General features: G+C 38.1%; 3 protein-coding genes across 3 annotated transcripts; 1 reads left to right on the forward strand and 2 right to left on the reverse strand.

Moving 5' to 3' along the window:
- Nucleotides 1-5,037: 5,037 nt before the first annotated feature.
- On the reverse strand, nucleotides 5,038-14,184 carry LOC139725721 (progestin and adipoQ receptor family member 3-like). The gene is made up of 7 exons (XM_071636804.1): nucleotides 14,143-14,184; nucleotides 11,552-11,734; nucleotides 9,508-9,670; nucleotides 8,685-8,837; nucleotides 7,296-7,493; nucleotides 6,340-6,430; nucleotides 5,038-5,626 (listed from the first exon to the last, which is right to left on the reverse strand). The coding sequence occupies exons 2-7, from the start codon at nucleotides 11,716-11,718 to the stop codon at nucleotides 5,487-5,489; spliced, it is 912 nt and encodes a 303-aa protein (XP_071492905.1). The 5' UTR covers nucleotides 11,719-11,734; nucleotides 14,143-14,184; the 3' UTR covers nucleotides 5,038-5,486.
- Nucleotides 14,185-14,257: 73 nt separating this feature from the next.
- On the reverse strand, nucleotides 14,258-19,711 carry LOC139725729 (small ribosomal subunit protein uS3m-like). The gene is made up of 3 exons (XM_071636813.1): nucleotides 19,549-19,711; nucleotides 18,146-18,375; nucleotides 14,258-14,386 (listed from the first exon to the last, which is right to left on the reverse strand). Exons 1-3 carry the CDS (start codon nucleotides 19,709-19,711, stop codon nucleotides 14,258-14,260), a joined length of 522 nt encoding a protein of 173 aa, XP_071492914.1.
- A 6,165-nt stretch (nucleotides 19,712-25,876) lies between these two features.
- Nucleotides 25,877-33,558, forward strand: LOC139725730 (alpha-(1,3)-fucosyltransferase 11-like). The gene is made up of 2 exons (XM_071636814.1): nucleotides 25,877-27,387; nucleotides 33,377-33,558. The coding sequence occupies exons 1-2, from the start codon at nucleotides 25,877-25,879 to the stop codon at nucleotides 33,519-33,521; spliced, it is 1,656 nt and encodes a 551-aa protein (XP_071492915.1). The 3' UTR covers nucleotides 33,522-33,558.
- The last annotated feature ends 22,843 nt before the right edge of the window (nucleotides 33,559-56,401 follow it).

The following is a 56,401-nucleotide window of genomic DNA, read 5'->3' on the forward strand; positions in this document are numbered from 1 at the left end:
CCATACTAAAAGTATAGGCTATAGAGCAAATAATGTTCAGATGGAGAGATTATCACTAACATCTTGGTTGATCAGCACTTAGTAATATGATACTAAGCACTTATCGAATGTTATATGTTATCATATTATTATAAAAAACAAACCATAAATAATGAGTAAACGGTAAGGGAATTCTAAGTGAGAGAGAAAGAGCAAGAAAACATTGACATGCACCAAGTCCTTAAACTGCTCGTTTGAATGCAAAACAAACTTGTATCTATGATCTATTTTAGAGGCAGAGACATCATAAATGAACCGTCATACTCTATATATATCTTCTTTAAACCTGCAAAATTATCATAAATTTTGCGTTAAGTGAAATGGGCCGAATGCATAAAACAAGCAATTGCTTCAAGCAAAAGCACAAGCTCGTCTAGCAAAAGGTCTAGCTCAAGCAATTGCTTAAATCCATATGCATAATCTTTTGCTTATGCCAATACCTTTTGCTTGTCCCGCACAAGCAATTGCTTGAGTTTTCAACAAAAGGGATGTCACGCCTGTGCGAACACAAGAACAAAGGCGAGTGTGGCAGCATGTATTTGAAAGGGCATGTGTGTGTGGAAACGTTTCCTGACATAGCAGAAGAGCTATGAAATGCACACACAGACACATACACACACATCTATACACACACACACGTATTACTGGCTGATTCCCATCACTGCACCTTACAGCAGCCCGGATCTGCCAGATCGTACGTGGAGAGAGGTCTCCTCGCTCTCCACTGAAGTCAGACATCCTACCTGTTTTTCATCACATTTTGCGTGCTAACCACTGGACATTCCCGTTGTTGAAATGAAAAAGTTTCTTACACTACTTATGAGTAATTTCTTGTAGATTTATACCACTCCTTCACAAGTGTGGTCTTTCTTTCATAAATATGAAAATGATACTTAACAGGGAACGTTCCGGTTAAGCAAAAGCTCAAGCTCATTTTACAGAGCTTCGAAAATCGTAAGCAATTGCTAGCAAGAACTAGCAAATGGTATGTTTTATGCATACGTTTTTAAAAGGGCATTGTAAGCAAATGCTTGGTCTCTAAGCAATTGCTTGCGGGCAGCAAGCAATAGCTTGTGCTTGCTAGCAAAAGCTTCTGCTTGCAAGCAATTGCTCGTTTTTATGCATACAGATTCGAGTAAAAGGCCAGCACAAGCAATTGCTAGCGTTTATGCATTCGGCCCAATGTCACGCACATAATTGCATGTTTGTGCGTACATATCATATATCATATGTACCATGCCCCATGAAGAAATTATTTAAGTACCAGGCTTTACTGCTACTGGAGTGCTGCAAAACCAGAAACATTCAAAAATGTTCCTGTGCATTCTAATTTCATGAATTTCGCAAGAGCTGAGATTCGCAAATTAAAATGCGTGTGAAAGTTCTTGTCTGCACTAAATGCATTGAATGCTCGTGGCAATTAGCGAAACTGTCATGCTGCATATAAGGTCATCGGCTCCAATTCATGAAAAAATTTCATGCTGCGAAAATACATGTATCTTGCTTTACAGTATGTCTTTTTTTTTTCACATAAGTGACAAATTTCCGAACTCTAGACTGGAACAATGATTTCTTTTTATCTGTTGTTTCCCTTTTCACAGTACTGTTTAGACGGATACAATATGGATGCATACATAGGTACTGTATACGCTGAATATTTCGCGAGGTTTTTATTTTCGCAAATTTTGCGAGTCAGGTGCTATTCGCGAAATTAAAGACACGCGAAAACATTGACTCTGCTCCCGATGTGAATGTGACGCATGTGTGTACACTTCTCCGTTTAGTACAGGACTCCACGATCGCAAATTTAACCACTCACGAAGTCGTCGGGAATTCCCGATTCGCGAAAATTTAGACTCGGGAAATATATGGCATATACAGTAGATGACCACAGACAAATTGATAATTCTCTCAACCTCAAACTGTGGAGAAGCTTCTCTCATGTGATAGATGTGCACACATGTATAGCACATTCAGAAGCACTTAATGGGCACAAATATGGCAATATGTGCAAGTTGCAACAGATTTGCATAGTTTAGTGGCTAAGTTGTTTGACCGTATAATCTGTAATGATATGATTGAATACATCAATGTCACCTCGAATATGGAGGAAATTCCAATTTAAGCAAAGCTTACGATATCAGACAGATTAATGTTTATGAGCCCTGAGCTCTGATGTGTGACTGATGTTTATCTAAAAGCAGTTACAGATACCAAGGGTAGTCAATAGCCAGATAGCCTTTTAGTGCATCCATGTAACAGCATTAAATGAAGGACCTGATGTACAGGCCTCCAACGAACATATACCCACATTTAATAGCTATGCAAAAGAGGTATATAAAGGTGTAAAAACAGTTTCAAATGGTTTGTACTCCTGATAAATTAATAATGATGATAATGATACTACCACTTACTACCTACTACTACTACTACTACTACTACTACTGCTGCTGCTGCTGCTGCTGCTACTACTACTACTACTACTACTACTGCTACTACTACTACTTGTACTACTACTACTGCTGCTGCTGCTACTAGAGAAAAGGACAAAATACATGTAACTCATGACAATCTGAACATAGCTGTTTACAATCCTCCTGCAGTAGACTGTGTGTCCTGAGTGACAGAGATGATCTGATGCATAACTGACAGTGAAGTATAAATTAGTTTCTTAAACATTACAACCTTAAAATCCAAATGAGAGTACTGGGTACTAAACTATAATGCACACTCTTCATCTTCCATACGCTACAATGAAGTCATTTTTGGATTGCAGAAAGGTCACATTGGGCTACAATGTGGTCCTTCAGGCAAAGATCAGGGGGGTGCTTCATCAACGTTTGTCAGCACTGACAATTTCAGCAAAATCCTTGGTTTTGATTGGATGAGATGCTCTGGTCACTGACTGTTACTATGGTGATTGTCAGTGCTGACAACTTGTCAGTGCTGACAAACGTTGATGAAACACCCCCCAGGTCTCTTTGAGTTCAGTGAGGTAAGTTTGGGCCATAATTAGGATATTTGACCTTTGATTTATGAGCGATCTCTTACTAGGAGGCTACTTTGTGGTCTGCCATTGAGTGATAAAGATTTGGAAGAGCACAAATAGTACAAAAATCACTGATGAATGATTGACTGGTAAAACTACACTGACCAAGATATAAATATAAAAGAAACACAGAAAATTTGAAAGCTGTCTGGGAAAATCAGTAACAGAAAAAGGAAGCAAAACAAAATACATGGATACCTTGCTGAAACGAGCTTGCTTTAACAATGAGATACCGCTTGTAACGAGGTAAATTTGGCGGTTCTGAATTTCACATTACTGTATTTACATGCTCCTGTTTTTAGCACATTTACAAGTACCAGTTATAACGAAACAGAATCAGCTGTCCCAATGACCTCCTTATATCAAGGTTTCCCTGTAACATTAAAATATCACACAAAAATTTGCTCAAGCTATGTAATACATAAAAGAGGTAAATGAAACAACTGCAACATCACTGCAGACAATGTTGTACATTAAGACGGAAGCATTGCTTTTGTGCATATTCCATAAACATGTCGCCTTACTCCTGCAAAATCAGAAAAAATAAGATTTTGCAAAACAACTTATCCTAAATGCTACATCTTTTGATATCAAATGGCAATAGAGTATGACAGGAATCAGCTCATGAATTGAATATCAATGTCTCATTCACAGGTTTTTAAATCACAATAGGAGGTGGTATTATGCTGCAATATACTGTACACAAGATTTATAAGAATTATTGTATTTAACGGTATAATCATGAGTGATTTCCTTTTTTAAGCCAGTTTTTAACTCTCAAGTCTTAGCACCATATTCACTAAACATCAATGATGATAAATTGCTTGACATGCAAATTAGGGAAAATTACCAGAAAAAAAAATCTAGTCATCCCATACATACAACATACATCAGTGTAGTTACAATTATTCCAAGACAACTTTTCTGATGCCAGTAATTGTAGTTCAATATCAATTGAATATTATAAAGGGTAGTTGGAATGTTTCACTACTTGAGTTTCAGTAAGAAGTTGACAAGTACTCAACACTTTGTTGCCTGCAGATGTGATGATGAAAACACTGAAGGTCAACTGGTCAATATTCTTACTATTTTTTCAGATCTCAGCTGCATTTCATCAAGACATTAACTAAGCATTCGAGGTTAATTATATCACACCCAAGAAGATAAGCTACAAGACAGATAGCATATCCTGCAATGTCCTACAGCTTTAACACTCTGTCCTGATACTATACTTCACTACATCACACTTCATTTTTATTACACTACATTACAATGGACTACACTACACTACACTACACTATGCTATACTACACTACACTACACTACACTACACTACACTATACTACACTACACTACACTACACTATACTACACTACACTACCCTACCCTATACTAATGTCTGAACTACACTAAACTATACCTGACTTGGCGGATACCGGCGCTGTACAAGACTTCATCATCATCACTTAACCATTGATCTATTGTAAGCAAGACTGTTAGACATCTTCTTAATCTATATATCTGAGAATGGTTTCATGACAGAAAAAACTCAAGCAGGATCCCTTTAGGCCTGGGAGGGACTTCACTGTATGTTCATTTCCATGGACAGTACATCACTGTATGCCCAGTGAAAATTGCAAGCACATCATATTGGTTGCATACAAATAAAATGGTTGATGTAAATTGAACAAAAAGAGTTAGAGTATCCGCTTTAAATCGAGGAGTCATAAATGGAGCTCATTAACATTCTATATTGCAAAAGATGCAAGACAAAATGGTCCAAATCACTTCCATGGACAGTACATCATTGTATGCCCAGTGAAAATTAGCAGCACATTGTATTGGTTGCATACAAATAAAATGGTTGATGTTAATTGAACAAAAAGAGTTAGAGTGTCCACTTTAAATCGAGGTGTCATAAATGGAGCTCATTAACATTCTATATTGCAAAAGGTTGCAAGACAAAATGGTCCAAATCACTTCCATGGACAGTACATCATTGTATGCCCATTGAAAATTAGCAGCACATCATATTGGTTGCATACAAATAAAATAGTTGATGTGAATTGAACAAAAAGAGTTAGAGTGTCCACTTTAAATCGAGGAGTCATAAATGGAGCTCATTAACATTCTATATTGCAAAAGGGTGCAAGACAAAATGGTCCAAATCACTTCCACGGACAGTACATCATTGTATGCCCAGTGAAAATTAAAAGCACATCATATTAGTTGCACACAAATAAAATGGTTGATGTGAATTGAACAAAAAGAGTTAGAGTGCCCACTTTAAATCGAGGAGTCATAAATGGAGCTCATTAACATCCTATATTGCATAAGGGTGCGAGACAAAATGGTCCAAATCTTGGATTTTCGGCAATGAGTTGATGTTGAAACCTGGCTATGTGCCTAGCCCACTGCATACATCAAAGTTGTGCGTGTATTCCATCATGACGACCCCAGTCTGGTGCCACCATAGAAACGCTATGACAACCAGGATATGCCACAACTGATGGCTGCTCCCTATGTAATCCAATTTACCTGCACAATCAAAATAACAGGTACACATGCATGACAACACTTTATCTATAGTTAACCCATGCAAAATAAGTACAGTATAGTGAATGTGCCCACAAAACAGCAATTACGGGAAAGGCCAAGGTATGGTGGACTGTTATAATGATCACTGTTATAACGAAAATTTCAATACAACGAATTATAAAAATTTTGGTTGCATAATCAGCATGTATATAACTTTATGTACTTTACTGTTTGGATATGAAACAATTTTGATATAATGAAAAAAAAAAATGCTGGTCCCAGGGACTTCCTTTAATAATGGAGGTCACCTGTATGCTAAGTTAGGTGCACATGCATGACAACACTAAATCTATAGTTCACTCATTCAAAATAACTACAGCCTGGTGAATAGATTTTCATAACATCAGTCGATTTGGACAGGTAAATTATGATGTATGTTTGGTTTTCAAGTTCACATCTTATTCATGTTACTCGATAATGACTCCTTCAACAATTCTTGACCCTATTTCAGTTTGGATATCAAATGATTGTCTAAAGTAGAGGCATAAAACCACTGTGGTCTAATGACAGAAAATGTATGTCCCTTTCCACTAATGCTGCCCAATGTTTGAAAAAAGACATTAATAATCCACCACATTACTATTTCCACTACTCTAAGGTTGTCTGACAGAAGTGAAAATCATCTTAGGAGTACACCTTACCATCTCACCTACCTGGAAAGCAGATTTCAGGAAATTTTGTGGCAAAGAAAACCAGGGCTGTAAATCCCAGTAAATACAGCACAACAACTCGAGGTAGCATCATCTAGAAACACGAGAATGGAAACATTAACACTGCTTTGCAAGATATCATGGAATGTTTTGGATGCACACTTTGTGACCTGATGACCTGCCAAATGTTCAAATAGAAGAAAGGTAACTTTGTCAATATTAACTTTCAGATATGCTGCAGTATCCTTTCCAAAGTTTACTATAAAGTTTCCATTGACAATAGTATCATAGCTATGCACTTTATCAAAAATGACTAGAAATATTCTAACTTCTATTTCTCGTACAAGGTGCAAGAGAGAACTTGCCTACAAAGTTTCCGTTGGAAAAGAGCTATTTGGTATCAGTTTTCTTTGTAAACATTCTACTAAACATACTACTAAATACTGTAAGGGATAAAATCATTTACATGAGAAATTCTCTTTTGAATAAAATGCAAATATTGCTTAGCAATAAACAAATTCTGTTCCAGCATGTCCATATCATTATCATAAACATGATAAAATTATGACATTTGATCATCAACAACAAGCATAACTTTTGCTTTTGCCATTTATAGGTAATGGACATGATATACCACTTATCAAATATCTTGCTTGTGTAAATATCTCCACCTGAATTCATCTTTCAAGCTGAGGAAGAAGACAATTTCATATAGAACATTTGCTATTCTTTTAAATATCCGGTAATCCAAAATTGATTTGAGCTTCAACCAACCTCTATCGTTAGTCTTGACAGGTCCACGGGATGGAGAATATCACCAAGGTTGGTACAAGCTCAAGAAGTTTGGCTTGTGCTTTCCCAGTTAATTAAAGTTTTCCTTACTAATGAATTAAAAAGTTTTATTGATGCACTGAACAAAATCCTCGCCAAATGTACGCCTTTCCGAGTCATTTCATTACCTTCACAATGGGAGTGTTCAGTCCCCCATACAGGTAGACCCAGTGAATGGTGGGGGCTAGGCCGAACCCCACCATGGCTGTAAAGAGCATGAGGCGGCGTGTGTACCAGTGTGCCGTCAGGAAGCGCGGGTGCATCTGAACGACGAACGTGACCAGGATGAGAGCCGTTGCGATCATCAAGTAGATGTCCCTCCAAAACTACATAAGAGGAAGCGGTTGAAGATTTTTGTAACGTGAAATTCAATCCTCATTGCCAGTTGTCAAGCAGAAGAAAATGTGGGATATGACAGAATGGTTACCTCGCCAGCACAGCAGAGCATGAAAACAAATTTGGTAATGAACTAGAAAAGCATTCAGAGAGTGCACCAAGCAGCTCATTTCTGCCGATATCGTGATTTCCACCCTATATTATAGAAAGTGCTACATTCATATCATCTGCATTATTAGATTCCTTGACCATCAAAACATACCTTTAACATTGTACCTGGTTATCAATGATATCATTATTAGTTTAAAAGTTATTAAAAAATGGCCCTATTTCACAATGATTAAGAATCCTTCACAAAATTTACAAAAATTCTTGGATCAAGATGATTATCCGGATCACTACCAGAATTTAATCATCTGTTCCTTGTGTCATTATCAACTTTTCCAGAAAATGTAGTCCAAATCTGTTCACTTTTTTGAGTTGTTTTGCAAACAAATAAACAGGCAAATCAATGCCAGCAAAAAGATAGCATCCTTGGTGGATATGAATAGGCATAAAGATGATGAACACAAAGGATGCCCACATTGGGGACAGAGAATGATATATTAACATTATTGTCATTTCATATGAGGGCCACTTTCAAGTGAGATATTTGCAAGCTACAAAGCATATCATACCAATGCTTGTTTAAAATGAAAACAATCACAAAACAGAAAAGCAGTGAGTCTATCAACAGTATGTGTTAAAATAGGTCCTCAACCTTTGAGTGCTTTGATGCAGAATATCTGAAAAGAGAGTTCCTTACATCTTTAGTTGTATATTCTGTCTTAGTGTACAAAATTCATCATGCATGCATGCATGCATATTTGTTTAACTTTAACAGTCACAAATAGGCTTATGTGTACACTGTATTCAATCTATATGGAATTGATTATATCTAAGAAGCAAAGGATTAATTTACAACTAGCCTTGCGAATAAAACTCTGAGAGTGAGTTGCATACTGTTTGAGACATACATGCACCTACAGTATCAATATAAACGATGTGCTACATATGACTCTAAGTGCAGTTCATGCCCATCTGGTCCTACTGTGGGTAAACACATTTATTGGACAGTTACTCATGTTGAAGACAGGGATCCTATAAAGAGTAAACACAATCAAATGAACAAGAATACTTACTGTGAAGCAGCAGTATGCATAGTAGATGCCTGGAATATAGCACCCAAGGATTCCAACGGATATCCCAGCGAGATCGATGCTAAACCAGCGTTTGTACACATCCTCGTTGGCACCGGAAAAGAGGTGGTAGCCGGCTGACGCAAACATGGCAAACTGCGGGTTTCAAATGTTTGAAAATGCAAAACAAAACAAACATAATCTTGGGGAAAATAAAATACAGAGCTAATCATTTACAGAGTAGTTACCTCATTCATAGAATGGAGTTTAAAAAGCCCACATACAAGCAAGAACATTAATTTCATGAAAGAACATTCTATCTACAAAATATACATGAAGCCAAGCATGCAAAATTAGATACTGGCGAAAGGGAATCATATCAATATAAACACACTAAAGATTATCAATTTTGTTCTTAATTTGTACTCTTTTTCCTCATATTTAAAACATGTTAACAGTGAGAGAAGCTCAAAATATTTTTGAAAAGCCCTCTAAAATGCCAAAATTTCTAGCAGAGTGTTCTGCACACAAAACCCTAAAGTGAGATGTTGAACAATACACCTCAGACATTTCATCAGCACAATGAGCAAGTAGTGAAGATGTTACACGTCTACACATCTTTTCATAAAACAGAGAAAACACTGTGGCAGAATTTCATATTTGATCAAAAAAGTTAGAATATATGTATCAGCATCTTCACAGCACCTCCAAGATACAGAACTGTTGGCAGCTCTGTACACATGTATATATGGCAGCATTATTAGGGGGACAAGTATGAATAATGTTGCATCAAACTCTACACATGAAAATAATGCAGATTTCTAACCTGATAGCAGGCTAAGAAGCCTGTGTAGATGACATGATCGAACGTTGACCCCTGGTAGTATGGAATCACGACAGTGTTGTCGTAGATGGTAAGCCCAAGAAAGAGGAAGAATCCAAAGATATGGGTCCACACATTGAGCGTCTCATTGGACCAGCGACACAAACTGGAGCCACACAAATCGATACAAAAGAGAAAGCGTTGCTATGTAATACTTACACACAGTTTCAATTTCACCTGCTACAAAATTAGACCTGCTGCAACACAAATTTTATGCACAATGAACAGTTGAAAGAAAACAAATAATGAGGTGATAAAACATACTGGAACATCTAAAAAAATATAAACTTTGTGATAATGACAGGTAATGCGATGCGGGGAATTATTATTGATAAGGCATGAATGTGATTGTTAAACTACATAACGTCTGTTGAGAATGAGAAGGATGTTAAGTTGCCACTAAACTAATTTCAGCTGACCATAACTCCTCATCATTTCCAGCCTCTAACAAACACAACACATATAAACAAAAGATATTCATTCTCTCTCTCTCCCCCTCCATCTCTCTCTCTCTCTCTCCCTCTCTCTCTCTCTCTCTCTCTCTCTCTCTCTCTCCTTTTCTGTTTTGATGATTAGGGGCACAGGCACCTTACAAATTTAGTCAATAAGTTTTGCAAAAGAAACATATCTCAAAGAAGAATATATCAATGTTAATATAAAGCCAGTTCATAATCAGCCCATGTAGACACTGGTACTCATTACCTTTTTTTACTAGTGTAACAATTTATGGCAGTCATGTTCAAACAAAGAATTAACTTGCATAGACTGGATGACCAAAATGGTCCATCAATTTACACTTTGAGAAGCATCAGCTTCATTATTTTGCATTGACTTTAACAATCTTTTCCTATCAATATTGCAAAATTCTATACTTTAGTGAAACTGTTGCTGTCAGGTGGAAGTGCTGGCAAGCACCATTCATTTCAGTGAATAACATGACTGTGGATAACATCAAAAATCATTACATCACAGATGTGATGTCCTGATTTCAAGTGAATCTGAAAAACATCATGTCTGTTGGTACAAATGATCTTTTACTGCTTATGAATGCACAAAGTGGAACTTTGTGTCAATTACAGAGATGTTATAGTATCGGTTGAGGTGAGGATTCAGCTTTTATCCCATTGAGGATGGGCTGATTTTGCTATCAACACACATTTCCCACAGACACTTGCCCGAGTATACTCGGGACTCGTCCTCAACAGGATAACAGTATGTGAGACACTTTGAAACCACTTTATGAAATGTTAAAGGGCATACTATTCTAGAGGGACTCAAAGCTTATAATGCATGATGAAAATCAGTTTTGAAATGGCCGAGACATCCAAAAACAAAGTAAAACAAAGCTATCCTAATGAAAGGTGGGTCCCCCCTTTAATTATGATCACTTTGTTTTGAATATCCCAACCATTTCAAACCCAATCTTCATCAGATTAACATTAAATTCCTCTTAGAACTAGCTTTATGCTCTTTCAAATTTCATAAGAGGTTTCTCATTATCTTAAAGGGATTGTATAGTTTTGGTTGAGACCTACAATGTAATTTCAGGTTTCTAACATTTTTTGGTGAGATAATGAGAAACCTCTCGAAATGAAATATGAAAGAGCATGTAATTCTACATTGTATGAGGAATTTAACGTTTATTTGATGAAAATTGGTTTTGAAATGGCAGAGATATCAAAAAAAGAGCGATTCTAATAAAGTGTGGGACCCACACTTTATTACGATCGCTTTGTTGGACTTTGTTTTTAGATGTTTCAGTCATTCCAAACCCGATTTTCATCAAATAAACTTTGAATTCCTATTAAAATGGTATGCTCTGTACTTTATCATTTAAGTGTTTTCTTGGTATCTCACAAAAAGCTAAAAGCCCAATTCTCATCTCCACCAATACTGTACCATCCCTCATCATCAAAAAGTATAAATTGGAAACCAAAACTGTACTATTCCTGTGAAGTACATGTTTATGGAAACATAGAGTGATTACCTCTTCACACATTGCCCACTGGACAGAAAAGCTCTGTAGCCATGGGTGATGTATGGGTTTCCCTGCATAAAATGTGGAATTTCAGCATAGGAATACAAAGGCAGTGGCTTGGTGTGGTCATCTGAGAAGTTGATTGTATTTAGCGTCATATCTCGCAAGTTGATCATGGCTGCTGATGGGGCCCTTGAAAGAATGAATGACAAAAACAAAACAAAACAAAACAAAAAAAAAAAACTGTAAACTTTGCAATGCGCAATCCACCTGAATCGATCAGCTTCATATTTTGGCTTAAACTCTTGATTTTAGGTAACGGAGAAAAAAAAATGAAAAGAAGATTTTGATGTTGCAATGCACAGACTAATACAAATAGATAAATTAGTTTCACAGGGTAGCAGACATTATTATAACAAAGCCATATCCATTTCAACAAAGTTAGTATCAAAGTTGATGAATAGGGATTTAAGGAACATGCAATCATCAACTCATTACAACGCTAGACCTGATTTTAATTAGTTTTGTTTATTCTTTCTTTCTCTCAGAGAAATGAGAGAGAGAGAAAATTAACAAAACAATCAGCAACATCCACTAGACGAGAGGTATATTGCTGCCTTCATTCATCCCACAGTTCAGAACTTCAGGAACATTAAGCCATCTTAACTGCGACCAGCCCGAACGCAAAGCATTATAACTGTGCACAAGGAGCGCCCTGGAGTTAGAAGCAATCATACTCCATAGTCAATACCAACAATTCACTTAGTCACAGGTACAGAGTCACAGGTTGTTGCGTGGATGCCAGCACCCGAGATAAGCCGAGACTGAGAGGTTGGTCAGAGAATGAAGAACCCATCTCCATCGGCAAACATATGGGTAGCCGGTATTGGTAGGCCTTGCCCTTGGTCTTGTACAGCTACATTGCATATGTTACATGTAATTTTACCGCAGCAGCGACCCCATACGGACAAATACGTACCGTAAAGTGTGTTACAGCGCCCCGCGACAGGGTTACATGTAATTGTAACATTTAAAGTCAGGGTAACCCCGGGCTCTCCTTTCACTTTCAGCGCTCGGGCTGGTCGCAGTTAGTCCATCAGGGCAGCTAATAACAATACATGTATGGTTGGGTGTTCATAATACCGGCCACCTAACGTTTTTCTATCAATAGAAACGTGAAAAATCTCACAATTTGCCTGAGATTTTACTCACGTGTGGAGAAAATACTCCGGATTCACAAGCGCGCACTGAAAATGCGATCTGAGGTACGCGCTCTTAGATGGCGGCTTCGAACGCGTGGGGTGTCATTTTTTCAGCACTCAGTTGCCCTGCTCATTTCAACCGACCACCCTGACAATACGTATAAAGGGCACTTAAATGCGTTTTTTCGACAGGCCGCTGTTTTTTTTTTTCTAGCCGTCATTTTTCCCCCAATAATATTTGAATATATTTTGAATCCTTCGATATTACTTTTGAAGGACTTGAATTGATTTTCAATAGGAAACTTTTCATCGTAATTGAAATGAATTAGATGAGGCGGGTTTTTTTTCTAATTCATTTCTCGTTTCTGCATCAACTCGTACGGTCGTAGCGGGCGACAAAATGTTTATGTCATGTACATGTGTATGTGTAACGTGTGTGCACGATCGTACAAGCGGCGGTGACAATTTTGCGGTCAAAATCGTCAAATTTATTACGGAAGGATACTCTACATCAAACAACGAGTCAGCAAAGGTAGGCCTAGTTATATGTAGTTACACGATAAACCTTATTCGATTTTGCTAAATTTCGGTAATTTAGAGGGAATACTCAGTTGTTTTCGCTACATTTTACTCGGTAGCGTAGCCCAGTGAAGAATCGAACACCGTTGCGCGTAGACCCATGCGTACATTTTCTTTCTGTACGCGCAATGCCATTATCACGATTATAGTGCGCGGTCGGCCGATATGGACGCGGTCGGTGTGTTGAACACCTACCATACTCAGTCAGAATCTATACATAAACTACAGCAATCTGTGTCAACTGCTCAGTTCTGTAGACCGAGTGTAGCGTTAGAATTCTAGACTCTATATCCCACACCGTACTGAACTTCTTAACAATTAAAGGGTGTGTACAGTTCTGGTCGAGGTGTAGATTTAGCTTTTAACATTTTGCGAGATATTCAGAAACCACTCTATGAGATGTCAAAGAGCATGTAGTTCTAAGGGGTATCAAAAGTTTATTCAATGAAAATCGGTTTTGAAATGGCTGAGATATCCAAAAACAAGGGGAAACAAAGAGATCCTAATAAAGTTGGGGCATGTCGCCTTTTATTATTAGCACTTTTTGGGAAATCTCAGCCATTTGAAAACCAATTTTCATCAAATAAATGTTGAATCCTTCTTAAAATTACATGCTCTTTCATATTTCATAAGAGGCTTTTCATTATCTCACTTAGGAACGTTCAAAACATGAATCCCTACCTCAACCAGTACTGTACAGTCTCTAAGCTCAAACTCAACAAAAGCCCAAACTGGATGGCATCATGGACAATGAGTTATCACTTCGATCACCGAGTCTTGCTTTCTTACAGGTCCTGGAACTAAATTTCTCAATCTCACCTGAACCAAGCTAGCCTGCAATGGGATCACTTCCGTCTCTTCCTGTCCTACGACCATAAACACAAAGACCACTGCGGGTATGCGCCTATGCGGGGATTAGCGGCGCACTCCACGTCTAGCAGATCGATCCGCGACGAGTGAGGCTCTCAGCTGCTAGCTCTGTACCTGTGGGCTGCTCGTGGCATGCAGGGCAGGCTCGTCTGCCCGGGTTGGCCTGGGTGCTTTCGAGAACCTTGTCTAAAGACTATGGTGTTCAAGGCAGCCCCGTTCACAAAGAGGTCAAATTTGGAGTGGGTGGATCCGTATGATCAAAGTACATGTATTAAATTCATGCTGCTTGCGTGGACGAAAATCGAATGTCTGGCAGAAAGTGCGATTGTTTCACATTTATTTCAAGCTTGCCCTCCTTTCCACGCGACTTATCTGCATTGAACTTCTGAATGAAGTTTATCGGGGCATGCAACTATTGCAGAAAGTGTGTTGACCTCCCTATACCAGATAGAGAGGGTAAAACCCTGCCGCCGCCTGCTGTTGATCCCCGAGCTCGTGCTCCTCCCCCAAACCGGAAGGTGAGGAAGAAAGAAAAAGAAAAAGAAAAAGAAAAAAGAAGGGAGTGTGAGGACTTCAGAAATGTGTTGACCTACCCTGGACTATTGTGATTAATTGCCCCAAAATAACAACAAAAGATAAGAGTAGAGGATAAAGGTGAGAAAAGATGACAAGAAAAATAAAAGTTTAAATGTTAGATTACTGGTCCACTCATGCAACGCCCGATGAACAGATGGTTGCCCCAAAGAGATGGAAACTAGTAATTTTTTATTCATGTCGGGCAGCTGCCAGCACTCTGTATCTTTGTCAAACCACAAAATGCACAGCTGATGAAACCTGCCATCATAATTTAATTCAGCTGCTCAAAAGAAGCTGTAACAATGTTCTTGAAAATGAAATGTAATATCGGTAACTTTACCTGGTATTACTGGTACTACAAACACACATAAACATGCACACACTAGAAATACACTATGTCTGTATAGATGAGTACATACAGGTTGTATGTATCTTAAACTCATGTATATCAACAGTATACACCTGGCAGTATGTTTGCATGCATGTATGTATATTGTATGTACAAGTGTATGTACAAACACAAGGCTCTTAGGTCCTCTCCCCCCCCCCCCCCCATCTTTGTTTGTTTGTTTGTTTTTTTTTTCATGTGTAAATTCATGTTGAGAAAAGATGCCCCTGGAATGTCCAGAGAAATTCATTATCATGTATGATGTGCAGTGACCTAGTTCAAATCATGGAGAGATAGTCAAATTTAGAACTACATGTATTTATATCTGGGGCCCACGCATCCAGTTTTCATATACATGTATTTTTTCTTAAGAATCAAGTGATAAAAAAGAAGCTACCTGATAACAAAAACAAAATTTCTCATTCTTACACACAGTATCTATTTGCTCTGTTTTTTTTTTTTGTTTTTTTTTTGTTTTTTTTTTCTTTTCTTTGCTGTATCAAAACTAGCTTGTGAGACTCTGGTATGATAGAGACATGCTGCAATTTATATTAAAAATATATATGTGAACCTGAATCACAAACCAGCAAAATGTTGCCAGACATGGATTTTTAGTTAAGGACAGATTCGGAAAGAGCAGACTCTAGGCTTCAAAATGATGTATGACACAATCAAAATGGGCTATCCTTACCCATCTTAATATTGGAAAGAAAGCACACACTCTGGAAAGTGTGAACTGAGAACAGAGGCTCTGAAGTAGTGTCTATTCAAGCACGTAATCTTTACCAAACCGTACTAGCTTTGTGATGAATGAGACTAAAAACAGGATGTAAACCACCATATCAGTAAGAGATTATCAGATTAAGCTGAAACTTAGCATGCTCTATCAACATATTCTGTCCATAATTAATGCCAACTTTCAAAGCAGTAGCATTATGCTTTTAAAAGTCATTAGAGTTGAAAAAAAAAAGAGTCTGTGAAGGATTTTTAAGAAACGAAAAGGGGCCTCTAGGACATAAATGTACTACACTTACGTTGTAAATCAAACTATTCTACAATAAGAAAGGTTGTAGGAAAAACTCCTCAAAACACACTTTCCCATTCATTTAATGATCCAAAACTTCAGAATGATATTCACTGTACAAGTAGAATAGCTCTTTCAGGAAATATGCAAAACTTACAAGACTGACTTGGTTGACCCATTTCACCTTTTTTGAGTCCTCACATAAAATCAAATGGTGCGACTTTTTGTTGGATTTGTGATTCACAGTCACATATATATTTGTATATATCAATTCAAATTCCCATAAACCTGCTATAAGAAAAGGGTAAGAAGGGAACTAAACAGCTGGCCCATACTAGGATAAATCAGCACACCCACACACACTGAGGTAGTCATACTGAAATCATACAATCTTTTCATAACAGTCAGCTCTTCCGAAGACCAGGAATTAATCCCACTGCACCATACGTACATGTACTCATCAGAATTGAAATCATGACAATATAATAATTTTAATAATCAGATCTCATAATTCCAGTGTTTTAGCTTTCTTTAGACAGGGGTCACAATGAATCACAACAGTATTTTTTCCATGACCTTGCCAAAGCACTTGAACTGCTTACAGTGAAATCATAAAACAACTTTGCACAATTCTTCTCTATTTCTCTCCTCTTTTTTTTTGGGGGGGGGGGGGGGGGGGGGGGGGGGAGGGTTCAGAATGGAGATTGCATCACTACCAGACACTATACATGTATATTTATATGGTGGGAATGTGACTGTACACTTGTCTGATTTGTAGACAGTGGCAATGTAGTTTGCGGTCATAGCACAGGTATGCACCTTTCTAACACCTTTAAACACATCATTAGAGAATGCCTTGAATATAACCACTCGAGTCATCCTTTCTACTGTTTGGAAGCTCCCCAAATTATGGCTAACATAAATTACAGGTAAATAGTAGGTCTAAGACGAAGGTGGGTTAACAAGTTTCAATACCATTCTATTAAAAAATTCACCTATTTTCTGATCTGGATTTAATAAACCAACTTACAGGTACGATTGCAATGTAATCAATGCACTCTTGCAAAAAACATTATAATGAGCAGAACCAGGGCTTTCCCTTCCATTGCCAGCTGGTACAATCAGTTTAAATCTGCAGGACAAATTGTGTCTCATATATTGTGTGTGTGTGTGTGTGTGTGTGTGTGTATAAAAAGTCATAATGACTAAAGTGCAAATTCACATTATGTTCACAAAATGAAACAAACAGAATGGATGAGGTTTCATCAACTTAGATTTATAATATCAAAAGTGAGGGGATTTTATAACCCGTTGAGGACGAGTCCTGAGCGCACTCGGGTAAGTGTCTATGGGAAATCCAAATCCACGTTTCCAATAAATAGTGGCATTGATTGCAACCTTTTCTGCAAATAGGTGGAGGTGATGATATGGGGTTGGGGCACTACATGCACCGGTCCCGAGTAGTTTTAGAAGGGAATATCTAAATTACAGGCTTTTATTTTGACCTCTTTCATTATTTTGTCTTTTCTTTTAAAAGAAATTCCTTCAACCTTCAATCCTTCAATATACTGACTGAACTTGTCAATGTTTCAAATACTCAGTCTTGGCATGATTACAATTCAAGCGTAGGAGATACATGAACTTGATACACACCAAGTGAAAGAAGTACATACACATACAGCACTAGAGATGCATCCAAACGAAGCACTTGTATAAACTGTGTCAATTAAAGAGTTTGCTTGAAACAGTTTATTTGTCTCACGTGTGTCCTTGTGACATCCATGCTTTCAGTGAAATAACGGACAAATCCTGTATTCCCCTGTCCAACCATGGCAAGAGTCCTCCAAATCACATATATAGAATGTGATGGATGAAATAAAGTTTATTTCCCTTGCAAATTGCTTGGCTTGTCAGATCCATTTATAAACAGGCTTGTCGTCTACAATTTGTACTTCCATTCTCACTGGGCACTTAAACCAGTGGGAGAGCAGTTCTTCAGTGTAGCCAATCAAGAAGTAATATTTCTGGGGAGACTGGGTGCGACGCATGATGGCTGAAAGGATGATCTTGTTTGCCCTCCGCTTGATGATAAGTTCTGTTGCCAAGCAATTGTGAAACGTCCCAAAGATAAACTTTTTGATAAACAGATCCTCCAAAGTTCTTTCTGCAGCACCAACTTCCCTTTCAAGGTTTGCTGCACAAAATAAAAAACAAAAAAGCACAAACTTGTAAAGACCATGAGTGACATCATACTGAGAACATACAGACAAATACACTATGTGTTTTGCATGCTATGTATGAGTGTTGTTAATTCTTACAAGTATTATACAAAATCTAATTGATACCATCTGCAATTATGAAAACCATACAACTGATCATAATATCAGGCCTCAAATTTTATCACATTTGGGTCATGGCCACTTTTTTGAGGGAGCACAAATCCACAGAAAGGGGCACGAGTGAGTAATAAAGTGCTGTGGCTGAGAACGGTCTGATTTTAAAAGGGGCATTCCAGCCAGTGGGAGGGGCATGGCAGCAAATTGCTGATGGCTGGCACTGGTGGATATTTCAAGCACTGCAATACTGTTCCTGGCAGTAATATGTCATTGCTCAAATCAAACACAATTTTTATGGCACAAGCAATACGGAATTCTTAACAGGAAATGAATTAATTTACTTGATATTTGTTTCAGCATGATTTATCATGAACTGAATGTCACTGTTTGATCATTAATAGGTGAGTTACACAACTCACAAGTACAAGTGTATGAATTACCTGATGGTGCAATGTTCCTCCCCACCAGAATTCTAACAAGAAACAATCACTTCAATTTCAGACATGGAAATAATGTAAAAAAAAAAATCTTACAAGGAAGTTTACACTTACCTGCAAGGAAATTATACTAAACTGAATCAATGGGTGCATTCGAGCCCTCTCCTAAAGCGAACTGTACCGTACTGTACCCGCGCCAGAGGAGCGCTCGAATGCTCCTAAAGTGTAATGTATCGCACTGTACTGAGCCAAAAGTGGACCACTCCTCAATGTGCTCCAAAAGCGTACCAAAGTGTACCAAAAGTTCGCTGTAAAGCATGCGCGTATCATGCGCATACGTCACAATACAAAAACATCATTCTCTTTGTTTGGGACAGCTGTAAGTAGTTCAAGCGCCACGTGGATGACATTCTTCCTAAAAAATGTGTGACCTTTTCTAAAAAATAACTCGTGAGGTACGCTTTCTCGACAGAGCGCTCGAACGCTTAAAGTCTGGAACAGTTCGGTACGGTACGCTTTGGTTCAGTTCATTTTAGAGCGCTCAAACGCACCCTAAGACTTTTCCTTTAAACTCAACAGTATTTCAGTAGTTACCTGTATGCTTTGAGTTCCAGCTCTTCCTGACGCCAATGTAGTGAGGTGGATGCACTTCTTCATATGTCACTGGCTTCTCTCCCTTGCTGACCCGTATCCTCCCTGCTACAGTCTTGTGGCAAGCTGCTGATGTCTGCAGCTTCCGGCATGGCAGTACACTCATGGTACATATTGCTCTCTGTATCAAGCCCTACATGAATGTGTAAAGAAGAGTATAAAGACAAGCAGGGCAATAAAAATGACTTTTACCCCGCATGCTGATTGAATATTTGGGCAAGGGCCCTGTACTTACTTTTAACTAGTACTACCAGTACCCATAACAGACAAGCACACATACTGTACAAGTGTACATTCATTTGACTTGCCTGCACAGGCATTCCAGGCTTATATGGACTTTGCTCAACACAGAAATTTTCGCGGTATATTAATTTTCACATATTCAACCCTACTTTTGGCTAGCACAAATTCTAAAACCAGTGAAAATATCTAATTGTTGCAAAGTTGCAACAATTTATACATCAGATGTGAGATGAATAAAAAGTGAATGGGGGGCTTCTAGAGGCCCCCCCCCCAGGAGGCCTCATGTGTTCTTCAGGGGGGGGGGGGGGGGGCAGTCCTTGTGAGTGGGTTTCCCGGACTGAAGTAGGCTCATCACGGTCACCCACATGCATCTTTTACGTGTATGTCTATCATGTCTATGGGAGCATCACACGAACAGTCGCCCACACAAGTCTTTTACGTGCTTTGTCTATGGGAGCGCGGGTGACGAGTTGCAGGCCCCTTCCTTAGCGCACAACTAGTATTCCGCCAAAGAGGTTCTATATGTAATAGAGCGCGCGTTCGCATATTAGAAGCAGGGCCAATTGAACGACCCGCCGCCATTTTCAAAGAGGTCGACTACAAGAAGCCTGAACCCGGAAGTGCCTATAGTAGTACACGTAAAGTACAGCTTTGAAGATGGGGTTGGGTTGGAAAAATCATTCTAATTTCAAGGAAAATCAATATTTGTCCATATGCCTCCAGATTTTATAGGAGAGATACATTCTCAACACAGTATACATGTTTTGATGAAAAAAAGACTTGCTCCAATGTGTCCAATATACATGTATGCCTTAACATTAAGCCAAAATTGCCAAACAGGCATTCATGCATTCATACTACATAATAAAAGATTGCAGAAAGGTACAGTGTATACTCTTTGGTATGGGAGTATACTGATTTCACATAATGTATGTCACTTAGAAACATCAGACACACATCCACACATCCACAACAAACACACACTCACAACAAACACACACATACGCACACACAAGTACACACCAAACCACATTTTTTTTTTCAAATTCCAACACACACACACACACACACACACACACAACACAGTGTGTGTGTGTATGTTTGTTGTGAGTGTGTGTGTTTATTGTGAGTGTGGGTGTTTGTTGTGGGTGTGTGTGGGAGTGTGTGTTGTATATGTGTGTGGGAGTGTATGTTGTATGTGTGTCTGATGTTTCTAAGTGACATTATGTGAAATCAGTACTCCCATACCAAAGAGTACCCCGGAATACACTGTACCTTTCTGCGATCTTTGTAGTATGAATGCATGAATGCCTGTTTGGCAATTTTGGCTTTATGTTAAGGCACATAGAATTGGTCTATATCTATTTGACACATTAGAGCAAGTCCTTTTTTCATCAAAACACGTATACTGTGTTGAAAATGTATATCTCTTATAAAATCCGGAGGTATATGGACAAATATTGATTTTCCTTAAAATTAGAATGATTTTTCCAACGCAACCCCATCTTCGAAGCTGTACTTTGTGTATTTACTATAGCTCGTATAGGCACTTCCGGGATCAGGCTTCTGGTAGTCGACCTCTTTTGTGCGCGCGTGCCACTGTTCAATTGGCCCCGTTTTCATTTGTACGCACCGAGTGGCGAGCGCTTACTCTATACATATAGAACCTCTTTGTATTCCGCATTGTTCGCATTTGACGAAGCGAAGACAGCTGCAAAATTCTGGTATCGATCAGTTTATACATTCAGTGAACTTGTCAACTTGTGATTCTATTGATTGCAGTAAATTTTTATTGGAATTTTTCCTGTAATTTATGTGAGTGGGATTTCATAGAATTTAAGAGACAAAATGTGATTCAAATATGCATAAACATTAACTATGACGAGGTGCGGGTCACCCAAGTAAAACCTTCACTCAGTAAAATTTAAATTTAGATCTATTAACAAAGTAGGGTATCGCGATCGCGCGAACATGCCTACCGGTACATACATAGATTAGAATTACTGGGACTACAATGCTACACTCCATGTGCAAGAATGTGCGAGACCATGAGACACCAGTTCAAAAACAATGACACAGACTACGAAAATAGTACAAAAGCGACAAGAGAAAATGTCAGAAATGCGTATGCTGACCAACATTAACTATTCACGTCACCATAACTCAGTAAAATACAGCACAAGAGGTACACTTGATTCTTACAGAAGCTTGGCATATTTTCGTAAGAGCACCAATGGAAGCTGCCATCTTGAATGCATTTACAGTTCCTGCCGATTATTAATGATTGAAATGAAAAGTAAAAGTTCTATATTTTTTTTAATTTACTAATATTTAAATAAAAAATAAAAAATGCTTTAGTAATCTTTTTTAGACATGAAAAATGTATAATATACTTTCTTTGTTCAATATTTGTTCACGAATTACCCACTCATCCATACCTCCACTATCAGTTCCGCGGGTAGTGTGATTCATTTCCGTAAACATAATTGCTCCGCTTTCCGTGATACACAACACACGGGATCGGGATACACGTTGCTTCCATGAATCCGCAAAATTATTCGGAGAGCTCTATAACACTCAACAGTCAGTTAGAGCGGAGCTGAGGAGTGAGCTGAGGAGAGCAGAGGTGAGTGGCTAGCCCCTGCCCTGGTCCCCCTACCATTTTCAATAACGTCCCACCGTAGAACTTGCATTGTAGAAGGACCCCTAATGCACTTTTTGTCAATTGTAGTCCCGGCCCCTGGGTACCCGGGGATGGCCGGGACTTGCATCCCACTTGCAATTTTGGGATGTTACACCACCCGGCTAAGTCCCGGCCAAGTCTCCGACAGGTCGGGCAAATTTTTCACGGAAATCCCCCGCTAAGTCCCCGGCAGGCCGGGCAAAATTGAAGTTGAAATCCCCGGCCAATTCCCCGACAGTCCGGGCAATATTTGTGCAGAAATCCCCGGCCAAGTCCCCGACAAACTGGGTGTATTTGCATAGAAATCCCCGGCCAAGTCCCGACCCTCAAGCAAGGCCCGATCACACTGCCCAAAAGTCGCGTAAGTTTGCATGAATCACGCAAGAAATGTGGTTGTGCTAATGCGTGCTTGTCTGTTGAGAATTTTGGCTGATTTATGCGATGAAAATTACCGATGAATTGCGCAAGAACTACGGAAATATAACAGCGTATCACACACACACACACACACACAAAATCACTAAACCACGCACTTTCAGCGCATAGGCACGCAAAGGCCCCAAATAGGGCGAATTCGTGGTTGTGCGCGACGACTGAGGTCCACGGAAAATCACGCATAATCTGCGCTTTATCACAATGAATTGTGTATGAATCGCGCATGATTCGCACATGAACGTGATAGCGGCAACATTTTCGCAAACGATCACCGATATTCCACGCATATTTCGTGCGTTTTTCGCGTGAGAACAGCGTAGTTTTCCACGCATATTTCGCGCGTTTTTCGCGTAAGAACAACGCAAACTACACAAAATTACGTAAAACAGTGCAATACTGCCTAAACTTTTACGCGAAACCGAGTTTTGAGGACCTGTCACACTGCCCAAAAGTCGCGTAAACGCATGAATCACGTAAGAAATTCGAGCCTTATTTACGCGATACATGCGCGATTTGCGCATTTCATGAGTTTGTCTACAACGTGGAACATTCATAGTTGTCAGCCGATGTGCGCCGGATCGGCGCTTTACGCAATTCCGGCTTCGTATAAAAGTCTACGCATTATTGCGCGCTGTTCTACGTAATTTTTGCGCAGTTTGCGTGGTTCTTACGCGAACTATGCGCGAAATATGCGTGAAATATCAGCGATCGTTCGCGAAAATGTTGCCGCTATCGCGTTCATCAACGACTCTCCACTGACTATTGACAAAAATGATGACGCATGTTTCGCGCTTGTAACACCTACGTATCACTGAAAATCACTGAAAAAAAAATATTGGCGTACGATGGTACATATTAGGCCTATGTATCTCTAAAAGAACACGCAAATAAGCGCATGTAATACTTACGAAATACTGATCGATGAATAACTAATGTATCACTAACAACAACTTGCGTATGATTGGCGCTATATTTTTGCGTGATCTTTCCGTAGTTCTTGCGCAATTCATCGGTGATTTTGCATTGCGTAAATCAGGGAAAATGGTCAAATTCTCGACAAGCACGCAAAACCAAATTTCTTACGTGATTTATGCGATTACGCAACTTTTGGGAGGACAATACGATCGAAGGTTCCACGTCAGAAAATTCATGAAATGCGCAAATCGCGCATGTTTCACGCAATCAAGGCTCTATTTTCTTACGTGATTCATGCGTTTACGCGACTTTTGGGCAATGTTACCGAGTCCTCAATAGCGGGGAATTACTAGTCAAGCGAAATAATTTATGGTCACATTACCGTACTGGAAATGGTACAAGTCATGGTCAACTCTCAAGCAAAATCTGGCTCAATCCCGGCCAAAATTTCCGCCCTAAATCCCTGCCATTTGGTTGGAGAGAATTTCCCCCGACAAGCCCCGGTTTATTCCCCACCCACCGGGGCAAAATAAGTGACTCTCCCCCGACAAAGCCCGGTCCATTCCCGACCCACCGGGGCAAAATTATTGAATTTCCCTCGACAACACCCCGGTACATCCCCGGCCCACCGGGGCAAATGAAGTGAAGTTCCCCTTACAAAGCCCGGTCTATTCCCGACCCACCCGGGCAAAAAAAATGCTGAAATCCCCGCCCAATTTGGTTGCAAGTCCCGGCCATCCCCGGGTACCCATGGGCCGGGACTACAATTGACAAGTGCATAAAAGGTGGAATCATCCACACTCTCTACTACTAGTACTACATTGCATTGTAATTTACAGCTCTTTTTAAGTTTTATGTAAAAGAAGAAAGAGAAGAATAGCTTTAATGTTAAGACTTATTCTCTTTTACTAAAAGTTTTAGCTCTCTGGCCTCTGCTCTGATAGTGTTGTGTTGGACTGTTGCCACTGCACTGCTGGCTTTAAAGTGAAAACTAAGTTTCGGTAAGTGCTTGAGAACCCGTCTAGCACCATTTCATTTTTTCTTGCAATATATCGAAAGAGTTCACTAAGAAACTTACCTGGCTGACGCGGTTTGCCGGAATGATGAGTCGATTTGGAGTATTTTGAGAAAAATAATAATAGTAGGAAAACCGACTTTTATTCCAGAAGGCTCCAAACTAACTTGATCTCGGGAAAAATCGACCCTACTTCAGACAATTCACACGCAGTTCGTGATCGCCACATTACTGAGGCCTAACTGAATGGACAGGAAAGTGCGTGCTAACGTAATCCTGTAGTCTGTACAAAACAAAACAAAATGACAGAGTGCGGTCATCAGTTGCTGAGACGCGCGGTCTTTGGAGTTTTTGTTGTTGTTTTTCAAGCGCCTTTGATTGTTTTAGAGGTGCTTGATAGGCGCACACTAATTTTGCATGCGCGCAAAAGAGGTTTTGATGCGCACGTTGTAACAACTCGGACCATTACTGCGAATAGCCAGAACACAAAGCGCTAGTTTATACAGGCCGCTCCCATAGGACAACACTGTACAACCAGAGGGACAACCACTACAACTGATCCCGCCGTCAAAGCGAAGCCGAGTTATCCCCGAGTCCGAGTTTAGCCTGACCCCGTTCGGGTAAGTCCTGAGACTGAACCTTTTTGGTTAATATTTCGCATTTTCGTCGTTACCCATCGAATATCTTGTTATAACATCGTTATCCTGCACATTTCCTAAGCATACGTTCACATTTGGGAGCGAAATTTGACAACTTTTGCAGGCGTACCAGAACTTTGTTTGGGCTTTAAACTTTGCATCTTTTCAAACCTAGCCAACGCCAGATCTTTTGAGAGGGGTCGAGTCTCCGGTCTAAAACAGTGCAGTGGTGTGGTTCACTGCATCTGCAATCTGCATGTTCATAACTACAAATGGAAATAAACATCTTATCTGTGTCTGTAAATTTACAGCAGATCGAGTGCAGAGCCTGAACTGAGGAACATGGATTCAAAGGAGCTTCATCACCGGAAGAAGACACAAGTGAGATCAGACACCACTGGCAGTAAAAGTGCAGGCAGCGATGTAACCAATGAAAGGGATGCGGGTCCTGCTGGTGGTGTGGACTGGAGATGTGCCCTTCTCATCTTTGTGATAGTGTTTATCACTGGTTTCACAATCAGTCTGTTGTCTTCCGGGATGATGGGCATCTTTCCAACGTACCTTGATGGTATAAGACTTTGGAAATGGCAAGGGGGTGATGACGGACATCATCAAATGGAGCAGATTGATGAGGATTTTTCACAGTCCATGCTTTCTGAGGATCAAGGCAGAGCAACAGGCAATGAGCCCCTTCACCAGGATTTGCCCAAGCGGAAGAGTGAGAAGGGGCAGCCTCCAAAGCCGACTTTAACAATGCCAACAATTTTATGGTGGACTGATGCCTTGTATCCACATTCTCACAGAGGACATATTTCTGAGATCACTTGTGGTGAGCACAAATGCTTGTCAACCAGCGATAAAAGGATCCTGGCTGACCCACTCACCCGTGGCATACTCTTCTATGGGACTGACTTTCGGGCTTATGAAGCTCCCTTGCCTCGAAAACCCTGGCATGAGTGGGCCTTGCTTCATGAAGAGTCACCCATGAATAATTATGTGCTAATCCATACCATGAAGCAATTCAATCATTCTGCTACCTTCAAGAGGGAATCAAACTACCCAACGACAACACACGCCCTACCGAATCTGGACTACCTCACACAAAGAAAGCCTGTTCCCATTGAGGAGAAGAACAAACTGAGGAAGACGAGCAAGTTGGCCCCAATACTTTATGTGCAGTCACACTGTGATGTTGCTGCAGATAGGGACCGTTATGTCAAGGAGCTCATGAAGCACATCAGGGTAGATTCTTATGGTAAATGTGTGAACAACAAGAAGATGCCCGAACAAATGAACGATCCAGTGGAGTCGATGGAAGCAGAAGATTTCTATGACTTCATCGCAAAGTACAAGTTTCACCTGGCATTTGAAAATGCCATCTGCGATGACTACATCACAGAAAAATTCTTTCGACCATTTCATGTTGGTTCCGTTCCCATATATCGTGGCTCTTCATCCGCTCAGGACTGGGCTCCAAGCATAAAATCCTTCATTAATGTCGATTCCTTCGACACTCCAGAACAGTTAGCATACTTTATCAAACTGCTGGATGAACATGATGATGTGTATTTGAACTACCTGACATACAAGGAAAATGGGGTTACAAATGAGCATCTAGTTGAGCACATGCAGAACAGGAAGTATGCAGTAAATGAGTGGGATAAACACAGCTTCATTTCTGGATTTGAATGCTACGTATGCGAGAAGATCTCGGAGAGGTACAGAGCTGAGCAGGGGGATGTCCCTCCTACGCATCCATTGCTAGAGAGGAAGATCGGGCAGGGCATCCAGATGGGATGCCCACCTCCAGGACCCTCAGTTGGGAAGCTGGAAGATGTTCCTGAAAGTGAAAGGTACGGTTTTCTTGACTTTTAAAATTTTTCCCTTTTTTTTCAATATTTGATATTTGATTTGGCATGCTGTACATGTACCCTGGGATACCATTGTAACCTGGAGTACGGCGTTGTGTGGCGCCATCTTGTGTCCATTATCATCCAGTTGTGCAATGTTGTCATGGCGACTAATTTCTCATCATTAGCACCAGCATCAATCGGCACGGTGATATTAAAATGATCCCAATGGCTATTTTCCTTCCATGTCAAGTTGTGTAATATAGTCACGATGAGGATAATACAAGTTTCACTAAGTAACCATTCAAGAATAACTTCTTTTTTTTTATAGAACAACATTCATTACACAATCATGTACCATAAAAACATTAAACAGTGAAGATTAAAACGAAGCTATGTAAATGAGAAAAAATATATATTATTTGCATGCATTAATTGTTGCATAATCACGAACAAGAAAACATGTTCTTGCTTACAGTGTAATAATGTTCAAAATTTGTTACACATTTTTTGGTTGCCCAGGGTACAGCACTGAAAAAAAAGATAATGAAATGGGAAATTTTCATTTCGTACCCCAGGGTATCAAATATTGCATCATTTGTTTCTGGGGCAGGTAAAGTAAACTTCATTCCATACAGACAGTGACTTTCTTGAAATGAACTTAGGAAAGTCAAACAGATAGAACGTTGAAAATGGACCACAAAATAATTGTTTTGGATTCTAAAGTTTTCATGGGCTCACAAAGCAGTAATATCTAAAGTCACAATTGCATTGAGCTTCTTCACATCAATGTGTATAGTACGATGCATGTCAGAAAAGATGGTGACGTCAGTTTGGTACACTTCTTTTGTATGAATAATAACCATTCATATGATGAAATAAAATATCCTAGAGGATTTCATGAGCAATAGAGAATTTGGAAAGCTGTCGATTTACTAAACATCAGTGATGGAGGCTTGTCATGACATTCTTAATTTCAAGTGATTGATGTGATCACTTTTTTTGTGTGTGTGATTTATTATTTTTGGGTGATCATTTACAACATTGTAACTCTCATTAAAAATCCACAACAGTTTGTCACCCATTTCATGGAAAATATACTTTGCAATTAGAGTACAATACATACATGGCAGATTTAAACCATCCTAATCTGTACTGACTATACTAGAGAAAAAAAAAAACATGAATAAAATGTGTTAAAAAAAAGGAAAAAGTATAGAGCTTGGATGTAGCAGGGGGGTGTCTCTGAATGTAGTGTTGAAAAAAAACCACCTGATACTCATACCATGCAGCATGTTACACTAAATTGTAAAGTTTTGTTGGTTCTACCATTGATATTCCATGCAGCACATCTGACACTAAAGGCTGTGTACAAAGCTAATGTACACTTGTACTGTAAAGGAGGCTGAAGTGGTTGCTTTTGTGTGTATTCTAATTACACTGTACATATACAGTATGCATGGTATGAACAAAACAAATTAGAATGAAAATCTGCTCTACACTAAGGAGCTGTTTGTGACTCTGTTGATACAGTAAGACGCGTACAGATTGACTGTAAATTGATCCTGAGGTCCCAGTTTCATGTACTTCTGCAAGTGAATTTGGGGGATTTGTGGCAATACAAATGTAGGCTTGCTTCAGTTGATACACCTGGGACCTGATAAAGTGCATCAACATGTAGATGTACATAATACATACTGTACAAGTAATTTGTCAACATCAACTTACACTATTTGTAATTACTTTTTCTGTCCATTTTGCATACAATTGTACATTACACACTAAGTCTAAAATGTTTTATAATGTTCAATACAATATCTAGAGCTGTTATCTTTTTTTAATCAATATTAAGCCATTCAGTTAAAAAACCAACAAAGTCTCGATGAGCATTCATTATTTGACCTCCATTAAGTTAGTTTTATAGATGTCTGTCCAGTGATTGCATAATGTTACCCCCAAATTTTTCATTCTGGCAAAATTCAAATCATTTGCCTCTTTGAAGCAATTTTGGGGCAAAGTTACTTTGTGTCTCTAAAAGATGGTTTGGAGTAATGCACTTTGGAAACAAAAAAATAAAACAACATCCCTGAAATGTACCCTTCTACTGATGCAAGGAAATGCCCACATAACATGTCATTTAGGTTACATTCCTAGTGATACCAGAACAGTGTACAACGGTACATTGTATGTCATGTGTGAAGCCATGTAGGGTGCAGATTTTATGTACCGGTACCAAAATTGATGATCATTTTTTGGACAATTTCACCTTGATTGGATGCAGATGGTACAGTAGCATATTTGCCTCAAGGTGACCCCCCCCCCCCCCCCCCCATCAAGTGAAGTTTTACACTCCTTTATAGTGTTGCTGTGATGCGTACCGTAAAACGGGGTGAATAGGGACAAATTTAAAGTTCTCATGATTGTATTTTTTTTCATGCAGCCCAGAAAATCAATCTTATGTGGTTATTTTATGTCCACCTAAAATACCTTTAATTTGGTATTGTGAAAAAAAAAAATATTTGGGGGAAAAGTATGTTTTTTGAAAAAAATGACGCTGTCCCTGTTGACCCCAAATTTGGGGTCAACAGGGAGGCATTTTTTTTTTTCAATCCATCCAATGAATTGGATTAAGGGAACAACTACAGAGTTTAAAAATGATATACAAACATTTAAGAGCAATTTATTCCATTGTTAAATCAATCTTTAACAAAAATTGCAACAGCCCAACAAAATGAGCTGATATAAAAAAAATGTGACCCATGAGGTCAAAGGTTAAGATTGAAAAGTTAGTCAAAACTTTACTAATCCGTTGAATTGCACTCAAATATTAACCCATTTCTTCTTCAAGTGGCAAATCATGATGTACAATCTTATTCATACACTCTAAATTCAGTGTAACTTGACTCTTATGATGTTGGGGATATTTGGGGAGTTCGTACAGCAATTATAAGCTGGCACCTATAATATGGGTCTGACCCAAACAGATGTGTTATTGGCATTAAAACATGCAGAAAACAGAGAAAAGGGTCATGAAATACAAGTGGAGAAGTCCTAGCCTGTCTTAGGCAATGAAAAAATTCCCAAGAGGGTGTGTGGGGCCAGGGTTCCCAGACCCTTCCTCCCCAAGTTACATGTAGGGTTAAGACAGCAAAGTTCACTCTCATCTATGTAGATACAAAAGTGAAGCCACATATATACAAAGATCTTATTGCTCTCTTGTCAAGAGATTTAGAATAGAAATTCAAACTTTTGGAAATAGCAGGACACAACAAACAATTCAGAGCAATTTGTGACATCATAATAGTTAATCATGCAGAAAATTTAAAGGGCCAATCAAACGACACCATGGTGTCCCTATTCACCCCAGTCTAACTGATTTTTTGCCCAAGAGAAGAAAAAATGTGCTGTCACAAATTCCTGTTGGAATAATTATTTCAAATTTAAAGGTGTGTTGTAGGACCTAATAGGCTAGATTCATGAACATTTTCAGCAAATTTCATTAATCAATGGCCACAGGAGCAGAAAAGTTTTGACTGCCCTGATTTTGTTGTGATTTTTTGAAAACTTTTTATTTGGACCTCCTGTACCCTTTAAAAAAAATTTCACATCAGGAGGACCACTTTCTGGACACTGTTGGATGGTCCTTCCGTCCTGTGATAAAATTTTTAAAAAAAGTTCAAGCAAATATGAAACATGCACATTCAAAAAACTTCTCGGTTTTGTCCCTATTCACCTCGCCGTCCCTATTCACCCCGTTTTATGGTAATTTACATTGTTGTATGATTGATACTTTACAGTTTCTTCGTTATATTGTAGGAAAATGACGGTACCCTACATTTGAACTGACAATGTACAATGCACATCTCCAAGTCACTACAGAGTGTACAACATGTGTTATACCGTACAAAGGTTGTACATCTTGTAGCAGTTTGTTTGATCTTACAACTTGGTGTATGTCACAATTGTATTATAAATGTAATGTGCAAACTGCATTTTTCATGTGTTTTTTTTTTTTTCACCAGATGAGCCTGTAGGAAGAAGCCAAATTAGTAGTCCTACCAGTCCCTTATAATGTCATTATCCATTTCTTGAAAGGACCTGCCACCAATGTGTTCCTTTAAAAAAAAAAAAAAAAATAGATTTGCAGTCCAGTTATGTTAGTACAATATTGTCTGTCATAGTAATATTGGTGGCTGCTATGGTAACTGTGTCTCATGTAAACTATGAATGGCATTCTATTTGATAGTTTTATTTAGAGGCCCTGTTTTTGTGCCCATCACAGGAAGGCATTACTTGGCAGGAAATTGCTGAATTACACTGTATCACTTTAAAAAAAAAGGGCAAACTAATGATGGGTTGTGCTGGTTTCACTGTATTTGTTCATCTGTGTAAGGAAACAAAAGTAACAGGATGCGCCAAATTTAAGCCAAAAATAACTTCCTGTGAACTGGGATTCTACAAGTTGCAATTCCTTGCCATTGATACTTGACACTGTTGCTGAAAGCAAGGAGCTCCTTCTGCTTCACTATGCAATATATGAGAACTTGTCATTACACTGCAGCCTGTCATGAACACATGACATATCTGTACATGTACAGCATTATTTGGAGGTTGATTTTTCCCCCCTGATCTTCTCTTGTTTGCTTGCAGCACTGGATAATAGATATTTGGTACTACAAATTGTAGTGTACGCTAATTTTTTAAAACCAATTCAGTAGAAGTTTCTCATGAAAGACAATGTGTACATACAATTTGTATTGTACATGAAGTGAAATAATTGTACATAATACAAAAATGTAGGAATGAATGCTAGTTATATTAACTCTGTGTATCACACTGTATGCACCATGCTTCATGAGTACTGTCAACACAGAAATTTTCGAGGTACGTTGTACATTGTCGCATTTTATTGTGAAATATTTTTGCTGTGAGCGTGAATTCTAAAACATGCGAAAATATCTTCACAATTTCATCTGCACATTTTAAATGGATTGACAATTGCACAGTGCGAATTCAAGAACTCGCAAATATGTTTTTGAATGAATAAACACACAAAAATATCAACGTTTGCAGAGTAAAAGTGGCAGAAGGAGAAAGAAGAAGTGCAAAGTATTACAGGAACATTCCTTTTCAGCAGAAAAGTTATTGATTTGCCACCTTACAGCACATCTGTATTGTATAGGAGGCAATATTTTCTCAGTGTTGATTTTGCAAAGAACACATACTTTTAGTACATAGTCAACGCACAAACTTTGCAAAGATAAAAACACTAAAATTATACCATGTACATACACACTATACACTACAAGTTTGCTCATGACAGCATTTTGGGGGTCCTTACATTGTACCTGGACAGTATTGAACCAAAGTATTGAATTATTTATCACTGAAGCAATATTGCAAATGTTTGTTTGTATCCTAACTATTTTGACCTGGAGCTTTTGTCCACTTCTTGTTTGGTGGCATATTTTGGTTGCAACCACACATGTACACATTAGAAGAGGCAATGATGTACTTGCATTGAGTTTGTTCAAGTAAATCTTGCTTAAAAATCTTGCTTAAATTGTAGAAAATCAATCAACTATAGCTTCTTTCCACCTAAAAGGTATGGTTGCTGGCTTATAACAAGACTGCAACAATTCAGTGCAAAGGGTTCAACTCGTAATTGGTAAATGCTGACACAGAAATTTAGTAAAAATTTAAATAATTGTCAATGGCAGACTTACATTGGTGTACACTCCTGATGAGGTGATTGAATACAGCTTCTTGTCTTCCAATTTGCATAAAATGCAAATAATACATGCATCTCCGTTTTGTGAAATTCTTCCACTTTCTCATGTTTACATCTAGATACAATGTAGGTGCAGTTAAAACCTTCACCATTCTGTTGATGTGATTTGCATTATTTTTATTGTAGAGACACCTTGAACGTGATGTAATGTTTTGAAAATATCTCTCGAAATATATGTATTTTCATATTTTCTTTTCACAGCATTCATTCCTGGGTGTCAGATTATTGGGGAATGAGACTGCAAGCTGTCGCCTTGGATAGAATGATAGCTGAGGGGGCTACAGACTCTTCCAAACTCTTTGATGTCATCGAACGAATTCACAACGAAAACCAAGGGACTGCCTAAAAACCCCACAGAGTTGTTGCCTTCAGAAGAGTATGTAGAAACAACAGTGTGGATCAAGACAGAGCATCAATATTGGAAGAGCTTCCTAAACCTTAAAGATATATATAAGTGTACCTATGAACAATCATTTATTTTATATTCTAAAGCCAAAAATGTACCTGTGTATGGTGCAGTGATACCTTCCAAACATGCATTGATTGTTGGTGATCTTAAATCATCGCTCTGTTTTTGTCAGTTTGTGCCATATAGTCTACAGTGGCCTATCGTGAAGATGGAAATTCACGTAATCTCATACCGCTTTTATATCTCTACAAATTAGCGGCATTTCAATTCAGTGAAGTCACTTGACCCTGAAGTTGATGTTAATTGGTAATCAATGCACTCTAGTGCTTGTCAAATACAAAAGTGTACATTATGATGAGAAATGATAAATCTTGAGTGAAACGATCCTTATCGAGAGGTGATTGACAAATCGACTAGACTGTAAACATGAGAAAATGGAATTCTCAGATGACCCTCAAACGGCTTTAACCCATAATAGTCCAAGAAACTGCATTTCTTTCTGATTTAAGATTATTATTCATTATGTACATTAGGTATTCTCTTTCTTTGGGCTCTTCATAATTCATGTATGATTATTTTTTTTTTTTTTTCATTGCAGACTCTTCAAAGGCCTCGTACATCACTGAATGTGGTGCTGATTCTTATGTAGCATTACATTGTAGAAGATAGATCTGTCTTTTCTCTGTTTCTCTCTGGTTTTTACAGGCTTTGTTGGGGTTGATTAATTTCTTTGTTTTCAATCATTCCTTGAATCTATCTGTAATATGAGATGCAGTGTATATGCAGTGGAAGCTTTATATCAAATTGCCAATTTTATAAATCAAAACAGTATGATAATTTATGCCTTAGGATTTTTATGGATTACATGCTTGAATATGCTGTAGCTGCCTGAACGTGACAGTCTTGAAGACTCACTGTCTGATGCAGAGGATGTTTTATGTGCTTTATATGATGAATGTAAATTGTAAGGATCTATTTGTGCCACCACATCTTTTTTCATGAGAAACTGAACTGAAATTGAGCATGAACACATGTTTTACAATGACACAATGATTTATTGTGAGCATGTACATACAACTGTAATGTAAAGAAATCCACTTTGTAAGATTTCTACTCCACAAACATTTTAAGAATTTTAACTAAAATGATGCAACAAATCTCAGAAGAGTTTGTAAATTTATTTTCCTTTTGGCACTGCTTTTCCAATCCGGTGGTGCCATGATCCAATTTTAACATACATGTGTAGCCCTTTGCAAAGGCAGCTCGTTATGATTTCAGCACACGCACACAGAGAGCAGTGGACTCGCACACACAGCGCGCACCCGGCGAGCTGCGAGTGTAGCGAGCTCGCTCCGATCTGATCACTGTGTGCGTGCGAGTCCATTGCAAGCTGCTTTTGCAAAAGGCAAATTTCAACTCTGCAGTCAAATGGGACAGTCAGCCATCGCACATCTTGTCCAAGGCTGTTGCATATGGTGGAATCTGAACCTGAGAGATTCCCCATCCAGACCCAAGTCCAGGGGGCATTTCATGAAGTGTTTTGTCAGATATTTTTTTCTGACAAATTTACTCTCAGCCAATCATATGCAAGGATTTTTTTTTTTCTTCTTCTTCTTCTTCTTTTTCTGTTTTTTTTTTTGTATTGCAAATGTGACGAACATGTTTTCTTTTAGCATGTGAAATAAATTTGAATTTGAATTTGAATAATTTGATTTCTGCAGCTTATAACAGTTTGTCAGAAAATATATATATCTAACAAAATTCTTCCTGAAATCACCCTGATTCTCACCCACTCTATTAGAGAGCTTTCACTAACAATGAAACTGATTGAAAGCAATTGAGTTTCATTTTTAACACTTTTTTGGTATTTAGTGATCATAGTATTGCATTTAAACCTGTTCAATTAGTAAGAGTTACATTTCATGTCATAGACAGTGATATTAGTGTCATAAAAAATATGTTGACGATTATTTTCTTAATGACAGTGTAGTCAAAGTTGCATTTTTTTTGTTTTTCTTATTAAAATTTGGTTTTTAGAAGGTTTTACACTAATCTTTTAAAGATACTAATCATTGAAAACTCATGAAATACAGTTTAGTGATATTCTGCTTGAATGAAGGCTACAGAAAGTGCAGATTTTGTATGAATGATAAGAAAGTTTAAAACTGTTAAATCATGTTTTCTGACTGAAACCATTAATCAAAAATAGTTATTTTACTTTGTGAAAAAGCCTGTATCGTACAGTTTTTGGACAATTTTGTTTAATTTCAACCAAAACTTTTGTGTGTGTTTTTACACTTTACAAACAAATGAATACTATGCAGATCATTATCATCCCAACAAAATATATTATGATGCCAAGGTTTATCGGAGACAAACTTTTGGAAATCATGATGGGATACAAACATGTACATTGTGTAGGACAGGTATCTTAATATGTGTATAAAGAATACTGTGCAATATTCCTTTGAAGTACAAAACTTAATAGCAAAACAGGACTGCAAAGTTTTTGCCTGTAATGTTAGGCATTAGGCTGAATACTCATAAGTTATTCTGACTTTTCCATCAAAGAGAATACATTATGTGTGCTAGTCAAACAAGGTTGAATTGCCAAGAGCTGTTATATGGTATTAAGGTGATAAATTAGTGTACTTAACATTCACTGTTCAGTCTTCCTTTGTGTTATTTCTCTGAAACAATCCAAAATCATGTATGATATCTGCAATATTTTACAGTTTTGTTAAGTCAGTATTTCAGTGCATGTGAGATAATGTGGACATAAGCAGCAAGGTATCGACTTATTAGAAAGCATATTATAAGCTTTCTTCAAACAAATTGTAGCTCCTCATGTAGGTGTGAATGAGGCATATTTTTATTATGATGTGTGTATGAATGTGTGTTTTAATCAGTCATTAAAAGCAGTAGATGTCATGTCATAGCTACTGTCATGAAATTCTATCAGGCTAAAAAGATCTGATATGGTTGGAAAGCAACCTCTCACCTGCATTTGCGGCTGACTGTTTTGATATTGAACATGCTCTGAGTGGCATCATTGTAACAGCAAATGAAAAGAGACCAAAAAGATGGTACAGTGTGGACTGTAAGTTTGACCAGTTAAGTTACACGGTAGTTCAATCTTCTCCCAGATTGATATAGGCAATACTGCCATCTCTTGGTGGGATGTGCACATTTTTGTGTTTTTACCAACAGGTGCTCACATCAGTTTTTGTGGAGTGCATGATTGTGATATGAAAGTCCAAAATAAATGCATCCTCAATGAGAAATTGTACATGTTATACGTATGTGCTTTTTAACAGATTTCATACTAGCAACATTTCAAACATGTTTCTTTCTCTGTTGATCATATTCTGTACTCTGCTGGTCATCATTTTGATGACATGTATTGTATATCAAACATATCCATCCCAACCAATGCAATGATTAGTAATCGTGTACATGATATACAGTGTATAGCACTAGGTATGAATAAAAGGAATGGAGTACTGCATGCTCCAGAATTATCTACGTTGTAACACCACTGATTACCAAGCTGTATTTAGATGCAATGCACATGGTATGCATGTGTTTCTGTTGGGAAAAGCAAATAAGCAAAATAGAATAGAACAATACAGAATACCCCCCCCCAAAAAAAAAAAAAAATAAATAAATAAATAAATAAATAATAATAATAAAAAACAAATAATAATAATAGATAAATAAAATAAAAATAAAAATAAACAAAAAATAATACCTAACATATTAAAAGTCTCTTTATTGTACTCAACTACTCCCGAAAAGATCTCCCAGCATTTTTTTTTTTTTTTTTTTAATGCAGTATTGTGTCAAACCAGAGCGGCTGAATATTTTTGCAATAAATTTAATCCTTGTTAACCACAACCTCTCCCTTGAACACTACTTTCTCTGAATGCTACTGTGGCTTCTTGCATGCTTCAAACATATCGTCCATGAAACTAATCACTTACCCCAACTACAGTGGACTCCCGTTATAATGAAGTCCCCGGGACCGGCAGATTTCTTTTGTTGTATCAAAATTTCGTTATAACCAAACAAATATACAACAAAAAAACATAGAGCCGATAATTTTGTGACCTGGATTTTTCTTTCGCTGTACTGTAAAAGTGGTTTCTTGTGCGTACAGAAACTTTCGCGGTTTCCATCGGTGCAGACTTTTTCGCGTGTGTTTAAATTCGCGGTCGGTAATGATAGCATTGTACAAGCGACGAGTTCAAAACATTTTCGCGTGATGTTAAATTCGCGGTTCAACCTCAAAGTGCGAAAAGCGCAAAAATAAAACCACTGCGAAAGAAACCACTTTTACAGTAACCAGAATATTATAACCGTGCACGTTATAACGGGAGTGCACTGTACCATACATTGTATAACTCCTTTGAATAGCCTGCAGAGATTACAACAAATGTCTATTAAAATAGAAAAGCCATCTCATGGGCCTCAAAGTCCATGTTTAGGTATTGTTTGTCACCCCCCCCCCCCCTTTCTTTTAACCAGACTCTGTTATAATGAGCTCACCAGGACCAGGGAAGCACTCTGAAACTGAATTTGAATAGTGAGTGTTTTCCATCATTGTTGGCTTGGCAAATAAGATCCCTCTTTCACTAGCAAAACAGATGTACACTGTAGCTAATGATGACTGAAATAGCAATGTGAGGAAGAACAGAATGAAAAAAAAAAACAACTGTCAAGTGCTCAACATATTTGACTTTTTAGAGAAAGGAGTGTCCACATACATGTAATGACAAGAGCAGGTACCATGGTACTTTGTAAATATCCATTTGTTATCTAGCAAGTGTTGAGTGTTTTTATGTGTGTGCATGTGTGTACATGTGTGTGTGTGTGTGTGAACATATGCATACAATAGGTGGGTATGCACACATGTATGCATGCCGTTGTGCAAATGTGTGTGTGTGTGTGCGTGCGTGTGTGTATATATATATATCTCACTGGGGCGACAAGACTTCGTATCTCTAAAATATCAAATGTTCAGGAGAGCAACAACAACAAAAAAAAAAAAAGAAAATGGCACCAGACGTGGGATAGCCTTTCCTTTAACGTGGCACAGTGGTATCATTTTGGGGGTACGTAGGATTTGGACAAGACATCACTCAACTGATCTGACCTTTGATCCAGGAAAAAAAAAATTAATTTTCAGCAAAATTTGAGATACAATCAAGGTCTTGTCACCCCAGCGACGATATGTGTCTGTGTGATATTCATATCCGTGCCTGGCTTGGCTCTTGTGCCATTCATTTTTTGTTTTCAGTGATCTTTTTATTAATTCCATTTCCTTTGAGAATATAACAATTCAAAAAAAAATTACACACATTCTACATAACATCTGTCATAAATCATGTAGATATTCCTACAGTTATGAGACATAATCCATAATCCATGAAACAAGAATAATCATTCAATTCATTTTAAGGCAGAAATCAAACAGAAGAGGGGAAATAGAATGAATTATCCGATCATTCCTTTTTAACTACAAAACAAACAAGAAGAATTCATATGCAATTGTGAGCAATTTAGCCAAACACTAAAAAAACAGGAAATGAAATTTCTATTATATCAAAAGAACAATGACAACAACAACAACACAAACCACCCTCATTCCCACCTTTCCACCATACCCAACCCTCAACTACTCATAACTTTAAACTTTAACCCCCCCCCCCCCAAAAAAAAAAAAAAAAATTTCATGCCCTGCTTCTAGTGACTAACCACACACACACACACACACACACACACACACACACACACACACACACACACACACACACACACACACACACACACACACACACACACACACACACACACAAGGGGGGGTGGTGGAAGAACTAACGTACATACATGACTGCTCTTTCAAACACAAACATGTTATTGGAGAAGGCTCTCCGTTTCTAATGAGAGAAAAACAACATTATTTCGATGGTAATTGTGCTGTTTTGTATTAAATTTTCTTTTTCAAGGAAAACCCCCCCCCAAAAAAAATAAAAAATAAAAAATTGGCAGGCGTATGCAATAGTATCCAAAAAGAAAAAAACACAGATGCAAGTGTGCCCATGGATGCGAAATGTTCACTTGGATATGCAGAGAAGTGAAACCCAAGGTGTAATAACAAGACTGCTTGACAAGTACGCTCCGCTCAAGACTAGATCAGTAACAGTGCGGCCGAATAATCCTTGGTACACGGCAGAAGTGAAGGAGGCTAAGAGGCGCAGACGCCGCGCAGAGCGCCGTATGATCAAGTCTGGTCTTTGCATTGACAGAGAGCTGTATCGGCAAGAGTGTGAGTCCTACTACAACCGCCTTGCCGACGCTAAGTCAAGGCACCTAAGACAGGAGATTGCTGCCGCAGACACCAAACAACTTTTCAACATCATCAAAAAACTCACAATTGCACATCCGGATTCTGTTCTTCCTGACCATACTTCAAATCTTGTACTGGCCAATCTGTTCGCTGAGTTTTTCGACAACAAGATTAGCACCATTGCTTCTTCATTCCCAGTGTCTCCTGAAATCTCTTTCTCAAATTCCTCTCACATAGATGTAAACACCGAGTGTGTATTTTCAGAGTTTGCTTTAATCACTGAGTCACAAGTGAAACGTCTCATTAATTCTCTTCCGTCCAAGTCATGTTCTCTTGATCCTCTCCCCACATGGCTACTAAAAGAGTGTCTGGATGAATTTCTTCCTGCAATAACTCACATTCTGAATCTCTCGTTGTCATCAGGCGTAGTTCCTAAGCACTTCAAAAGGTCGCTCATATTGCCCTTTCTAAAGAAACCCAGCTTAGACCGTAATGATTTGAATAATTTTCGCCCCATTGCTAATCTGTCTTTTTTTGGTAAAGTTCTTGAGAAAGTGGTGGCTTGCCAACTCAGAGATCACCTCGATGAACACCAGTTGTTTCCTACTAGTCAGTCTGCCTATAGGCACTTTCATTCCACAGAAACCGCCTTATTGAAGGTACTCAATGACCTCCTCTTAGCAGTAGACAAAGGCCACGAAGCTGCTCTCCTGCTTTTAGATTATTCTGCTGCGTTTGACACTATCAATCATGTGATTCTTCTGAACAGATTAGAGTCCAACTTTGGTCTTACGGGAACAGTCTTGAGATGGATTTCATCTTACTTACATGACCGCCACCAGATGGTAAACGTTAACGGCGCACTTTCTCAGTCATTCCCTCACAGACATGGTGTCCCCCAGGGGTCTGTGGTTGGTCCTTTACTATTTATTCTATACACAGCCCCTCTGTCTTCTGTAATCAACTCTCATGAAGATATTCTACATGTTATGTATGCCGACGATACTCAAATTTATATAATCATACAACCAAATACTCAAGTCGAAGCACTCTGCAAACTCAGTAGATGTGTTGAGGATATTAAGCAATGGTCATGTGATAATTACTTGAAATTGAATTGTGTTAAATCAGAATTTTTATATGTTCATTCTCAGTTTAGGCGAGGTGGTTCTCTCACAGAATTTTCCCTCGAAGACAGTACTATACCCACCTCTCAGTCCGTCAGAGATCTCGGAGTTATTGTAGATAAGCACCTGAATTTTCAACAACACATTAAGAACTCATGTCGTTCTGCTGCTTGGGGTATCTGTAAAATTGGTAAAATCCGTAAGTTATTGGATCAGTCTTCCACTGAACGTCTCATCCACGCATTTGTTTCTTCCCACCTTGACTACTGCAATTCCCTTCTTGTTGGTCTCCCTGCTTCTAGTATTGCACCACTTCAAAGAATTCAAAACACAGCTGCTAGGCTTGTAACCCTTACAAAAAGATCTGACCACATTACCCCTGTTCTCCAATCCCTCCACTGGCTCCCCATACATCAACGTATCACCTTCAAAATCCTCCTTATCGTTTACAAGATATGTAATAATCTTGCTCCATCTTACCTCAAAGACTTAATTTCTTTCCGCTCCTCCACTTCAACCCGTTCTCTTCGTTCTTCCTCCACTCTCCAACTATCACATGGTCCCCGCACCTGCACCCGCTATGGTGATAGGGCTTTTTCTGTTATTTCCCCGTCTCTCTGGAATAAACTTCCTCTCCATATTCGTAATGCTGATAACGTAGATAAGTTCAAGTCATCGTTGAAAACTTATCTGTTTACTCAACTTTAATTATGTTGTTTTGCTGTTGCATGTTATATCATAATTTGTATATTTACATAATGCTGTATTTTATTTTAATGTCATACTTCTTTTTTTTTCCGGATCAATGCGCTTAGAAACATCAGTATTAAGCGCTATATAAATGTTATTCATTATCATTATCATTATAATAAGTTATGAGAAAAGAAACAAGACTCTTCGTAGGATGTGTGTGTAGGTTAGCGGAGGGGGGTAAGGTGAGTGGATTTATAGTATATGAAGGTAGGCCACAAAGTCAAATGTCGCAATATTCAGGAAAGGGAAAAACATTTCCACCATCCCAGCTCTTCCTAAAGGGATTCTTTTGTCGGACGATGATTCCTAAACGGGCCAGTGAGTGGATTAGTTGTTTTGGACAGAGTGGTGATATCGACCATAAAAGGCCATTATATGTTTCCAGCCAGACAGGTTTAAACTTGGCTTCCTTTGATATGCATCTGCGTGGTGAATTCCTTGCAGTTCTCTCACATATAATTCTAACGTACACTTGACAAATCTACCAAGTCATCCTAATTCTTCAGAAGACTCCTAGAAAGATTGAATATCACTTTAACGGGATATTACAGTTTCAGTTGAGGTGGGGGTTCAGGTTTCAAACTTTTTTAATGATCTTTTTTTTTTTTTAGACAATGAAAAACCTCTTATGAAATGTCAAAGAGCATAATTATAATTCTGAGAGGAATTCAAAGCTTATTTGATGGATGAAAATCGGTTTTAAAATGGCCGAGATATCCATAACAAAGCAATCCTAATAAAAGGTGGGCCCCATCCTTTATTAGTATACTAACAAACACAACAAACCCACCTCCCCTCCCCCTCCTCCCTTCTTTCTCAGAGCTAGCATTCTCACATCCACCATTAAAACAGACTGACAGTAGTGTGCTCTCAGGGGGAAAAAAAAAATCTTCATAAAACGGCACACTTGCATTAGGACCAGACAGATTGAAGGACAGACAGACATCAGCATACGGCCATGTTTGTTCTTTGGGGCTTTCCTCACTGATTGCCTGTGTGTGATACAAAGAGACTGCTGAAATAATTAGTAGATAATGAAGCTAATAACACTGGGGGATGTCTGATGAAACTCACTTGGGTCTCCAACGGCCTCCCAGTACACACCATTAGAGTACTCACTAGTGTGAAGGCTTTGTGTGACAGTTCAATCCAAACCTCAAACAATAGCTCATTTTCATAATACCTTGCACCCTTTGCACACTCTTCTTTTATTTATGTTGAATTGCAACATCAAAGCAAATGGTGCTGAGTCCTTGGGTTGCATAAAATAAAATGAGAAGCATCCCCACCCTACGTGATTCCAGATAGATATTGGAGAGAAAATAAGTAGGAACATTTTTTTTTTTCAGTTCTTATTTTCAAATGCAGAATTTGGCACTTGGAACCTACGTGGAACCCATAATGATGTTATAAGCAGACAAACTACATGTTACACATTAATTCTTGGTATCGCCAATACCTAGGTGCCGTGTGCAGAGCAGCATTTTAGATGCACTATGGGATTGCTCAGGGGAGGAACCTTTGGCTGCATATGCACTCGGATAACAGTCTGTCTTTATTCAGGGGTATTTTCTGCTGAAGATTTTTTCGCTTTTCATCATGTGACCAGCACATTGAGGCCTTGTAGTAGTGAACCATGACTCCGGTGATCGTAAATCAGTAAAATTTTGAAAATTTTTAACTCTGTTTTTTTGTTGTTGAATTCTAAGCGAAAAAAAAAAGGTAGATACGAAAGAAAAGCAGACGAAAACTGCATTGAATTGCATGGGAACTAAGACGCACACGAGACAACCGGAAGCGACAATGACGCCAAGGAATCCCACAGTGCATCTGTGACAGGGCTTTTCTGTGCATTGGCGATACCAAGAATTGCTGGCATGTCTGCAAGGCCAAGAGAAAATGTACAACTTCAAAGGCAGCCATTGGGAATAAAATGTGAAGGAAATTTGTATAAAGAAAAACATTTCATCCATTTGCTTTAACAAAAATACTCACAAAAGAAGAGAGAGAAGGGCAGTATAAACTCTATATTTTGACTACAAATTCATCTGCAATGAACACAATCAAGGCAAGTTGACACAATACGCCATACTCTTACATCAATATTTTAATTTCCTCAATCATCTTGTCCATTATCCACAACCATCCATAAAATTTCCTCTCAGGTAGAATTACGTTATATTCACATTTACATGTATCAATGGCAATAAACAAATGTAATATGTACATATCAGTATCATACACAGGTTGGACCTTTTCTTTCTATGGGGGGAAAATACATATTTACAATAATATGATACATGTGGACGTTCACTACTCAAGGCAACCATAGAGTGAGTATTAATTGATATACATTTGATATAACTATCATTCATGTATCAAACAAACACACTCGGTGTGTAAATACATACATTTATATTCCAATATAGCATACTATGAATTAACATTACAGTGGACTAACCAAGTCTGGTATCATTATTCACTCTAGCATGTAATCAAATATTTCATTACAAAATATTTTGGTTTGTTTTTTTATCTTTACATAAATGCTTGATACATATTTTTTCCCCATATTGTCCCTTTTCTATAAATATTCACATTTTGTAGTTTACTTTGTAGTACTTGGGACAAAGACAAGGCATGCTCTAATTTCAAACTGACTATACAGTATTAAAAAGCATTCATGATTTGTTGCAATCTAGATAACAGCAAGTAGGTTTAATATTAGCATGACAGATGTTCATACCAAAACACAGTATACCCATTTGACAGTATCTCCGAGTTGATCACTTCAAAGCACTAGGTATTGCCATACACTTTCCTTGCATTGTATGAAAAAGTCTGGACGTGTAGGACAATTTTGCGAGTACACATGTATTCAAATCTGTGAATGAGAACACAGCCCCAAGTGAGAAACATACATTACCTTTTTTCCAAGGCAAGGCTGGCCTATCTTCAACAATAGCGACATTACACATTTGCATTTGTTATACGGGGGCAATATTCTGGCAAGGTGTCAATTTCACGAATATTGTTTGATCCAAGATAATCGTAAATGTAAGAACCCGGGACAATACCTGGCATATACAATACCACGTGAGACAAAGAATGAATATTAGGTACAGTCTGAATCACTTTTGATAATTAAGGTCAACTGGGCTGGAGAATCATACGTCATACACCGATTCCCTAACAGGGTTCTAGGCCAGATGTGCTCTAATTAGGGAAGGGAAGGGAAGGTAAGCAAGCAACAAGGACTTGCAAGATTAAGAACCGTCCACATGGCAAATAGGACAGTAGTCCTACAGCTTGAAATCAGATAATATGCCATTCCAGTCAAGTGGTAGTGTATATGGAACATTGGGCTAGCCATGAGACATAATCAAACATTTGTGAAGCCAACTCCTTTCTGTCGAGCTTCACTTGAGATGTTCCACAGAGAATACATACAACATACAACAACCAAGGCTGCTGCGTCATACGACCATAGTAACAAGAGACGTGACACTGACTTCAAATAGAAACAACGTAGGTAGTCCACAAACATGTGGTTAACATTTCCAAAGATGTGAAGGGATCCTTCAAATATCCACTTGACAAAAAGAAAAGCAAAATAAGAACTGATTAAACAGCTACGCCACTCCCTTCTAGATTTGTCTTTGATAAAAAGAGTAGAATAAAATGCACAAAATTGGAGACTCGAGTTTCATCAAGACTGTACAAACAATTCAAATGACATGGAATTGAAGTTTTCTCATGTTTTCATGGAATGGTATCAGTTGCAGCCACACCTAACCATACACGTATTGCATTTAAAAAAGATAAAGAGATGTAGTTGTTACTTTCAAACTCCCCCACTGGTTTGTACACTAAAAATATTACAAAAGTAATATTTTGGGCTGATATGCATATTTGCCACTAGAGCCCCATCTCCCCCTCTGCCCCCCCCCCCCAAAAAAAAATATATTACATGTATATAATATACATATATAATATATGTATAGTCAAACCTGCCTTTAGGGGCCACCTGTCTTCAGCAGCCACCTTCTATATATGGCAACTAATAAATCCACCCCCCCCCCCCCAAGAAAAGCCATGTTAGAGATCCTGTCTATAGCGGCCACCTGTCTATAACAACCACTTTTTTTGCCTCCCTTGGGTGGCCGCTATGGACAGGTCTGACTATATACATATCATTCCTGCATCACTGCGAAACAATAATTTGATGTGAAGAGCACAATGTTGTTCCTTTTGATTATATTGTCAAGAAGGAAACAAGGTGAAATTTTGGGTATAGGTCAATGACTGACAGTGAAATCATGACATCATCACAGTAAGCCACCTTTTGACACACAATGTGGTTGCAACTGCACATATGACCGTTCTTTAAAATCAAGTGAATCTCTATATCGACAAACTCTAATGCTTATCATATTTCCAATGTTGATGACACTTGTATCATATCACCAGTATGATTTTACTATTAAACAAAAGATTAAATATGGGATGAAAGTAATCTGTAATGCTCCTGGCCCTGGACAGAACATAACATATTTTGTCACCACCAACCCCCCCCCCACAAGAAAACAAAAAATACCAAAACAAAAAACATTAAACAAATAAATATGTTGACATTCCGATTTCCACACAAAAACGTATCAGTATGTCAATACCTGCATTCTGTACTCAGTTTGTTTGCTTGCTTTTGAAAGAGAGAATCAATGGCCCAAATTCACGAAGGTGGTACAAATGAAACCATGGTCTAAACCACGGACAAAAACCATGGAGCGCAAAGTGTCGCACGGAATATTTCATTACGAAATTGGTCATTTCGTCGACAAAATGACCGTTTCGTTAAAAAAATTATCATTTCGTGGACGAAATGTTCATTAAGTTACAAAATGTTGTCATGTCATTACAAAATTAATCACTTCTTAGACGAAATGATTGATTTCGAAACGAAATATTCCATGCGACACTTGGCTCTCCATGGTTTTTGTCCATGGTTTAAACCATGGTTTCATTTGTACCACCTTTGTGAATTCGGGCCATAATGTCTTGGGTAATGTGATCACTTTGGATGTCTTTAGCAGTATCCATCTCATTTAGGTCTTTGTCATGACTCATCTACTTATCATGTGAAGAGTGATGTATGTCCAAAGACTGGTAGTGGCAGTGATTGGGTGAGATAAATGTAGATTGACATCAACATATCATAGACAATGGAAGCAAATTGAATGTGCTAATGAATGCCAGGTCCATCCTTAAAATATAAATGTACCGATACCCAGTATCAGTCTGTATTATCCCCTGACAAACGGTTCTGTACACAGCTAGGAGTAGACTGATAATATGACATTTGTTCATGAATTACTCTGTTTTCTCATCAGCATTGCGCCTGGCCGAACACTGTTTCTAATATTTGGCTGCTTGAACTGACATATGTCATCTCCCATGCAATTACGCGCCCGGTGAGAGGTAATATTTCTTGCAGAACGCAGCAGCTTAAAAAGTAAATATTGACAAGCCTATTGTACCAGACTCAAACGTAAATTTCATATTGACAAGGCTTTTGTGTTGCTTCCAAACAATGCCCCCCCCCCCTTTCTATGAGTGTATCCAACAATTTTACCCCTTGGCTGCTAGAATAACATTCTCATGTGCCTTGAGCAAAGAGTCACAATGTCAATGGAGTTGAACATTCACCGAGCTGCAGGTTTCATTAAATTGCCATTGTGTATTTACACCTGCCTGGCAGTAACAGGTGCACAAAATCAATATCAGCCATGTCATGATCCACCATCAATCTTGTATGAAGAGTTTAACTCTTTATGTGCCATGGTGGAAACCCCCTGTGAGCCACATTATTCTGAGACACCAACGTCGTCATTCTTTGAGAAAACATTCTGTTTTTCAAATCTATGTCACTTCTACAAATTTATGTTTAGCTGGACATTATAGTGAGTCCAGTGAGAAAATGCCAAGGTTTGCTTTGATGTAAATTGAATGACAAATCTACGATAGTTTTTCTTTTCAACAACTAGTAGCTACATTATTGTAAAAGCATAACCTTTGCACACAAAACAGTGACAGAAACTTAGAATTTACATGCAAATCCAGTAGGGAACGCCACATGTTAGTCTATCACAACATAAAATGCAAGCTTTACAAGCTGTACATATGTGAGAGGAACGGAAGCGCGAGAAACGTTGTTATTGTTCTGCAATATTTGGCGATTTATCGATCGGTTAAGGCAGGTTTGTGCATATGAGCAGAATATGCGAAGTTGGCATGCCATCGACCGAGTCGCATGCGCGAACATGGCACATAAAGAGTTAAATCCTGGCAGCGTGTACAATTTCACTTTCAGACTCTTTCATCTATGTGCCAGGTTATAAAACTTTCCATGACACTTTGGTCTCTATGATACACTTCTTCAAAGATGGAGAACCAACATCTCAGTGTTTGAGCTGTGATTGGAAAGAGTACGGAGGAAGATACAGCACATTCAACAAGTCTGTGCTGCCATGTTGGAGACTACATTCAAGGGTAGGAGCGAGCTCTCTATACATACGACATGCTGACACATTGTATACACAATGATCTCCACCCCCCCCCCCCGTATTTTCTTAAGATTATAGGCAAAAACAAATACAAAACAGAGAAATGCTTTTTCCATTCCAGATGAGTGAAAGTATGTAGAACATTACTATCAAAATACTATATAAGAAGTGTACAATCATTTCTAAAGCTACAGGCATTTACTAAAATACTATGTGATATCATCACTTCAAACTACAATGCAAGAAATTAAAATCACACAACCTTTATGCAAACAGGAAAAAAAAATAGCACACACTGAGAGATAATACAGGTACGTATAACTATGAGTGATATGACACAATGTATGGATAAGATGATGTACACATTTGAGCTGAACATGAATTCATGAAAACCATGAAGTATCATAGAAAAGGCTTCACAAACATATGAGAGAGCTCATGAAAATGTCAAGAGTTTCTATGTCTCCACAAGAAAAAACAAAAAACAACCCCATACCCCATCAACATGGATACACTTTCACTGCAATCAAGAAAAAACATAGCATCATTTCATAACATTACTTGCATTGGATATATTCATTTCCTTGGGCACAGTCAGACTGGATATGAAAAAAAAATAGATGGGGGTACAATGCATGTGCAGTTCCTTTAACAGAAATAATACATGTGAAATGATTAAAATGTTTTTTTAAAAATTCACAGACATGGAGAAAAAATGATTAAAAAGACACGCAAGCATAATATATTCTAGAAATGCAATATGAGGTGAAAAAACATTTTATGAAGCAAAGAGATATGCCAAAGCTGCACATTTATCTTTCAAAGTGTTCATGTTGTAAACAAGATATATCTAATTCCTCCTCTTCATGGTTAGTCAGAGCGGTTCTTGCACGTGCAACATTTTGACCTTTCATTTCTGAAATTCACGATGACATACCACGGTTATCAAACTTACACGCATTTCTTAAATTTAATACTCTTCACCCTCATATTCCTTCCATTTCCATGCTACCCTGTAGTCAAAAAATACCGACCTCACATGCACCAGCCCCAAGATCATCTCCATGACTGTTGATTTTTTTTTTCTCATTTTTTTCATTGTCAAAGTTGTAAAAATCAAACCTCGACCATGGCCTTCAAAGTCACGCCTCTTTTTCCAGATCTGTTGCCAAAATCCCAGTGGTACATTGCCCTGCCAACTGTTACTCGATATAAATTATTCAAGAGTTCCATCTGTCGTTTCTCCTGTCAAACCAAAAATAGTTCGATTTTGAAACTTGACCGTGACCTTTAACTTTCTCTAACATTTGTACCCTGCTATCAAACCAATATAAAGTCTCAGTTATCCTCAGTTAACCTCAGTTATCCAGCCATTATTTTTTCCAGACCTCTCTAATATCCAGAAATGGGATGGCATGTCATTGCTTTTGCCTTTTTTTTTTCAAAACAAAATCTAAGTATAACGTAACAGAAAACAATTTTTGTTGAGGCAATAAAAAGTTGGGCCATAAATTTAACCCATCGCTATGATGTGACATAACATCTATTGCTCTCATAAAGCTGTTGCTACAAAAGGAAGAGTATAGTTGCTCGTCTAATAATCTGATAAGGGAGGTAGGGGATGCAGGGTTACCTCCTAGACTTGATAATCTTTGCTTCTTAGCAAACTAAAAAAAAAAAGAAAAAAAAAAGATGAACATGCAGAAGTACATTTACCCATTTTTCATTCTATCTCTTATATGTGTGTATTATGAAACAAGCAAATATCATGTGAGTGATTGTGGAAATAGTTAATTGATAATGGCCTTCATAAACATCAAATCAGCTTGCTAAAAAAGTGTCATCGCTGGACATATCTCACTTATCTGGCCAAAGAACTCAACCGGATGGCCACCAGTCCAACATGGCAGGATATCCGAGGCGGGACTGTTAACATTGATAATACACCTGCAGACTATGCTGTCCTCCAAAACAGTGTAGTGTATTTCAACTCTACCTGTGATTACATTTCATGACATATGTCTTCAATCAAATCTTACTTGAATGTGAAATATCAGCGGGCACCTTGACCCCTTGACCACTAGTATCATGACCCTTGACCTAAATCTTTGAACCTTTACATCATCAACACACATACCTACACCTATTCAAGTGTCATTTGGATTTCAATCGAATTGTTTTCAGTTCACTTTGGTAGTATGTGATTATAGTCACCCATGCCACTAGCAAGCATAAACAGACTACAGGAAGAGTATATGGACATACTAAAACACACACAACCTGTCAACATTACTTTGAATTTGACAATAATTGGCAATATAATAGGAAAAAAAGTCCATCTTTAATGCACACAAAAACAAAAACATACAAATTATGAAATACAAAAAAAACAAAGCACGTCACTGCAAAATCCATGAACAGTTTGACGTACAATAAAGTGTAGCCATAGCAACATTATGAAAATGTGCAAAAAAAAAAATGTGTGGGTGTGCTGCAAAATTTACTACAGGAATATAGCATTCTTTGCAACTGTTGGTAAATTATTTAATGAAGTCTCAGTAGAAACACTAGCATGTTGTTGTTGTTTTCTTTTTACTGCAGTTTCTTTTTCTAGAGGAAATGACGTACGAATACATTTTCGATTGGAAAATTCTGTTAATGAAATTTATCGACGTTCATGATTTTTTCTTTGTCAAAGTAATACAAAAAATCAGAGAAACCATCTCAGCCAAAAAAATAATAATAACAAGTAGTCATGCAATAGACAGGAAGCAACATTACGAAAATGTGCAAAAAAAAAGTGTGGGTGTGCTGCAACATTTACAACAGGAATATAGCATTCTTTGCAACTGTTGGTAAATCAGAGAAACCATCTCAGCCAAAAAAATAATAATAACAGGTAGTCATGCAATAGACAGGAAGCAAGTTGTTTGGTGAGGTGAGAAAGCATCATTTTAACTCTTGTTTCTTCCCATCTCCCTGGTCACATGTACTGTCAGTGAAAAGATTTAAGACGTAGCATGCCAATCTCAAATTGGAGCATGAAGGAGCAGGGAGTATCTGTCTAGCAAATGCTGCCTCATGAGCACTTCACAGACAATTCCAATGTCACCAGAAGTACTCTACAGTTTTGGCTGAATAAGGGTTTGTTAGAGCAATTGTGAATGCTGCAAACTGCATCGAGGTATGGACTCTCTCTAAACACCGTTAAAAAAAAAATGAAACAGGGAGATGTTTACACTTCATGCCATGATGTTCAAAATCTTTCTCTTTTGAAGTTGTCATTTGCATAGAAGTCTCAAATAATTTGTACATAGAAATCCCTTTTTTAAAGTAAAAGAATCATTCTACTTTAATATCACATCTTCCACAAAGAATAGGTAAGCAATGATATAATACAAGAATGCGAAATGTAATAGTATTTCTCATCATAAATTCATTTATAAGTTATAGCTTTTATCTGGCAGTTCAATGCATATGATAATCCTTAAGATCATGATAAATAATGATGCATTTACAGCAAACATTCCAATAGAAGTCAATATCTAATTATCAACATAATTATGGCAAGAAAATCTGAGTTGCATACATAGCAACATAAATTCTACTTTAAAGAGCCACATACATTATTCTAGAGTGACTGTTTAGAACCACGTAAAAACAAACTGATCTGCTATTCAGGAGATGTCAAATGTAAATATTTTTCATCTTTTCTGTTCACTGAATAAGCTTTAAGATGCGATTCATTTTTCTATTGCACTTAAAATTTGCCATTAACTCCACCCAAACAAAGCACATTGGCAGTGATCACAATTTAGATATCTTCAGTTGCAAATACCGGGTCTGTCATATTGTAATGAGTCAAATTATTTTTTCAGTAATTCATCTTGTATTTATAGTGTATCATACATTCAAATAGTCAAATGCATGCAGTGCATTCGTACCAGCTGCTGTTATGTCACTGTTTTCTTAGTCTGATTTAAATGTTACATTAAAATTGTTCATCCCCCCTCTACCTCTCTCCTTCAAACAAAAACAAATAAAACACAAGTACAACAATAAAAAAAAAAAGAGAGAGAGAAGGGAAAAAAATCATTTACAGGTACTAAATTCCCTGTCAGAAAATTACCCTGCTTTTGCTCCTCCATACCTACACCATAACCAAAACCCGAGTGCAAAACTTTTGAGAATAAAGCTTATCATTTTATTGATTGAATAAAAAAAACAAACAAACAATTAACAAATGTGAAATAATAATTGATTAATTGAATCAATACATATGTTTTTCATTTTGGAGTCTCTACATGAACATCCCCCATCACGCCCATCCTCCTCTCCCATGTAATATCATTCTTTCTTAAGCCACCATCATGGATTTTACTTAAATGTGCATCATTTTAGATTTGTGATGCTTTGTGTTTTGACTTGCAAGTCATCTTCTGTTATTGGTACAGTTTATAACATAACCTATGCTTGGGTTCTTATTTCTTTATAGATTTGTATTCAAGTATTCTGATGGGAGTACTCATGTGGTGGATGGATTTGAAGTAAGGGAGTACACTCCAACATGAGACATTTGTATTTACATGAGTAACTCCTGGCAGTGTAATCATACCTGGGGTTTGTTTCATGAAATCATCACATAAAAGTCTTTTCATAAATCTCAGAATGGCCAAGGTTGCTTATATGTAGCTATGTGAGACTTTCAAAGAAGAGTAAAATCCATTTCACGAAGTCTCTCATATATAAGACTTTCATGAAACAGATCCATGGAGCACTGACTCACGCAGCATGTTTGAGAAAAACGAAAGCAACATCTCAAATGTCTTTGCCAATCTAGCCTCCAGAAGGGATTCAAAGGAGATGAATTGCTAGCAGACTGCTCAGAAGACGACACATCGGAGGCAAACCTAAGCTTCCCTTTCATGTTAATGGAACACCACGCGGGTATAGATTTCTCCCTTAAATTTCTTTCCTCATAGTTCCTGTGGATGGTCGTAGGAACAAATTTCCAAGTCAGACAAACCACTGATCCTTACATAATATGTCTGTAAAGTGTATCACTGTAACCATCTTTTCACAAAATATACCCTCGATAGGATAACAGTTTTACCAGCCTATGCATGGGGGGGGGGGGGGGGGGGGGGAGGCTGCAGATTTTTACCACCGTGAAATTTTACATGAAAGTTTCAGTGAGAAGGGAAAGACTGAAATACTGAACATGTATGAATATCTATGATTTACGTTTTCTCACCATAAACATGGGATATCTATCACTCCCACAAGTTTTCCTGACTGATTCTTTTGAGCAGGAAAGCAGGTAAGAATGTCATGACCAATGTAAGCCTGCAGCGCTACTGCACACGGCTCAAATTTGGCATGCGCTCAATCAATCCAGCAGTCTGGGATTTCAGCACAATTAAAGAGTGTGATGGGTTTGTGGTGTGATTTTCATCAAACATATGCTGCTGGGTACAGGTAAGATTGCAGATCTGGTTACTAGAACATTTTACAGAGTGTCCAATTAAAAAAAAAAAAAAAGGACACTTTATCTGCATGAATAAGATCTATTGGGGACTGGTGAAACAATCTGAACTTGATTCCTTTCTAAAGTGGATTGAAAATGACAGAATGGAACAAAAATTGTCTGGACCATCCACACACACATTTTGCACTTAAGGGTACATAGTCCACAATTTACATCTCGTTCAATCATCAGAAAGAATTTGATAATATGGAGGAAATATTCTCACTGTACATTTACCTTTGTATAGGAGAAAGAGAAGTTTGTTGTAACACTATGTGTGTGTGATCCTTGAAAGGACTTTCAATTAATACACATTTACCCTATTTTTACACATAAATCTAGAATCATGGTCCCTAGAGGATGAGAAATCTATTCAAGATTTATCGGGGGTATTTCTATATCAGTCGGCATTACCAATGCAATATGTGGCAAAATCAAATCCATTAAAGACTGATTAGTTTCTGGTACAGGCTTCATCTTGTAATGACTAGTATCTCAGGACCACTAAACTAGCTCCTCCATCAAAGGGAGGCCAGTTCAATGATGAAAATGTGATGGAATTCCACGGTGACTTGATGGGTTTTCAGCGCTAATGAAAGATGTGAATAAATAACACATTGATGTAGGTGATCAATAGACAACCTGTCGTGGTTAATACAGGCCAGAATTTTTACTGGAGCTGTTGATATCTCTATGTCCACGATTGATGGCAGAGATACAAGAGGTATAATTATGTTTGATGAAGGAAAACCTCCTATGTGATGTCCAAAGTAGATATGACTTATATTCAAAACTTAGTGGGGACATTAATTTGCAGTTTGAGATGAGTCTGCTACTAATATCAACAACTAATCTAAAAGTAGCACGAACGTTCCGATCCCACTTATCAACCTGTATCCTGAGCTTTTCCCATATCCTGTTGTAACCCTGGGGTTGAGCAACTGGTGGGATGATTTCAAAGGGAAGCTATGGAGCATACAAAACATATCATAATGGAGAGATTTGATGCAAGCAATATTAAACAGATATTGCCTTTTCAGAGGTTTGATATAATGCTTGACAACCCCATGGGAGTTGTGTTTTCTCTGCAGCATGTAGTGCTCAGGAGAAACATGCTCTCAAGGGGGAATTATAAGGTACTGTCAAGTGTTGTAATGCAATGATAAGACAAGGCAATATGTGTTTAACATGTTATGGTCTACATAAATAGAAATCATTTCATTCAAGCTCCGTCTAGAGCCAGTCAAATTCTGGAATTATATTGCCTGATGTGACATCATCACTTATAATACTATATACCAAATCTGATCTTCACTGCATTAGTCACATGATTGCATTTTGACCGATCACCAACCGGCACATCCTGTAATAATGACTTCTTATAAATAACCACAAAACTATGATGTTCTCAAAATCTCTATATCTCATTCTCGGTGGTCAAAATCTACTTTGGCTAAGGTGCCTATATCATTGCCTCCTTGTCACCATATACTTTACTTATGAAAAAGAACATACAATAATCTGTAAAAAAATAATAAATATATAGATAAATAAAATGAATATCTCCAGCATAATTTCTAAGATTCTGATATGACCTCATGAAAAGGTTGGTTTCACAAGGTGCTATAAATCTCATGGCTGGTAGGACTAAGAGTTTGAGTTGAGTGATGAGCACTGCACTTACACGGGTCAAGGGAGAGACAGATAGATAGATAGGAAATCGGGTAGACACAGAAAGGTTAATAATGGGGCAGCAGAGTTGATAATCCATATTCCATGTCCTGGACTTTGTGAATGACCAGTGCCCCATTTCATAAAAGATGTTTAGGATAGCAACTTTTGCTGGAATGGCAACTGCTCACAGCAGCAGCCAATCAGGAAGCTGTATTCTTGTTGTTACCATGACAATTGCCATTCCAGCAAGAGTTGCTCTCATATCAAGTTTTTATGAAATGGGGCCCAGGAGAACACATACCCCCGCCCCCCAATTAATTCTTGAATAGGTGAAGTACATCACAATTGCATTAGCAAAACTATCAACTTATAAAAGTGATTGCTCACTATGTTTTTTTCATACATGAGATAAGGGATGACTGTAGTGAGGTGAGCATGTTCCATGTCCAATGATTTACCCCGCTTTCCTTCCTCCGTTTGTTCCGAGTGAGCCAATATATTAAAATAAACTGGTTAAGTTGCATGTCATAATATTGAACTTATGGAGCACTATGCCTGCCTGCCGCCAAACTAATTATAGAAAGGCATAGAGTAAGGGTACCAGTATTTGGTCAGCTACCAGTATTCGGTCACTTATCACTTGTCACCAGCCAGTAAGTTCAACTGTCACAACACACGCAAATCACATCAATTCACATACTTGCACACTCATTCACAACAGGAAACTCCCTCAGCCCCCTCCAAAAATCTATCCAAAATCCCAAATTTTACCGTCAAAAGTGCAGAATCGGCGCCACTTTCCAAAAGTGCACTCGGATTGAGCC

Source organism: Diadema antillarum, unplaced genomic scaffold (assembly GCF_040938485.1).
Source record: "Diadema antillarum isolate AM-2024a unplaced genomic scaffold, OU_Dant_1.0 seq00000057_RagTag, whole genome shotgun sequence".
Taxonomy (NCBI): Eukaryota; Metazoa; Echinodermata; class Echinoidea; order Diadematoida; family Diadematidae; genus Diadema; species Diadema antillarum.

What these genes read in the sequence shown, in the direction of transcription:
- LOC139725721 (XM_071636804.1), bottom strand. Translation starts at nt 11,718, where the DNA reads ATGATCAACTTGCGAGATATGACGCTAAATACAATCAACTTCTCAGAT. An exon ending in GCTTCTTAGCCTGCTATCAG is followed by an intron (nt 8,838 to 9,507) that starts GTTAGAAATCTG and finishes TGAAACCCGCAG; the next exon opens with TTTGCCATGTTTGCGTCAGC. An exon ending in TGAACACTCCCATTGTGAAG is followed by an intron (nt 6,431 to 7,295) that starts GTAATGAAATGA and finishes TCGTGTTTCTAG; the next exon opens with ATGATGCTACCTCGAGTTGT.
- LOC139725729 (XM_071636813.1), bottom strand. Translation starts at nt 19,711, where the DNA reads ATGAGTGTACTGCCATGCCGGAAGCTGCAGACATCAGCAGCTTGCCAC. An exon ending in CTGGAACTCAAAGCATACAG is followed by an intron (nt 18,376 to 19,548) that starts GTAACTACTGAA and finishes TATTTTGTGCAG; the next exon opens with CAAACCTTGAAAGGGAAGTT. An exon ending in CCCACTGGTTTAAGTGCCCA is followed by an intron (nt 14,387 to 18,145) that starts GTGAGAATGGAA and finishes TGAACACCATAG; the next exon opens with TCTTTAGACAAGGTTCTCGA.
- LOC139725730 (XM_071636814.1), top strand. Translation starts at nt 25,877, where the DNA reads ATGGATTCAAAGGAGCTTCATCACCGGAAGAAGACACAAGTGAGATCA. An exon ending in GATGTTCCTGAAAGTGAAAG is followed by an intron (nt 27,388 to 33,376) that starts GTACGGTTTTCT and finishes TTCTTTTCACAG; the next exon opens with CATTCATTCCTGGGTGTCAG.